At 53.3% G+C, this 68165-nt stretch overlaps 6 protein-coding genes across 9 annotated transcripts in view; 2 read left to right on the top strand and 4 right to left on the bottom strand.

Annotated features, from left to right (window-relative positions):
* AGAP3 (ArfGAP with GTPase domain, ankyrin repeat and PH domain 3) overlaps positions 1-4344 on the top strand; it is an 81009-nt gene extending 76665 nt beyond the window's left edge. For all 3 annotated transcript variants that reach the window (XM_065751661.1, XM_065751662.1, XM_065751660.1), the window contains 5 exons: positions 1-114; positions 523-613; positions 880-1102; positions 2889-3144; positions 3326-4344. The exon at positions 1-114 is cut by the window's left edge and continues 41 nt beyond it. In XM_065751661.1, coding sequence (XP_065607733.1) covers positions 1-114; positions 523-613; positions 880-1102; positions 2889-3144; positions 3326-3544 — 903 coding nt within the window. In that variant the 3' untranslated portion in view covers positions 3545-4344. The remainder of the gene's footprint in view (positions 115-522; positions 614-879; positions 1103-2888; positions 3145-3325) is intronic.
* A 6214-nt stretch (positions 4345-10558) lies between these two features.
* GBX1 (gastrulation brain homeobox 1) lies at positions 10559-16944 on the bottom strand. Its single transcript, XM_065751647.1, is given in 3 exon segments — positions 10559-11213; positions 16178-16658; positions 16660-16944. Coding segments are annotated over 3 exon segments (1287 nt in total). The 3' UTR covers positions 10559-10692.
* Positions 16945-32225: 15281 nt separating this feature from the next.
* ASB10 (ankyrin repeat and SOCS box containing 10) lies at positions 32226-39725 on the bottom strand. Of its 2 annotated transcripts, none has more exons than XM_065751649.1 (5): positions 39332-39725; positions 34944-35211; positions 33885-34389; positions 32706-32819; positions 32226-32540 (listed from the first exon to the last, which is right to left on the bottom strand). In XM_065751649.1, the coding sequence occupies exons 1-5, from the start codon at positions 39627-39629 to the stop codon at positions 32355-32357; spliced, it is 1371 nt and encodes a 456-aa protein (XP_065607721.1). In that variant the 5' UTR covers positions 39630-39725; the 3' UTR covers positions 32226-32354. The 2 variants fall into 2 exon arrangements, with proteins under 2 accessions (XP_065607721.1, XP_065607722.1); XM_065751650.1 differs by lacking the exon at positions 39332-39725 and adding an exon at positions 36377-36677.
* Positions 39726-47315: 7590 nt separating this feature from the next.
* Positions 47316-48308, bottom strand: LOC136058324 (late histone H2B.L4). Its single transcript, XM_065751666.1, has 2 exons — positions 48189-48308; positions 47316-47552 (listed from the first exon to the last, which is right to left on the bottom strand). The coding sequence occupies exons 1-2, from the start codon at positions 48306-48308 to the stop codon at positions 47316-47318; spliced, it is 357 nt and encodes a 118-aa protein (XP_065607738.1).
* A 4509-nt stretch (positions 48309-52817) lies between these two features.
* Positions 52818-63492, bottom strand: ABCF2 (ATP binding cassette subfamily F member 2). The gene is made up of 15 exons (XM_065751665.1): positions 63416-63492; positions 63067-63240; positions 61224-61436; positions 60256-60438; positions 59759-59930; positions 59525-59620; positions 57661-57763; positions 57479-57574; positions 57252-57371; positions 56669-56758; positions 56361-56471; positions 56040-56102; positions 55447-55575; positions 54083-54286; positions 52818-53424 (listed from the first exon to the last, which is right to left on the bottom strand). Exons 2-15 carry the CDS (start codon positions 63218-63220, stop codon positions 53287-53289), a joined length of 1872 nt encoding a protein of 623 aa, XP_065607737.1. The 5' UTR covers positions 63221-63240; positions 63416-63492; the 3' UTR covers positions 52818-53286.
* A 531-nt stretch (positions 63493-64023) lies between these two features.
* CHPF2 (chondroitin polymerizing factor 2) lies at positions 64024-67861 on the top strand. Its single transcript, XM_065751646.1, has 4 exons — positions 64024-64310; positions 64977-65541; positions 65869-66051; positions 66334-67861. The coding sequence occupies exons 1-4, from the start codon at positions 64039-64041 to the stop codon at positions 67594-67596; spliced, it is 2283 nt and encodes a 760-aa protein (XP_065607718.1). The 5' UTR covers positions 64024-64038; the 3' UTR covers positions 67597-67861.
* The last annotated feature ends 304 nt before the right edge of the window (positions 67862-68165 follow it).

The following is a 68165-nucleotide window of genomic DNA, read 5'->3' as shown; positions in this document are numbered from 1 at the left end:
GGCCAGACGTGGCTCTTTGAGGCCTCGACATCGGAGGAGCGGGAGCTCTGGGTGCAGGCCATTGAGAGCCAGATCCTGGCCAGCCTGCAGGGCTGCGAGAGCAGCAAGAACAAGGTAAGGGCGGCCTCATGCTGCCTCACTCCTCCTCTTTGGTGCCCTCTTTGCTGCATCCACACCTGCCTTGGGCTGAATCCGTCCTCATCTCTCTGCTCCAGTCAGGTTTTGTCCCATTCCTGTGGAACTCCCTCTCTGCATTCCCATCACCTCTCTGGGTTCCCTCCCCAGCTCGGCTGTGCCCCATGGAGCCCTCACACCCTGCTCTGCCCCTCGGGGAGCCCTGTTCCTTCTGGCCCCAGCCCCTGCCCCCCAGCTCCCCCCCAGATCTCTCCAGGGTTCAGGAACCCTGCACTGCTCATCCCCGGAGCACAGCACTGGGGCTCCCAGTGGCCCTGGGGTGGAGGTGCAGGGGGTGGCCCAGAGGACGCTGTGGGACCACCTGAGGTTGCTGTGGTGTTGTTGCAGGCACGGCTGGGCAGCCAGGGAGATGCACAGGCCATGCAGGCAGTGCGCACCGCACGGGGAAACAGCTTCTGCGTGGACTGTGACGCTCCCAGTAAGGAACAGCGTGCTGGGGGGAATGGGGGAATGGGCGGTACACCACCACCTCCTTGACCCCAGGGGGACTTGTGCTGTCCCCTCCACGGGGACCCAGTCCTTAGAGGTGGGGAGGGCCCTGTGGGATTGACCCCTCTGCCCTGCTGATCCCTGGGGTCCTCGCCCCTGTGCCACTGGGATGCCTGGGAGGGTCTGAGGGGTGACAGGAGGGGACATGCCAATGTGCCCATGCTGGCCGCGCCCCTCTGATGTCACCTCCTGCAGATCCTGACTGGGCAAGCCTGAACCTGGGTGCCCTCATGTGCATCGAGTGCTCTGGGATCCACCGCAACCTGGGCACGCACCTGTCCCGCGTGCGCTCGCTGGACCTGGACGACTGGCCCGGAGAGCTGCTCACCCTGATGGCCGCCATCGGCAACGCGCTGGCCAACGCTGTCTGGGAGGGTGCTGTGGAGGGGTACCCCAAACCCACCCCCGACAGCAGCCGGTAAGGGGACGGGCAGGCAGGGACACTGCTCACAGCTGCACCGCGGGGTCCGAGGGCACGCAGGGAGGTGGGGAGCAGTCAGCAGAGACACTCAGCTGTGCCAGCGGCAGCGTCCTGCCTGCTCTCAGGATGTCACAGCATCATGGAGTCACAGAATGGTTTGGGTTGGAAGGGGCCTTTAAGATCATCCCGTTCCAGCCCCTGCTGTAGGCAGGGACACCTCCCACCAGACCAGGTTGCTCACAGCCCCATCCAGCCTGGCCTTGAGTGCTTGCAGGGAGAGGACATCCAAAACCTCACTGGGCAGCCTGTTCCAGTATCTCACTGCCCTCACAGTAAGGAATTTCTTCCTAATATCTAGTCTGTATCTACCCTATTCTAGTTCAAAGGCATTTCCCCTGGTCCTGTCATTACCTGCCCTAATAAAACGTTCCCCATCTTTCCTGTACGCCCCTTCAGGCCCTGGCAGCCTGCTGTAAGGTCTCCCAGGAGCTTTATCTTCTCCGTGCTGTAGAGCCCCAGCTCTCCCAGCCTGTCCTCACAGGAGAGGTGCTCCAGCCCTCTGCTCGCCTTCATGGCCCTGCTCTGGACCCACTCCTGCAGCTCCTTGTCCTTCTTGTGCTGGGGGCTCCAGAACTGGACACAGCACTCAGTGACGCAGTGAGCACAGAATCACGGAGTGGTTTGAGTTGGAAGGGACCTCTAAAGGCCATCTCTCCCAACTCCCCACAGTGCACAAGGACACCCACAGCTCCATCAGGTGCTGAGTGCCTGCTCCTCTGGCCTTGAGTGCTTCCAGGAGTGGGGCACCCCTCTGGGCAGCGTGTGCCAGCACCTCATTGTAAACAGCTCCTTCCTTATATCCAGTTTACATTTCCCCTCCTTTTATTTGAGACCATTTCCCCTTGTCCTGTCATGACAGACCCCACTAAAAGGTCAGTCCCATTCTTTCCTGTAGTGTCTGTTTAATTAACAAAGGGCCACTCCCAGCTCTCCCCGCAGCCCTCTCTTGTCCCTTCCCAAGGAGAGTGCTGTCCCGCCCGCAGGGCTCGTGTCCACACGCTGGCTGCAGGAGCCCAGCTGGCTGCGAGGCAGAAGGGGTTAACAGACACTTGGCAGCGCCTGTGGGTCTCAGGGGTGCGTCCCTTTCAGGCCCTTGTCTGTCCCTATCGGAGCGCCTCTGCTGTCACTCATCCCAACAAGAGCCCATTCTGCCGCTTATCAACGGATAAGAGCGGGTCAGGGGGCGGCGGCAGTGAGCATGCTCAGCGCGGGGCATTGATGGCCGCCCGCCAGATGCAGATGGATAGAATGGCAGCAGATAGCGGCGGCACGGCGCGCATCGATCCGGCGGCCCCACGGCCCCGGCGGGACGGACGCTGCCACAGCCTTTGTTGGCTGCAGGAGACGGCAGCAGCGATAACACTCCCACGCCGTGCGCAGCAGCACGGCCCTCCCTGCTGCCCGCGGGCTGCGGGACGGGGCAGGCCGCCCCTGTGCTGGCACGGTGCGAGCGGGCAGGGAGCGTGGGGCAGGGCGTGGGGGGGCCTCAAGGGGTCACTCTGCAGGATGATGGTGGTAGTGGTGGGTGCGCGCTCCTACCCGACCTCCAGGTGCCCGGGGGTGCACAGAGCCCCACTGACAGCCATAGCGTGGCACTGCGAAGGACCGTGCAGTGGTGTCTGCGCATGGCACACAGGGGATGCTGAGGGGGCAGTGCTGGTGGACGCACCCCGTGGCACAGCCCAGGTGTGTTGGCACAGCCGTGGCACTGTTCCCCCCGCAGGGAGGAGAAGGAGCGCTGGATCCGCGCTAAGTATGAGCAGAAGCTGTTCCTGGCGCCGCTGCCGCAGTCGGACATCCCGCTGGGGCAGCAGCTGCTGCGGGCGGTGGTGGAGGACGACCTGCGCCTGGTGGTGACGCTGCTGGCACACGGCACCAAGGAGGAGGTCAACGAGACGTACGGGGACGGCGACGGCCGCACGGCGCTGCACCTCTCCTGCGCGATGGCCAACGTGGTGTTCACACAGCTGCTCATCTGGGTAAGGCCGCGGCGCAGCACCCGCGCTCAGGCTGGCGGGGCTGCCCCTCGGGTGTCTGCTCCCTTGGGTTCCCCCCAGCCCGGCAGCAGTGCCCTGGGCGCTGCTCGTGCCCCACCTCCAATGCCACGGAGGCCGCCGTGTGCCGTGGGTGCCGCTGACGGCCGCTTTCTGTCCTGCACAGTACGGGGTGGACGTGAAGAGCCGGGACGCCCGGGGCCTGACCCCGCTGGCCTACGCGCGGCGTGCGGGCAGCCAGGAGTGCATCGACATCCTGCTGCAGCACGGCTGTCCCAGCGACGGTGCCACGCTGACCCCCAGCCTGCCCCGCCGCAACGCCAACGCCAACAACAACACCGCCGCCGTGCCGCCCGAGCTCAGCGCCGGCCCCAGCGCCGTGTAGCTCCCCGCAGAGGGTCGAGGGCTGTTCCCTGTGTGCCCCCCCATGGACCTTCGCTCCAGCTGTGCTGTGCCCACGTCCTGGGGGCTCTGCGGCTGAGGGGGACCTGTGCAGGCCCAGCAGTGTCTGCGTGCAGAGGGTACTCCGGATGGGGACTCAGTAGCCCTTTCTCATGACCGGTACAGGGGGAGGAGAGACAGTTCCTTTGTGCCCCCACCACACTCATGTGTAGGCAGTGCAGGGCTGGAGGTGGGGAGGGGTGCTGCCCACCCCTGTGCAGCAGCATGCAGAGGAGCAGTGCTGCCCCTGACCCTCTGCCCTCCGTTTGGCCATGAGTTGCCCCAGAGCAGTGGAGAAGAGGGGGGCAGTGGGAGGTGTACGCTTCTTCACCACAGCCCTCTGCCCATCTCTGCTTCTGGCCATTATGGGGGGTGTCCCCTTGCTGGTACTGCCCCTCCTCCTCACTGATGCAAAGGGACTATCCCTTCCTGAAGCCCCTTGACGGACCTCTCAGCCCCACTGGTTACCAGAGGGGCAGTGGACGCTTGCCCTCGGGCCCATCTGTGTCTGACTGTCTTTGTAGAGTCACTGTCCCACCAGGTTGAAGCCCCACAGCCGTGCACAGTGCCTGCACGCCGTGGGTCCCACTGCACCGGGGCTGCTCTGTGTGAGCGGGAGAGAGGAGCGGAGCACCTGCTCTGCTTGGGGCCATCCTGCAGCTGAGCACCGGGACCCCGAGGCTTTGAGCGCTGACGAGGAACGTCTCCATCACTTGTGTATAAAGTGTACATTGGAAATATTTATATGGACACTCTGTATATAGTGTTTCTTTGCCATGAATTGCCCTGTGTGTGTTACCTGCAGCCAAGGAGATGAAGGCCAATAAAGCACCCACTTCCTGCCATCACGGCTCCGTGTGCTGCCCGGGGCTCCGTGCCTGCACTGAGGGCTCTGCTGTGCTGTTGGCACAAACCTTCAGCACTTCTTCCTTCACCAGCACTGCAGGCAGCAGTGCTGGGCCCGCAGGGGGCTGTGCCATGGCACCAGGGTGGGGTGGAAGACTGTGTGCCCCCCGGTCCTGTGTGATACCAAGAGAGCATCTTCCCCCATTTCAGGTTCCCCACTGCAGCCCCTTTCCAGCCCCACTTCTCTCTCGTGGGGCTGCCCCACTCGAGGCTGTGGGTGAGGAATGTTCCCTCCTCCAGTGCCATAACATCTTCATGTGTGCACATGTCCCGATCCCCATCCTCGTCCCTGGTGCCCCTCTTGGGCTGCCCCATGTTCTGTCTCTCCTGCCCGGGCCCTCCGCTGCCCCTGCACAGCCGCACGCGTGCCCGGCCCCGGCCTGGTGCTGGGTTTGGTTAATTTCCTGGCGACTGCATTAGTGGGAATGGAAGCCGAGGGACGGCAGCTCCTCTGGGGCCCATTAATCATCCCCCTCAGACAAGCTGCCTTGATTACAAGTGGCAAGAAATTCATTAGGGCTGCGGCTCTGACAACTTTTATCTGCGCGGCTGGATCTGACTCATTAGGCAGCCAAATTAAAGCCATGATGGGCCCTGATGAAATTCACTGCTTGTTTATCTTGTGCGATCTGATACATCTGCCCATACATCATCTCCCGTGCGGGATCCCGCCCGGCCCAGCCCCGGCACCTCCCTTCCCATCCCGCCCTGCCCCAGTCCCGCCGTGCCCCCAGTGCAGGGCTCTGCTGGCGCAGTCCTGGAGCTGGGCACAGCCCCTGGCACAGCTCTGGGCACGTTCAGCCCCCAGGGTTGGCTCTGGGGTCAGTGCTGGGGCCGTGCCCGTGGGGCCATGCGAGGACACAGCCCTGAGCAGCTCCCCCGAGTCCACACGGTGCCCATAGCGGTGCGCAGCCCCCGAGCACCGCAGCACTGCAGCTGAGTCCTGCGGCACTGACGCCCACCCCAGCATCCTGCTGGCAATGGCACCGCCAAGCTGGCACCCTGCTGCTGCCCACGGCCTGGGAGCCACGGCTGCCCCTGTGCCAACAGTGATGTGATGTGGCAGAGCTCAGATGAGGGACAAAAGCCCTCTTCCCAGCTCATGTGGGCAGCAGGGCCGTGGTGGGCAGTGAGCACTGCGGGGCAGCAGCAGGTGAAGATGCCTGTGGTCTGATGTCAGGAGGCAGGAGATGCCCCGTTGCTGCCTGCCTGCTGTCACCCTGCAGTGCTGTCCTCAGTGCAGTCCCTGTGGGCTGTCCCCTTGCACCCATCACTGCTGAGCTCCTGGGTGCCTGCATGCAGTTATCAGAGCTCGGGAAGGCAGGGGGTCGGGGTTTTGTCTCCAGGGGCTGTGCCCCACAGCTTCTGCTGCCCCACAGCCTGGAGGTGCTCCAGGATGCTTGGGGGCTGGAGATGGAGCTCTGGAGAGTGGCCCAGCTGCCCCAGCAGAAAACACGGGTGTCTTACATCCCAAGTATTGACACCAAACCTGTGCTGTGCCGGGGTGAGGCACAGTCCTGGCTGCACTGCTGGGGCTGCAGCAGCACATCTCAGCACAGCCAGGTCTGCACGCTTTGGGATCTCCGTAAGGCACAGAGCTGTGCAGGACAGGTGGCTGCAGTGTCAGCACACCCCCACCGCAGCCCTTCGCCAGGTTTGCCCCAGCAGTGGTTCTGTAGTGTTGATGAGGTGCCCGCACAGATGCACGCCGCAGGGTCTGGCACAACATGGAAGCAGTGGGGAAGGGCTGAGCAGCACCCAGCAGAGCCCAGAGCACATCAGGGACTCTGACATGGGGCTGGGGGCTGAGCAGCTCCTTGCTGGGTCCTGCGCCCTCCCAGCAGCACCTGAGTGAACTGGGGGAGAGGATGTGTAGTGCAGGGAAGGCAGAGCAATGCAAAGTGTGCAACCAGCGTGAGGGAGAGCTGAGTTCAGCTGCACAGTGCAGGGTCTGCACAGAACTGCAGGGAGGAGAGCATGGGATTGTGGCTGTGGGTTCAGAGGGGCAGCACCAGGGGATGGTGGAGCGGGAGCTGTGGGCAGCAGCGGGTGGGGGAACTGAGGCTGTGGGCAGCACTGCCATTCTGCGCTGCCATCACGGCCAAGGCGCTGCCATCCCCCCTGCAACTGCCCTCTGAGCTCTGCTGGTGCTGTGGTTGTGGCTGTGGAGGTGCTGCAGGTGTCAGAGTTCCTGACCCTTCCTGTGTGCCAGTCCAGCAGGAAAAGGGCTGTTCCTGTCCTGCCCATGTGCGGTCAGAGACCACTTCTCCCCGTGGAGGCAGAGCTTCTCTGCGTAGCAGGGTTCTGGCAGCAGTGACACTCACTGCACAGGTCACCTCAAAGGGCACGCCCCACACAGTGGGGGTCACAGACTCCCCATGGGGCTGTGCAGTTCCAGGGGGCCTATGCCAACCACCACTGCACAGCAGCCCTGGAAATCCCAGCTCAGCATTCCCTGCTGGGAGCATCCAGCAGCTCCACCACCCACCCGAGCAGGTCCTGAGAGCCCACGCAGCGCACAGCAGCAGTGTGCTGCGGGCCAGCAGCAATTCCTGTGGGCTCACTGCTGGAGTGTGTTATGAACTGTGTGTATGGGAACTGCTGAACCACGGCCTGAACCGCTGATGGATCACCTGAGGTGAGCACTGAGCCACGGGAGCACAGGTGAAGGCAATGCACCTGTGTGAGCAGAGGGGGTGGAGCCTGGCTCCAGCTCTCCCAGACCCCATTGAAGGGCTGACCAGCACTGGGGAAGGAGCTCTTTCTGGGGATTGTCTTCTGGGGTTTCTTACTGCAAGCCTAGGATACAGGTGAGCATTCTCCTTTGTCTCTTTCCATCGTGATAATCTTTTTAATTATACCATCTGTAAAATATCTTGGCTGCAACGCTCTTTGGCATTATTCATTCTGTTAGCCATACAACCATGTTTGTTGTACTGAAAACCCTCTCCTGACAGGAGACCAACACGCATCCCCTCTTATCAGTCATTGCCACTTTCCTAACTCTTTAAGAATCATTTTCCAAGTAAATGAGTGAGAGGGTCTGTGCAGGAAGAATTCCCTGGTGAAGGATGGAAATGACTTTGTGAAGGCAAAAATGTTTTATATAAACATATGCAAGTATAATTATTTGCATGTTAATCATAGAGTCATAGAATGGCCTGTGTTGAAAAGGACCATAATGATCATCGAGTTTCAACCCCCCTGCCATGTGCATGGCTGCCAACCACTAGCCCAGGCTGCCCGGAGCACATCCAGCTTGGCCTTGAATGCCTCCAGGGGTGGGGCATCCACCACCTCCCTGGGCAACCTGTTCCAGTGCATCACCACCCTCTGTGAAAAGCTTCCTCCTGATCTCTAACCTAAACCTCCCTGTCTCAGTTTAAAATCACTGGTGTATATACAGTGTCTATTTATCTACATCTGTATCTGTCTTTTACTGAGAACCCCTTCCTCGAGGGCCCTCGAGGGCACCACTCCACGCACAAGCTGATGCGTGGGAAATTCCAACTAAATATATGGAAAACGAATTGCCAGGAAGGCTTTCAGACCCTGGAACGTGTTCCCAAAGATGCTGTGGGGTGGCCATCTCTGGAGATGCCTGGGGTCAGCTGGACTCATTCCTCAGCGTCTGCCCCTGACAGACAGCTTTGAGCAGATGTTGGAGCAGAGATCTCCACAGGTTTCCCTGTGTCCACGTCTCCATCACAGCAGGGTGGTCCTTAGTGCTCGGGTTTTTGGTGCTTTCCTCCCTTTCCAGGCTAAACGGTGCAGCACCTACAGCTCTGGCTTGTGGGGCACCCTTTGCCCCAGCAGCACTTCTGGGATGTGCTGGAGCCACGCTGTGTTGTGGAGGCAGTGCCATGCACTGCATTCTCTGCAGTGCTGCAGTGTTTTTCTTGGTGCTGTGCAGGAGGGAGAAAACTTATTGCAGTGCACGATGTTCACAGGGAGCTCAGTTCTGCTCTGCAGTGCTCCGTGCTCCTGGTGACAGCTGTGGGTCTGTCCCTTCCATCAGTACCAAACAAGGTGTTGCCTCTCTGCAGCACTTCTAGTTGCGTTAACATCAGCGTTTGTAGGGTTGCATTGTCTAATGGTTCTTGGTCTGTTATGAACAACAACAAAAAAAGCCAAGAAACAAATAACTTTGAAGCAGCTGAAAGCTCCAGTGGGCAGATGCAGCCTGCAAGCAGCTCCTGAACAAGGTGCAGCCACAGCAGCAGTGCTGCGTGCACTGAGTCCGTGGCAGCAGCAGTGGGGGGGTGGGATGAGAACATAATGAACTGGTGCTATAGCTGGAGGACACACCAACCTGCAGCAGCAGCCAGAAGTGCCGGGTGAGAACAGGGGGTTCTCAGACACTGTAAGACACATTTCAATACCACTGCTCCCAACTCTGCTGCTGTGGTTTCAGAGCATGGTGCTGTGCCACACAGGGTTATAGTGGCAGCAGCACACACCTCTTATGTGCTCACAATTACAGTAACAGGGTGCTGCTCTTTGCTGCAGCCCTTTTCTTCTGCCCCTCCACTGCTGTCCCTTCCTTTTCTGGCCCAGGTGCTGTGCAGGAGCTGCTGCAAGTTCTGCAGGTGGCATTTGTCCCCTTCTGCAGCTGTGTAAGGCTGATAATGTTCTGTGCCTCATCAGCCCAACCTGGACCCGAGAAGGGAGAAGATGCCTGAGCACAGTTCTCACGTGCAGGCAGTGCTGCCAAGGGCACTTCCACTCCCCTGGGCAGTGTGGTGGGGGCAGCTGCCAGAGGACTCCCCCTCCCCCTCATCTGCAGTGAGTGCCAACAGATGCTGCATTTGGGCGGTCTGAGCCCACAGAGAGAATGCTGCATCTCCTTTCCAGCTTAGTGATGCAGGGGGCAGAGACAGAATCCACCCCAACACGGCTGCAAGAAGCCCCTTGTGCTCCACAGCCACAGGGCTCCCAGGGCACAGCTGCACTGCGTGAGCGTGGGGCCATGCTCCCCACTAAGAGGAGACACCTGCTGAGGAGGGAAGGGTTGTAAAAGGGATCTTCCCCCAGGTAGCATGGATTTGGATTAGGGTTTTTTTTCTTTGTTTGTTTATTTAGTTAGTTAGTTTTTATGGTGGTTAGGAGGGTGCCTGGAGGGTGTGCAGATAAAAAGCAGGAGCTCTGCACATAGATCCAGAGGCTCTGGGTTCTCCACATTAGAGATCTCCAATCCCACCTGACCGCTGGGCATCCTGCTCTGGATGACCCTGCTGGGGTGGGGAGGAACTTAAAGGACCCTGTAGTGCTCACAGCCTCAGTTACTCTGAGTTTGTGTATCTCAGTGACATCAGCACTGGCTGTCAGGGATGTCTCCCGCTCTCAGAAGCTGCGTTTTCCAAGCAGGGGTGCAATGATCAATCAGACCCTGTGTCAGTACCCACCAGCAACATCCTGCATCCTTAGAGAGAGCCTTACTCCCGTTTAATGGGGTTGCATTGAGTGTTCCTACCACGTAAGCTCTCTGGGAGATGTTCTTCAGAGCAGCAGGAGAGGGTTCTGTGGCTGGACATCCAGTTATCCAAAGGGTCTCCTGCGTTCCCGACCCACAGCTGTGTGTGCAGCTGTGCCCTTTGCAAAACCAGATTTTCATCAGGCACGTCTGCCAACGCGTGGACTGGACGTGCGCGGAGGGCGGGGAGGAAATGCCTCCTGCTGGGGCACTGTTCGCCTCGGGCAGACTGCGGCCACGGGAGGGGCTCCGGCGGAGGTAACGGGCCGCCGTGTGCGGGCGCGCCCAGGGACCCCCCGCGACCGCCGCGACGTCCCGGACCGTCCCGCGTCTCAGCACCGGCGCCGGACCGGGCTCGACGGCGGTCCCGGGGCCCGTGGCGGACTCCTCGCAGCGCTGCCCCGCACCGCACCGCCGTTCCGACCGCGCGTTATCGCGGAAGAAGCTCCATAGAAAATAATTTATTGAAATCACAGCTATACACGGGCGGGCGCTGGCGGACAGCGCGGCCCCGGCCCGGCGGGGCAGGAGCGGGCGCGAGCGGGAGGCGGTGGGCACAGCCGCTCCCCGCGGCTCGGACGGACGGACGCGCCACCGTATGTACAGAGTTTACACGGAATAAATAAGGGACATGTACAGAGGAGTGCGAGCGGCCCCGGGCCCCTCCCGCTGCCGGCGCTCCGCCCGCCCCAGGGTCCGGGAGCTTCCGTCGCTCAGGGTCGGGCCCCCTGCTCGATCTGCTGGTGCTGGCTGCGCACGGCGAAGCGATTGACGTGCACCGGGATGGGCACCACGATCTTGGGGTTGCGGACGGGCTCGCCCGAGCGGTTACTGACGTTGCCCGCCTTGATGCGTTTCCACTTGGCGCGGCGGTTCTGGAACCAGATCTTCACCTGCACCTCGCTCAGCTTCAGGGCGTGCGCGATCTGCGAGCGCTCCGTCAGCGAGAGGTACTTCTTGCAGTGGAACTCCTTCTCCAGCTCCAGCAGCTGCTCGCTCGTGAAGGCCGTGCGCCGCCGCCGGCTCTTCCCGGCCCCGGAGCCCGGCGGGGGCTGCTCGGCCGCGGGGCCGCCCTTCCCCTTGCCCTTGGGGCCCAGCGCTGCCGCGGCCGCCCCGTCCAGGAAGGGCTCCTCTTCGCTGTCTCCCGCCGAGCTCTCCTCCTCCCGCTCGCTGCACGGTGTCGCTGCCGATTTCACCTCCAGCTTCTCCTCGTCCGAGCTGTACGCCTTGGAGTCTGCGGGGCACACAGCGTCAGTGCCCGCACCCGCAGCCCCCGCAGCCCCGCTCCCAGCATCCCGCCCCGCTCCCAGCATCCCGCCCCGCAGCCCACTCAGCCCCGCTCCCAGCATCCCGCCCCGCAGCCCCGCTCCCAGCATCCCGCCCCGCTCCCAGCATCCCGCCCCGCAGCACCCGCACACCCCGCGCATCCGCGCGCACCGCAGGGTATGAGGCACCGCCTGCACCTGCCCCCACGCCTTTCCCGCTGTGACAGCAGTGCTGCTGCAGCCCAGCAAAGCACCGCAGAGCCCTTCCAGTGCTCGTCCAGCCCTTTGCCATAATAGAGGAAAGCAAGCACCCTGTTCCTTGCTCAGCTCAGCTTTCTTTCTGTCCTGTCCCATTGCATCTACCGCTGTTCATCCACCAAGAGCCAGCCCAGAGGAGCTGAAAGATCTTTCCAGGCAGCAGCCCGAGCTGCTTCCAGCCCACAAAGCTCTGCAGGGGCTCTCAAGGAGTGTCTGCTGCCATACCTCCCTCTCTGCAGCAGAAGTGTACAGCCGGGGAAAAACGTGCATAGGCAGCTGATGACCAAGTCTTGGGTTCCCCCACTGTTCTGTGCAAAGGGGCAGGCCAGAGGCTGCCAGCATCACCCGACAGCCAGGACCTCATCCCAGGCACCCCAGCTGGAAGGAAGGATTCAGAGCCCAGGAGACACCTCTGGTATGTCACCTGAGGCCACACTAGTAGGATGTAGTAGGGATAGACTTTCTTCTTGTCTGTTTCTTGTCGTTCAAGCTGGTGCCTGAATGGTCAAACAGCCATGGAACAATAAAGAACGTGGGTGGGAGCAATGGAGAAGAAAGCAACCTGGAAGACTGTCACTTTCCTGACAGAAGGGTTCCAACAAAGGCCTCAGAGTACACAGAGTGAAAAGGTGCTCCTGGCCACAGCCAGGGGTCACAGAGAGAGAGAGGGGGAACCAGAAGCAGATGCAAAAGCTTTGCCCTTATGCTGAGACCAACAAGCTCTCTAAGATCAATCCAGGGGCAGGAATTGCAGCTGAAAGGACCTGGTGCTGAAGCACCATCACTCAATACAATGCTACATGCAGAAGGAGCAGCAGTTCTCTGAGTCTCTAAGCAGTGCCAGGGGAACATTACGTGTCACTGGTGCTCCAGAAGCTCCAGTCACCTCAGAGGAAGGCTGGACAGCCCTCCAGTGCCTGACAGTGCAGGGTTGCAAATACATGAGCAGCAGCTGCAAGAAATTGCTCAAGCCCAGGAGATGTTCTTACACGCCTGGTTGTGGGGCTCCCACAGCTCTTGTCAGTCCTGCAGCAAGGCTGTGGCTGCCTGAGAGTAGGTCAGTGACTTCGGAGATCTGAAACTGTCTCCACTCCTCCTGTTTTGTGCAGCAGTAAAGAAGCATCTTCATCTCTACTCTGATAAGGGAGAACAGACAGTGCTTTCTTCACGATGGCTGAGAGCAGGAAGAGGTCTCCCACACTCATGGAAATGTAGTAAAGACCTGGAAACGTTGCTCCTGCGGGGGTGATGAGCAGCAGCAGGAGACACAAAGCACCTGGCTACCCGTGCACAGCCTCATACGAGCACTGACCACCCGAGAGAAGGAGAGCTGTCATTTCTGTGTGCCTGCCCTGTCTGTGGGCACACAAGGCTTCATGAGATGAGAAAGCTCTCACAAGGACATCACTGTCCCCTTCAAGAGTGCTCATAGGTCTGCTGGGACTCTGCCCTTCCGCACTGGTGGTGGCAGGACCAGCAGCACACCACGAGATGGTGCTGAGCTGGGATTTGCTGCAGAGGGCACATACAGTGCACCAAGAAACTGGAGGAAGTCTGAGCTGCCAACTGCAACGTGTCACCTCGTGAAGCAATGCCATCTGAATACACGTACCATAGCAAGACCAGGTTTTAAAGTCGCTGTCTGGTTGGTATCTTGTACCCTATGAAAGAGCTGAGCTTGCAGGTAGGAACTCAGACTACACAGTGGACCATAAAGCAATGTTTTTATGAAGAAAATCAGTATGTTGGTCCATTTACCACCTGGTATGTCCTCATCGAGGAAGTATGGAGGCAGCAGAGCCCACCCAGAGGTGTGGTGGGAGGGGTACTGAGGATTTCTGAGGCCCACAGGTAGCAAAGCTGGCACAAAGCGAAGTAGCGTGACTTTGAAAAAGATCTACAAGACAGCAGACCCAGAATAGGATTGGTCCATCTCTTCAGTCTTCACAAAACCCCGGTCCATCACTGACCTCACCGTGGATTTGATGTGCATGGTGAGAAGAGACTGGAGAGTTACAGGTGGCAAAGGTATTCAAGCAGGGTCAGGAGGACCTGACCCAAGAAGACGTGCTGTGACATCCAGAAGAGCCCTGTGTTGCTAAACCCTCAAGAGCTGCCTGTCGTGCTTATTTATAGGGAACAACACAACACTTCTCCACCCTAATTATTCTCAGACCTAACTGAACTTGGATTTACTGCACGGACCCAAGAGCAGATGGGTGCTGGTGGAGATCTCTGCAGCTCAGGAGGAAATGCACTCTCAGAAGAGATGTGGAGGGCTGTGTGCACTGAGTGCTGATTCCTGGGCGTCACACTGCTCGTTGCAACAAAGCAGCCCCCAGGCTTTACTGCTTCCTACCACCAGGTTCCCTACGTGCCTCTCCTGTCTCAAGAAGCATGACCACAGCTGAAAGCCTCAAACAGAGGAGGTGCAGAGAGTGGTCCTAAAAAGGAAGCAATGGCTCCTCTGAGTGACCTAGCAAGCAGCTGACCTTGTCTACGTGGACATCTGCGTGATGGAGACACTAATGAAGGCTGGAGATGGAAATCATCTCTTTAGAGCATAATTCACTCAGTGTCAGCAGACAGACAAAAGGAGTCACTTTGCATGGTTCTCCTACGGGTAAGAGACCTGCAGAACACCTTGCCCCAGGGTGTAGCTAGCACCGAGTCTGCCTCCTTCCTGGTGAGCTCCACAGGAGGCTAAATGAGAACATAGAAAAGGAACTGGTCAAAGGTTGCTCCATACACAGAAACGACATCTGGCTGAGGAAGCCACTGAGGTGCAGTGTTAGGAGGCTGTTTTAGGAAGCACTGCATAAGATCATGCTCTCTTACTCTTCCCTGGACAATCGTTTTTTGCCAGGGCCGCGGGCAGGATGCTACAGAAAACTGCATTAAAGCTGGGAGTCATATTTCCCTGAATTTCTTGATTGTGGAAGAAGCCCACAGCACCCATCATGGTTTCCATATGAGCTGGTTGGTGAAACAAGCTCTGTTGTCCATCTCCGTAGGACTTGATGGGTACAGTTAAGACAAAAATTACATACAGGAAAATACATATTGGGTTTGACAAATCCTCTTGGAGCTGGGCAGAGGTGCCTACACGGCTCCACATGGGCAGAAGGGGAAGCATCCTTCATGGCTTCAGAGCAGGAACAGTGCTGAGAGCTGCTGACAGGCAGCAGTGAGTGAACAGCAGCAGGAGGACGTTTCCTTCCATCACGCACACCGTCACAACAGGGTGAGCCTCAGAGATAAATTTCTCACTATCAGAAATGTCCAATTTTCAGAACAGCTCATCGGAGTCCCTCAGGAGGACAACACGTTGAGCTCAGGTACAGAGGAGCCACAGAGGGAGACGAAGCACAGTGCTGCTCGTTTCCCTATAGAGTGGGAGGATGCGATCACACAGACACAGGTTTTGGCCAGGGCAGCTCTGTTCCCGAGGAGACCTTCAAAACAAAAGTGAGACTGCTCTGGGTGTTTGATTCAGCACAGAGCACTCAGAGATCACCAAAGATCAGTAACAAATAAAGGCAGTGGAGAGACAAAATGCCGCAGTTGTCCTAAACCAGAGACTGGTTTCAAGGGATACCTGCATGTGTGCAACAGTCTTCTGAGCAAGGAACGAGTCAGGTCAAGGAGAGGAGCCGGGCTTCCCCGGGAGAGCCTAACGGGAGGACAGAGCACAGCCAAGCCCCGCAAGAAGTTGCAGAGGCTGCGCAGCGCTGACCCACGCCAGGAAGACTGAGACAAAGGTGGATCTCGGAGCTGTCGAGAGGAGGCAGAGCTCAGGACAGGCCGTGCCAGAGAAAGGCAGCGTTTGGTTTGTCTCAGCCGCGCTGCAGAGGAGAAGCCTCAATTCCCGTGCTGCAGGAGCGGAGGTGGAAGTGAGCAAGAGCTGGAGCTGGCAGAGAAACAGCGCAACAAGTCCCCGAGGTACACCCGGGGAGGTTCACAAGGGCGAGGGCCGCGGTGGGAGCAGCCTACGGGCAGCACCGAGCGGGAGCCCGGAGCAAAGCCGCCGCCTGCCCGCTCCGTCGGGCAAAACCGGGGCGACGGTGAGCGGGGCTGCGGGGCCGCCGTTGGTCACGGGGCAGCCCCGCACGTCGCCTCCGCGGCGCGGGACCGGAATGGATGCGGGACCCGGAGCGGAACGAACTGAGGGAGAGCGAGGGCTCTGCCGGAGCCCCCATCCCGCCGTGCGCGGCACCGTGCGGGTACACAGAGAGCGCCTGAACGGGACCGATACGCCCCGCGGCTCCTCCGCCTCGGCCGGCCGGGACGGGAGCCAGCACCTCGGAGAGCTCCGGGCCGCCCCCGGACCGCGGCCCCGACCGGCGGCTGCGGCGGTTCGCGCTCCGTGCGGCCCGGACGCGGAGAGCGAAGTTTGTCTCCGAGCCGCCAAAGTTGCGGGCGCTGCAGGGGCGGCCCGGAGCGGAGGGCAACCGGTCCGGTCCCCTCGCTGGGCACAACGAGACAGAGCGGAAGCGCGGCGGCGAGCAGCCCCCCCCCCCTCGCCAGTAGACGCGGCCCCGCAGCATCCCGCACCCGGCGCACCGCCTCCAGGAGTCCCGCCCCGGGGAGCTCGGAGCCAGCAGAGCCCCTCGGCCGCCCGCAGCCAGCGCCGAGGGCGCGGACGGATCCCCGGGGCCGGCGTCACCTCTCTTACCTGCCAGGCCTGGGAAGGGGTCCGGGAAGTGCAGCGGGGGCTCGGGCGGCCCCTTGTCGCGCGCCGGGGGCAGCTCCTCCGGCTCCAGACCCTCGGCGCCCCGCCGGCAGCCGGCGTCGGGGGTGGCGCGCGGCGGGGGCAGCTCCTGCGGCGGGTAGAAGCCGTCGGGGGGCTCGGAGAAGCTGGGCAGTGCCGTGGTGAGAGCCACCATGGAGGGCACGGCCTGGCCCAGGCTGGCGCAGAAGGTGTTGGTGAGGCGGCCGGCGAAGGAGGCCAGCGGAGCGAGCGGCGGCAGCCCCGACTGCAGCGGCGCGTGGGACAGCGCCTGCGGCAGCACCAGCGGCCGGTACGGCATGAACATGGGGTACCCGGTGTAGAGCAGGTGCCCGGAGCGCGGCGGCGGCGTCCCGATGAGCGAGTCGATGGAGAAGGCGGTCCCCTGGCCGCTGGGTCTCTGCATGGCGAGCGGGCGCCGCCGGCTTTAGCCGGCACCAACTTTCCGGCGGGCTCGGGCCGTCGCCAACTCGCCGCACCCCCGGGCCCCGCCGCGGCCCCGGCCCCCGCCCGCCGCCTCCCGTGGGCTCCGGCGCCCGGCGAGAGCTGCCGCCCGCCCGCCCGCTCTCTGCCTCGGCGCGGCGGAGTGGAGGCGCGCTCGGAGCCGCCCGCCCGCCCCGCCGCGGGGGGGCCGGGCCGGGCTGCGGAGGGGAGGGGAGGAGTGGGGTGGGGTGGGAAGGCGGGCGGGGGTGTCGCCCTCTGCTCTCATCCATCTTCCGCACATCACGGTCGAGTTCCTCCTTCAGCGCCCGCTCCGGCGGGGCAGGGCTCCCCGCTCCCCACGGCGCGGCCGGCCCCTGGGAAGGCGCCTCCCCCTCCCGCCTCATCAGCTGTTATTAATGGTGATTGATGATTAGCAATTACGGGGCCAACACAAGGGCGCTTTTGTGGGGACGGGACGGGGCTGTGCCGCGCGGCGCATCCTTATCCTCCCCCGGGTCTGGGACAACGGACGGGGCGAATCGGCCCCGCTCCGCCCCGGGCCCGCAGCCGGCTTCGGCCGCCGCTCTGACGGGCGGTAACGGCTGAGCCCGAGAGCCCCGACGGAGCGCTCCTCGCCAGGCACCGCCCGGGCCTGGCCCCGCCGCCTCCCGGGGCTCGGAGCGGGGCCTCGGCGGGGCGGGCGGCGGGGGCGGTCTGGGGACGCGGTCCCGCCCGGTGTAGGGTGGGAACGAGACGAGCGGATTTACGGTGGGTCTGAGGCTCCCCCCGCCCCTGCACTCGGCTCTCCGTGCGCCGCGGGACGGATCCCGGAGCTCCGCTCCGTCGGGGGCGGCGGCACTGAGCGCCCGCCGTGCCGGGGGGTACCGGGGCGGCTGCAGCGCGCCCCGAGCTGCGGGAACGCCGCAGGACCGGGGCCACAACCGGCCCGGGCTGCGCTGCACAAAGCTCCCGGCTCTGCCACTGCCGCCCGCTCGCGGAGCGCGGGGCTGATTCGTCTGCGGACTGAGCGCCGACGGACGCTTCTTCGCGCAGCTCCAGGGACACTGAGACCGGCGGAGGGCGAATGAACTGCAGCGAGGGCTCCGACGCTCTGCCCTTCCGTGCCGTGCGTCCTGGTTCCTGTTCCAAAGCAGAGTACTTATTGCTCCTTCTGACACCCGCGCTGTGCCCCTGCCCGTGGAGTCACGGTCCCCGGGTATGTCAAACACTGAGCAAAACAAGGCCCCGCAGCGGAAGAGTATCAGCATCGGGATTACCTCCTACTGCACTCAGAAGCAGAGAAATGCCAGAACTGAAGTTACGTCTAAGTGCACTCTGACGGCATTTTCCGTGGCACAGCTATGCACCAAGCAGCCAGCGTCTCCCAGGCAGTCCTCCCCTCAGCTCCCTGTGTGCCCGAGGTGCAGCACCTCTGGCTGCTGGGCTCCCTGAGATCCCTGGAGGCAGTGACGTTTGTATGAATGCATGGATTTCCTCCCCACACACCATCTTCTACTCTGCCTCCCAAGGATGTCTGGCACACTACCATCCTGCAGCCCTCAGTGATGTGTTCTGTGAATGGATCCACGTAAATGAGGGTGAATGGGTCCAGCAAGCTGACTACAGGGCCCTCAGCTTTCCTCTGCCACCCAGTCATCACCTAAATCCCTGCACAGAGCCGTCCCTGTCTGCATGGTTCTATACATTTCCCCATGGTTTATCCTCACAGTCTCAAGGAAACACCTCTGACTGATGGCTCTTGGGTCACCAAAGAGGGTAAGTGAGCACTTGTAGGACCATCTGGCCCCTCCCCTAGGACAAGAGCCCAGCTTCTAGGCTGGGCAGGAGGCTGACAGTGACTGGCAGTGGTGTGAATCCTGCCTCAGAGGTCAGAGGTGGCACCATAAGGAAGGCAACTGGGTCAGCACCCATCCTTCAGCTGTCCTTGCCCCAGCACTCTGCTTTCATCCACCGAAAGTTTATGTGGGAAAGGACCCTCAGGACCTTTCCTGGGAAGGACCCTTCAGGCTGGAGTCGTCTTCGCATATGGAACTCGTGTTCATTCCACTGCTACCAAGACACACTGGACTATGGAGGAAATGAAAGTGTAACCACGTGTGAATGGATCTCAAGACCTGCGTTTCACACCAAGAAATTGCAACTTCCTACTCCTCAGCAACTTTGGTTTGTCTGTTTGTTTAATGAATATTTTCTGTGTGACCTTTGAGTCGTGCATCACACTGCCCTGTAAGTTAGCAAGATGTCTGAGAGCAGCTGGGGAACCGCTGCCTTTGTCACCTTGCTGGGGAAACAGAGCTGCAGATGAACCACAGCTCCCACGGTGACTGCCTGTGCCCAAGGGCAGGCCCTTCCCAAGGCTGGCAATCCAAGCTCCCACAGTGACCTCTGCAGATCAACATTCTGCACCCTGCGAGTCCCTACATGTGTCTCCAAGTAGGAGATGCTGTTCACCTAATCACACTCCTGCATTAGCTGTGGCCCCTGTCCTTCAGGCATTGACTTCCAGTCCATTGATGGCTGCAGCAACATGGATCATGACTCCAGAAAGCCAAGTCCCCAGAAGAGAGGAACTGCAACTTCTTGGAGCCTTACTACACTTACTGCACACTGCAGTTTGCTTTGTCTCGCGAGACTTTGCAGTAAAGAAAAGTAGAAGTTAATTTGCTGAATAATAAAGTGAAGAAGAAACAGCTGAGGACTGGAAACAAAAGGTTTGCAAGCAAAATAAAGTGAATTCTGTATATGAGTGTATACACTGAACATGGTACAGTGTGAGAGTTCCTGCAATGCCCACCTTGCAGGTGAGCCAGAGTGGAGGAGTGAGGGTCTGAGTTGCATGCGATAACTCTAACACTGCTGGGACTTCCATGGGCTTTCCCTGTTTCTGCATCCCATGTCTGATCTTCCTCAGCTTCTGTCTAGCACAAATGCAGTTTCCATGGCTTCCACTTGAGGCTCAGACCTCCGCTGTTCAGCGCTCTCCTTGCGTGTTTCTCCCTCCCCACACACTTTCCCTGCGGGGAGCCGCTCTATTCCATTTTATCAGGCTCCATCCCCCACTTTGCAGGTATCTAGCATGTTCCCTTAACATCCCTGAAGGTACACTGTCCAGCACACCAGGAACATGAGAAATATTATCTGTGTGTGTGTTTTGTAAAGCCCCTGGTCCCACTGTACTCCTGACAGCCCTCAGAATCTTGCTGGAACATTACCAGGCACTGAAATGGAATTTCAGGAGGAGCCCTGCTCCCTCGCATCTTTTCAGAGCTCGCTGCCTTACAGTCTATGTTTGTCAGCTTCAGTACTTGGCCTTTGGTCTCCCAGTACTGGGCCATGAGCACTAAATTCGGATTCAGTGGGGATGGGCAGTGCCCTTCGCTTACAGATCAACAGTTTCACCCCTTGGCTATATTGCCGCCTGACCTTGTCCCCCTTCAGCCTCTCTCTGCTTCCCACCCCCCCCTCCTGGCTGCTCTCAGCATTAGGGCTTCTGAGGCTCCATCCTCCTCCCCTCTGTTTCTTACTGCAGGCAGGTGAGTGCAGGACAGCCAGCATCCCTGCATTTCTGGGGTCAGCAGGCAGGATTGGGCAGTGTCCTGCTGCTCAACCCTGGATAATCTGACCCTGTGTCTAGGCTGAGGATGGTTAAATGATCTCTCTGGTCAACAGGGAGACTCTGAAATGGCTTCAAACTGCTCAGCTTAGGTAAGACATCCTGAGTGAAAGTCAGGCCTGGATATATCCTTGAGGATACATATCACCTGGGCTCCTCAGAGGATTGCCACTTGGGATCAGTGCTGCTGGGTAGAAGAGGAGCCATCCAGGCCAGCCCCACTTCCTGCACTGCAAGCCACTGCTGGGTTGTGAAGATCATCCTCCAGGCACACAGGTCGTTGGCTAAGCAGAGGCCAAGGGCCCACTACATGCCTTAATCTTACCCTGTGGATCATTAACATTAATTTTATTGTAGTTATAAAGGGAAACATTCAGCCTGAAACAGGCACACAGCATGGCAAAACACAACCGCACCAGTTAACATTTAATAACTGTCTTGCAAATGAAAGCAGGTCCTTCTAATGGAAACTGCTATGCAACCTCAGCTTTATGCCTCTGTCTGCCTCCCTTGTGGTCTGTGCACAGGACGTGGCAAATCAGGACTGGCTCTGGCTGCCCCTCTGGGCATTCCAGCAGTGTGGAACTAAGCGCATTACAAGCACGAGTGATGCTGCAAAATGTTTTGCTCAGAGTTTGGGAAGTTTATAGAATGGGATAGATGTGGGGTTAACAGAAGCTAGGCCCATCTCAGGCACAGGCTGCTGCTGGACCACATCCATGAAGTGGCCCAATGAGAAGCAGCCCTCGAGGCAGCAGGCTCAGGGCAGGTTGGCAGCGTGTAGGTCCTGTACCAGCAGGCAGCTTGAGTGCCAGGGAACCCAGTGGCTCTAGCTGGCCTAGGAGGTGCAGCCTTGCTGCATTTCACCCCACTGCCAAGTTGCCCCATGTGATTCTGTCTTCAGTTTCATTTCACAAAACTGGTCTGCAGCAGCTGCAGAGCCAACCTCTTCTTCCTTGCAAGCACACTTGGGAACTGGGCCTGGCAGGGCCATAGCTGGGAGAGCAAGAACCCGGGATCCTCATTAATAGGAGATGCGTTCCTAAGTGCATAGTTTTGCTACTGAGGAGTCCTCAGGACAGCAGAATACTCTGTACAAGGACCTGACCCAACCCAGGGTTTCTGAAAAATGGAGAGACTATAACTTGGAGGTGAAGAAAATGCAGAGTGATCTATTTTGGGGTTTCGAGTCGGAGCTAGCACTCTAGAACATCACACATACCTTTCTGAAAAGCCTTGTGCAGGGGCAGCAGTGATGGGGGCCAGTCCTGTGTGCCACCCTCTGTGATCCAGCAGAGTGCCCTTAAACTACCTCTCCCCAGTGTGACAGCTCCTTTTCCCAGGTGGACAAGGGAAGACAGAAAGCTCTCCCAGAAGTACACCTGGAAGAATATTTTCTCATGGTTGGAGTGAAGGCTGTTGGGTTTTCTGGAGTCTCATCAGCTAAGGTGCCAACCGTTTCAGTACCCAGAGTGACAGCAGTCAATCCAGGCACAGCTACACCATCTCTCCATGCCCAGCTGGGGCAGAAAATGCAGCAATGCACAGGTGAAGCACTCTTATCAGCAGGCAGTGAGTCTACCTGGCAAAGATCATACCACGATCCAGGCCAACGAGTGGAGCACATCCCCACTTGTGGGACTTCAGCTTTTCCTGGCACCCCTCTTGAATCCTGCACCCAGTGCTGGACACACACTGTGAGCAGACAGACAGCACTGATACCTGACTTGTCTGCCCCCAGTCTCCTGATTTCATTTCTTCACTCCTTGAAAAAGTAGAAGCCTTCATACATCTCTAAGGACTGTACTCCCTGTGTAGGGAGAGCGATGTTAGTTGAGCACTGCAGATAAAGTCCTGCGGGCCTAAGGCACATGGTTGGCTCATGCTGGTGCTGCAGTGGTACTGCCTTGCTGCTGTTCTGGCACCAGGTGCAGCTGAAAATCCCTGCTTGCTTTTGGCTCATGCTTGTACAACAGACCAAGACTGGTTGTTCTGGGCAACATTCCCAAAGCAGTGCCCACACTTGAGCTGCAAAGTTGACTTCATTTTCCACCCATGTTTGCTCCCCTAGGACCATTGTAACATCATGGAAAGCACAGCAATGACAGCAGAGCAGCAAGGTCCCAGGCTGCAGCAAGTGAGGATTTGCTAAAATGCAACAGCTGTGGGCACAAAAATAAGGGAAATAAAGCTGCTTGCCTTCAGAAGGCATCAGGTACACAGGAATCTCCAGAAGGATACCCTCACCTCTGCTGACACATGAGGTCTGGGCAGGAGTGGATCCTGGCTCCAGCCCTTCTGGTCCCACAGGTACATTGCATACACCTGAGCTCCTGTGGGTTGGCCCTGCCTTCCCACCAGGTGCTCATTCACTGTTTTAAGCTGTGACTTAGCATTTCTGCTACTCCCCTCCTTCATGGCATGAACCAGTGATTGAACAGGCTGAAGGCAAGCCCTTTCCATTATGGTGATCCAGTACACCACAACGCTTTGTGCAATTTGTTTTAAATTGACAAAAAAACGAGACCATTGGTGATTGGTTCATAGCTGAAGTCCATGTTCCTTTGTACTGCAGTACTCGATGGCTCTCCAGGAGTCATGTAGTTGCTTGGACCACTGAAGGTTTGGCTTGTGTTCCATCAGACCCATGTAGTCTGCCTCTGGGTGTCACGCTGATCTTACGTTGATGCTGGAGCATCTTGATGCCATGTTACTTCTCTCAGTGATCCTGTGGACTCAGATAGACTCATGGAGAATAGCATAGGTATTTCAGAGGTACAAATTGTAGTAGGTCCACTCTCCATGGCAAGGTACAGGCTGTGTTGTTGTCCTGAGTCAACACTTCAGCTTGCACTGGAGCATGTCCCGTCTGTACCATATCCTTTGCCCCTATACCTGAGGCTGTGTAACTGTATCAGGTACCAAAGAAGTGGGACCAGATTTGCCATAGGGACATGATTAAAATTTCCTTACTAATGAGATCCAGAGCATTGACCACAATGTCTGCAGGCTGTGTACCTATTACCAGGAGGACTCCTGATCCCCCTGCCTCTAATAATCTCCCCCAAGGTGCAAGTAGGCCACATCACTTTGGTCCTACTTGCACCTTCCAAGGCCATTCTATTCTACGGGTACTTGGGAGCAGAAGATTATATTCAGTGCCAGTTTGGGGCCTTACCTGATTACTGATGTCTGTAATTTGGATCTTAAGTGAGAAGGCCTGGATCTGCTGCCTCAGATCCTGCAGAGTTTTGTAGATTCTTTGTCCATCCCTGCAGAGACTGAGAGTCTGTGTTCAGGGAAGCCTTGAGAATACCATTATAGCGTTCACTAAGGCCTGCCCCCATTTGATTGTATGGCGGGTGGAATCACCACTCAGTGTTGTTTTCTTCTGTCTAGGGTTGTACCATTGTGCTGATGAAATTAGTCCCTTGGTCAATCTCAATGACTTGAGGTATCCTGTAGGTGTCCATCGACTTGATGAGCGCCCTGATGGTATACGCCTGGTTTGCTCTTGGTGCTGGATAGGCCTGCATTAGCCCACTTGCTGTGTCGATGAAGGTCAGGGCATATCTCACCCCCTCAGACCCAGGGAGGGGACCAGTATAATCAATCTGCCATATGTGGAGAGGATTGTGTCCTCTAGCAAGATGGGTTGTTGTTTTGGACAATGGTCTTGGTCTCAGAGCAAGCATTGCAGTCTCAGTGTGTGTGGACGATATCAGACAGTTGTACGGGCAGCCCCCATGCTTTTGGAGCTGCCCACATTGTCTTCTGTCTGGCATGTTGCAGCTCCTGATGTAACCAGCAGGCAATGTTCTCTGATGGTGAATCCTCAATCCATTGGACTCAAGCCAGCATGTCAGCTTCATCATTTCCAGTGACTGTAGGGGCTGATGGCCAGAAACATAGTAGACACGTATGGTCTCATGTTTGACCACATTCCTTATGTCTAACCACATATCTCTGCTCCAGTTCAGTTGTGTGTAAATAGTCCATTCCTGGGTGTAATCCAAAGGGTGAGTCCCCAGTACACAGCCCAACTATTTGTGCAGGTATTCGGTATATTGTCACTGGGTTCCTTGGTTATAACCATCCACACAGCTGCAGTTCTGCCCATTGACTAGTCTGACCATCCCCTTCTTCAAACCAGGTGGTTTCAGAGGAAGGATGGTATATCACTGCTCTCCACTTGCTTGAGTTACCCTTGCTGGACCCATCCATACACCAGGCATCATCAGGAACTGGATATTTCCCTTCCTGAATGGGACTTCTCTCCATTGTAGAGATCATTTTCACTTCTGGCACATAACTGTGATGTATCACCAGGCCTAGGATCTTCTGAAGCTCTTCTTACAATGGTGACAGACTACTACTCTGGCTGAGGCAGGCAACCCATTGTGCCACTGCCTGTGCTTGGGCCACCCCTGTCTTAGAAAGGTGGGTCAGGTCTTTCATCCACACCTCAACTGTCAAGGTTGTCCTAATTATAACTTAAGCTGTTTTGGTTATTGACTCTACTGCCTGTAATGTGTGGAGTAGGTGGCCGATAACTGTTTTTCAATCATACTGTAGCTCTCTTCTGCTCTGTGCCAAACCTCTGGACACAGAAATTCAGGCAGGGGGAGGTTGGAGGTTCTTGGTGGTTACCAAGGAGCCTTTGCAAAGGACTCTTTCCTTCAGTCACAGCATCAGAGAGCCATAGAATGTTTGGGGTTGGAAAGGACCTCTGGAGGTCATCTGGTCCTGCTCCCTCCCACAAGGCCCAGGACCATGTCCACATGGCTGCTGAATACCTCCAGGAAGGAGACTCCACAATCTGTGTGAGTAACCTGTGCCAATGCTCAGCAGTTTACATGGTAAGGAAGTGTTCCCTGATGCTCAGAGTCCCCTGAATTACAGTTGGTGCCTGTTGTCCTGTCCCTGTGAATGTCGAAAGGCACTCGGTTCCATCTCCTTGTACCCTCCCTTCAGGTGTTTGTGGACACTGATGAGATTCCCTGAGCCTCCTTCCCTCCAGGCAGACTGGTCCCAACTTTCAGCCTCCAGCATGATCTCAGCATGCCCCATCTCCGGCAGGTTGGGCCTTGCCATGGCCCCTAGAGCTGGGCTTTGCTGCCTCTAGGGGAGAACTTGGTATTTTTCCTTATATATCTTCAGCCCTAGCAGCCACAGCATCTTCTGCAGATTAAATGGCTGTCCCTTTGTGTGGGTTTTCAACATCTGTGAGCAGTGCCAGGTGCAGGATGGACCTGGTAAGCCCCTGCCTATCGCTGCATCTTCAGTACAGGTAAATGTCCCTGAATAGGGATTTCAGACAAGTTACACTCTCATCTAATGGTACATCACTCTACACTGTATTTTCTTAATTTCATTCTGGGATCTTTATGTGAAAAAGCATGGAACTAAGACTTGTTCTTTCTGTCCCCTTCCAATTGGCCCTTTAGCCTTGTACTGAGGAAGCAAACCTGGCAGTCTGACCAGCTGCATGCTGGTAAGCTCCTTGTTCTGATTCAGGGTCTTCCAAGTTGTTTAGTCACTTACTGTAGTATTTTCCAGGAATCCAAGCGGGGTGGACCAGGCGCAGCACCACGTTTAGGAAACCACAAGCTACTGTCAGCTGTATGCTTGTGTGTGGCCTGAGAGCTGTGCATCCAGGAGCACCATGCTGGGAGATGGGTGGGCAGACACCGGGCTGGGCAGTATCAGTGGCAGCTAATGATGTGCCAGAGGCACAGAGGGGGCTGCCATGTCCTGAAAGTAACTATGAGATACCTATGGTACTATGAGAGCACCAGCATCTGAATGGGAGCAAAGGTGTGTAAAGTACTTGTCTCCCTGCTCCTAATCGAGAGACACAAGAAGCACTCAGCACCAGGAGAGCACCAGGAGAGCTGTGCCAGAGCCAAAGCTGACACAGTGAGGTCAGCAGAGAGCTCTGTCTGTGGCTGCATTGCAGTGTGGGGCTGCAGCTCAGGGCAGTGCTGAAGGCTCTGCTGGCACGGGGTAAAGGCCCTTGGGGGTGTCTGAACATTATGGAGAACTTCCTCGGGTGTGTGTCCATAGAAACTCCCAACAGCAGCCTCACACATATCACACCTCGTCCTGAGATCCTCTGGGACTCCACAGACACTGCCCTGTCCCACAGGGTGGCACATCCACAGTGCTCCAAGGGGGCTGAAGTCTCAAAGCAAAAGTCTGTGAGTGGAACTGAGCAACAGAAAATATTTAAGTATGAGTATAAGCTACAGTCACCTTTTATTTCAGAATGTCTTTTTCAGAATCCAGAACGTGCAGCACATCCAGAGCAAGGAATTCAACAGAGCCAGTGCTGACCAACATCCATACAGTACAAAAAGCTAAGGGGAAGTCAGAGGCATCAAGTGAGGTATCCATGAGCAGAGCTGATGTTGGAAATGTGGAACTGTTTAATTACTCCAGGGTCAGACACAGTCCCAGCTGCAGTGGAGGCCGGTGGCAGACCAGTGTGGAAGCAAAGAACCATGGATTACAGTGCTGTAATTAAACACTGATCTCCCTGGGACTTGGGCTGAACACCGCTCAGGATGAAGTCTGGCCCGGGCTAGGGCAGGCCTGGTGGTGATTTTAAAGATGACAGAGATGAGAAATCTACATTCAGCATGATAAGCTATTCTAAGAAGCAATTAGCTAGTAGATTAATTATCCTCACTATTAAAACCTGTCTCATTTCTAATCTGTTTTTGCCCAGCTTCCATTTCCAGCACTGGATCTCATCTGAGTGCCAGTGAGAAGGACTGATGATGCTGAAGAACTGCATCTGTCCCACATTCCTGTGCCATCAGGAAACCTGGAGGTGCTGCTGAGGAGCAGTGAGGCCCTCCTGGCAGAGCACTGTCCCCCCTCTGCCTGCCACCACAGAACTGCTGCCCAGGACTGCACGCAGGAGCCCAGGAATTGCCCATGCTGTGTAACCAACTGCCTTGTCCTGATTTGTGCTGCCGTGCATCACTGGCAATCCACAGCTTGCTCGTGGCTCTTCTCTGAACCTTCACCAGTTTCTTTTGTTTTTTAAAATATGGACTCCAGAGTATCAGTTGCCAGTAACTCACAGTGTCTGGGTGCCTGCCCCAGGTTCCTGTGTATGAAGAACCTGGTACATATTTCTGCTCTGTATTTGAGACAATAGCAGTGGATACTATTTGTATTTCACAGTGGTAATGGTACACCAGCTATTCCATCAGTGATTAAGGAAGATGCTGAAGAGGAACTAAGTAACAATTGTTGTAGTCTGTGGGAGGTTAACTTGCATCCAAGAGTTTTTAATTGGCTAATGAGTTCACAGGATGTTTTGTTTTTCTTTCTGACAAATGATGGCACACTGGGGAACTTAAGATAACTGAGGAAAGTAATCCAATGTCCGACTGGTGTTTAATGTGGTCACACAGATATCCAAGAAACTGCAGAGTATCTAGCTCAGCAGAGATCCCAAGCAGATATGGGTGCACAGCCAAGGGCTGCTCTGGGTAAATCAGTAAAAGCCAGAGCCCCAAATAGCAGTGTTCATTCTTTTTAAGTGAAACATTTGGGTTTTTTGTTCATTTGTTGATCTTCTGTTTGTTTGTAAGCCTACAAGCACTTGGAGAGAGCTGACTACATACCTATGACATGTGTGGACTCCTGTAAGTCACCTGATTTGGTTCTACACGATATTCTAGTGGGAAATGTTAGCTGACTGCTATAGGTGGTGTGATCAGTATTGGTTGGGTTGAGGAAGCTGGCTAACACAGCGGTTATTCTATGTAACTCTGACAGGAGCACTCCTAGCTGCATTACTTTCACATACTAATGCTACATGTTATTAGCAAGCAGGGAGAAAATGAAAAGCAGTTTTTGGTAGAACTATTGAGGCAGTTAAAAATGAAATGTTGGGATGGTGATCTGCACTGCAGGAAATGCCAGGTTCCTGAAAAACTTGCTTCAGTGCATCCCAGCACCAGGCACAATGTAGGACCGGGAAGAACATAGGCTTCATTTTAAAACAGAGACCACATTGTGAACAGCAATGAGCCCAAGAAACAGAGGGTGTGTTATGTACCACCTGAAAAGAGGAGATTCTGAATGGGAGAGCACCACTGCCAAAGCACTTCCTCCTGGGCCGTGTGCATCTGGCAATGGCGAGCACAGATCTGAGGCAGTTGTGTACATCTCAGCCACACCGCTGAGAGTAACTCTCACAAAAGCACAATGCAACCACATTTTGAATGCTAGGCTCAGGGCCAATCCTCTCAGCTCAAACAGATGCAACTGGACCAGGGAAGGTCTGTATTTAAGGTTAAGGGATGGGTGACAGCTTCTACACAGGGAGTAGTGACACAGCCAGACAGAATCCTGTCTGAATGAGGAGAGAAGAGACGGTGATCTGTAAGACCATGAGTAGTGTGATGCAGAGCAGACCACAACTGCCCACAGATCTTTTGGAGGTGAGACTTTAAGGGCATCCCATGAAACAAAGTGACAGCATGAGGACAAATACAAGGAGATCAACTTAGTTAAGAGCTTCTTGCTACAAGGATATCAAATTGCTCACTCTTACGTGGGTCCAAAACTTGACTGGTTAAATGCATGGCAGAGGAAGATCCACACAGAGCTGCTAAATATGACAACGTAGCATGTAGTGTCACTTACTGAGGGACACGGCAGGTCAGGTAAGAGTAAAGCAGATATCTGAGGCTGGAAAGCCTATAGGGAAAGATCATAGAATCACCAAGGCTGGAAAGGACCTCCAAGATCATCCACTCCAACCAATATTTCCACTAAACCATATCCCTCAGTACAACATCTAAAAGTTTCTTGAACATCTCCAGGGACAGCGACTCCACTCCTGGGAAGCCTCTTTCAGCACCTGACTACACTTTCAGAGACAAAATTGTTCCTAATATCCAACCCGAGCATCTCCTGGTACAACTTGAGGCCATTCCCTCTCATCATATAGCTAATTATGTGGGAGAAGAGGCCGACCCCCAGCTCACCACCACCTCCTTTCAGGCAGATGTAGAGAGTGCTATGGTCTCCCCTGAGGCTCTACTTCTCCAGACTGAACAATCCCATCTCCCTCAGCCACTCCATATGAGACCTGTTCCTGATCCCTCACAGCTCCGCTGCCCTTCTCTGGACATGCTGCAGGGCCTCAGTGTCTTCCTGGTAGCAAGGAGCCCAGAACCTAATGCCATACTTGAGGTGCGGCCTCACCAGAGCTGATATCAGTGGAAGATGACCCTTCAGATAAAGAAAAGGGACACTATGCAAGAAGGAATAGGCAATGTTTTGAGAGAGGGATAGAGTGAGATCCAGCAGCTGCTGCTTGGATGGAAACTTCTGCTTGGAATTGGGACTGCTTTGTTCCTGGACACAGCCATGGGCTCACATTACATCTGCCAGTCACGAGGGTGCCTCTTGCTGCTGCTCTGCCCAAAATTACAGGCAAATACTGAAGCTGAACAACAGCATGTGCCCAGGAGGCATTCCTGGCAGCTGAGTACAGGAGCAGTCAGCAGCTCCCTGTGACAGCGGAAACAGATTAGAGCCACACACACCTATGCTAACAATGTCACAGCCCTCATTTCAGACCACAGCCCTCAACGCCACGTACAGCTCCTGCCCCAGCAACAACATTTGATACTGCATTAGAAACTGCCCCTTTAGAAGTCTGAGAAAAAGGAGCACAGCTTTTTGTATTGCCAAAATATGCTGAGGAACAAACATGAAATTCTGTTCTTCTGTATTCTTAAAAAAATAAAATCAGTTGCTAATTGATTAGCAAGGCTAAGTTAAACTCAGAACACATCTGTGGAGCTGGTCTTGATGAGCCATGCGAGTCCCTGCCAGCCTATGGAGGCTGTGTCCAGGCGTCAGTTACCCTTCTCCATCTGCCTGACATCTGCCCTCCCCATATCTGAGACCCACAGCAGCTCTCAGAGTTCCACTTGCAGTTTCTGTGCAGCTCCTGCATCATGGCAGATGCCCAACTGCATCGAGACCCTTTGTCCAGAGAGGCACAGGTAGCTTCTGGAATTGGGCTGTCCACATGTGCAGGGACACTGTGTGCTCCTTTGGTTGCAGAAACAGAACTACTCCATAGGTTGACCTCTTTCAGACTGCACTGCCCTCAGCACTGAGATCCAGGGCAGACCCCAGAGGCAGCAGGAGTGGATCTGGGGCTGAGCCTCAACTGTGAGAAATACCACTGACAAAGTAGAACAAGTCAATTCAGTCCTCACAAAAATGATCTCAGTAGCTAAGTGCACTCTGCCAAACAAACACTACTGCAGGACAGTGCTGGGAAGAAAAACCCCACATGCACTGCTCTGTGGGCTGCCTTCACACCGAGGATGTCCAGCCAGCTTAAGGCAACCCAAACCCATGCTATCACCAAGAGACAGACCCTTCTATTTTATTCTTTCTTCTACTAAAGATACAACATACCAAAAAGCAAACACCATAAAAATGGTTTGAATTGCAAGAATTAAGCTATGGGACTTAGTCCTATAAACAAATCACCCTGAGCAGTCATGTGAGCACAGCCAGCAGGGAGGTGGTGACTTCGTGCTGGGTTCCTGCTCTGGTTCAAGGCAAATGCACTCCCAGAGCACACTACAAGCAGGGGTTGTTATCCCATGCATTGAAAAGCTCTCACTCTGCTGCTTTCCTCCCTCTGTTTGGCTGGCAGTTGTGGGACATCACCTCTCCTCCCTGCCCATTGATGCCATGAAGCAAGCTGTCAATCCTGCTTGAGTTGCATCATCTCTACGCAGTGAACACATTACCTGGACATGCAGACTGCTGCAGCCAGCTTCCTGGCACATGCTGTGAGCCTAAGAGCACACATCCATATCGTATCCCATTAGCAGCCACGCTGTGTGTGATGCATCCCTGATGCAAACACATGAGGAATGGCACACCACAACTCACAGTTATGGCAAGCTTGCTACTTCAGAGCAGCGCAGACTGGCTGTGCAAGGCAGTGGTAATGGGGAGCAGAGTTACACTCGATGTCCATGCAGAGGCAGAAGTCTGTCCACTGCTCAGCCTTCAGCTCTGTTGTCCCTGTGCTCTGGTGCCAGTGTGGAGAGTCAGAGGCTGTAGAAGATCATTGTGCAAAGGGGAGTGTCCACAGTGCTGTCCTAGCACATCCTCTGCCGTACAGCAGCAGTCCAGGCACCCCCTGAGGCAGCAACAGCACGAGGTTAACTTCCAGCAAATAGCTCAGAGCTGGTTAGCCTTTATAACACTGACTTTAAATCACAGAAGCAGATGCTACCCTTCACCTTTCTCACAGTGCAGCAGGAGCTGTGTTTGTCCCTGCACTGAGCTGTCAGATGTTGGCTGGGGACATGCTGCTCTGTGCCCAGGAGAATGGTGCTCCCAGGGCATGCTTCTCCTCACCCCACATCCCTGGAGCTGGCACAAACACTGCTCTAAGCTGCAAGGCCAGGCAAATCTAGACACTGCACCTGAATGGAAAGAGTGCATTCAGGAGGCTTCAGCCTCATGCTCACCACTCTTCATCCCTGGTCTTCAGAGGAGTGGATGGATACACACACCTGAGTATATGTGCTGCTGTGCACAGCTGACACATTGAGGAGCTGGGACACTGTCTGCAAGGCAGGACAAAAGTGGTAGGCTGGTGTTAAATAGTGTTTAATTCCAAACAGCCTTGTGTACAAACTGTAAACATGACAAAAGATACGATCCCAGCAGATGCTATGACAGCAGAGCTGCCTGGGCTTGGTTAGAATTTGTAGGATTGGGATAGGAGGGCTGATAGCCTACAACAAAGCTGAGATCAGTCTAGTACATTCCCCACTCCACAAAATGCACTGATCTTCATTTCTTGCTTTTCCTGGTGAGTCTGGAGTTCATCCTGGTTAGCGTGGGTGCACAGAGTGCTCCAATAGGTCCGGGAGGCAGCGCACAGGGATGGCAGGGACAGCAGAGGGGCTGGCACAGAGCAGCAGGAGGAAAGGGATCAGTGGGAAGAATGCAACATCTGCACAGAAAGACACAGTGGGATGTAGGGCCACACACTTAGTAGAGAACATCCTCGAAGCTGAGCAGCAGGAAGCGTTGCAGGGCGCTGGGCAGGTGCAGCTGGGAGAGGACCAGGAGCAGCCGTCCCTCCAGAAAGGCCCTGAGTGCACAGCGAGCCAGGTGCTGCAGGGAGCGCGGCCCCCGCTCCAGGGAGAACAGCGACTGGTAGAAACGAGGATACTTCTGCAGGGAGAGAAGAGAGGGTCAGGGACGCACAGAACACTCGGTCCCACTCCGGGATCAGAGCTGAGCCAGGTGGCCCCATCTGCCCCAGTTCCCGGTGCACCCCTCCCACTCACTGCCCTGCAGGACCTCCCAAGCCCCATTCCCAGACCTCCCATCCCTCACCTGCACAACTTCTGCTGGAACCGCCGACACCCACTCCTCGGACACACGCACGTGGTCGTAGCAGTTCATCAGGGCCTCGATGGCTCGCGGGCAGGCATTGCAGTACCGCAGCACCTGCGCATGGGAGGCAGCCGATGCATGGGACCCACAGCCCTGTGGGTCACACCCTCACCTCTCAGAAAGCTGCACCTGCTCAAAGCCTCAGTATTTCCACACCTGTACTGTGTGCATGGCTGCTTTCCTACAGGGTCAGAGCGGGAACCACGTGGGGCAGGGACTGGCACCACTCTGCGTGCAGCAGGACTGAAGCACAGCACCTCTGGTGGGAGGTCCACGGGGCATTCAGGGCTGCACTGTGCTGAGTGAGGCTGCAGACAACCTTTGCCTGTATTGTGTGTAATTGGAGGCCCAGCACCATGCCCTTGTGAGCCCCAGAAAGGGACCGTACACATTTGGTGTGACACAAATCTCTGACTTGCATTGTGTCCGTGTTTTCACAGCACCCAGAAGTGCAAGAGACACACTGTGATGGTTTCCCTTCCATCAGCATGGTCTTGGGAACATGCAGCACCCACACGTGTCTGTACCCAGCAGAGCCCCACAGCTCCGGGTCCCACTCCCTATGGCCCAGGCCAGCAGTCACTGTCAGAGTCTATTCTGGCTGTAAGAGTGATCCTCATTATCTGGCGTTAATAGGAGATTAATTAGTGTTAATTGTTGATTTTCCTGTATTTTCCCAAAGGGGAGAGCAATCTGCTGATCTCCGGGCTGGGTAATTATTGCACTGCTCAGGAATTAAGACAGGAACTTAACCCTTCATTTGCTGGTGCCTTGCAGAGGAAGTATGAGCAGGAGGATACATCTCAGGGAGGAGAGCCAGCACCTGAGAAGAAGGAGGGCAGTGCCTCCTGAGGCAAGTAGTTATAGAAACTTGGCAGGGACTGTCCATACAGCTGAGCAGATAGGCGCTGGAGAACCCCACAGGAGAACATGCCCCAAGGAGAAAGCTTGAGAGAATCCCTTAGCAGTAGCAGCCCTTCCCTCTCCTCCAAGCCCTGGGAAGAAGCAGCCAGGCCAGCAAGTCCAGAGCACAGCTTGCTGTGTCAGGACCACCCTCCCTCCCACTGGGGCCCTGATGCCACTTTCTGCCCTTCCCGCTGCATGCCCAGCCACACACACCTTAAGGAGGGAGCCAGGCCAGATGCGGATGGCCCCATAGTTGAGCAGGGTCCGCACCACGAGCTCAGGATGGTGCTCCAGCTTGTAGGCAGCTGCCTGCAGGATGTTGTGTAGGGCTGTGTTGCCGCTGTAGTTCATGATGTTGACATTTGCACCCTGGGCCAGCAGTAGCTCTGCTATCTGAGCGTTGGCATTCTTGCAGGCCAAGTGCAGTGGGTGCTGATGGTCCCTGTCAGCAGCGTTGACGCTGGCACCGCTGTCCACCAGCAGCTGGCAAACCCTGTAGTAGCGCTCCATGTCCTGGGCGGAGTGGGGCTGCGCGCAGGCAGCGTTCAGCGGCGTCTGCCCCTCCTCGTTCCTCGCCTCCAGCTCTGCTCCATACTGCAGCAGCAGCTGGACGTGATCGGTGAGGCCGTGCCGTGCTGCCACGTGCAGTGCTGTGTCCTCCTCCTCCTCCGTCCGGCTGTTTACACAGGCACCATGCTTCAGCAGCTGCTGAACACACCTGTGAGGGTCAGGGAGACTCAGTGACAACCCCTCCTCTACAGCTCCTGTCCTACCTGCAAGCCCCACGTCTTCTCGTCTGCACCAGCCCACAGCTTTCACATCTCCCAGGGTATCCCCGGATCACTGCTCCTCATGCCTGGAGCAGTGGGTTGAAGCCAGGACAGGTGGAGGGCAGAGATTCTGTTGCCCTAACACAGCCACCTTTCCTTCCACGGGTGCCTGATAAGTGTCAGTACACCCAGGGTCTGCATCCACATCCATTGGCACATTCACAACTCGAGTTCCACAGCATTACCCATCAGCTCTGTGCTGCCAGTGGGCAGCAAGGCAGCAGTGCCACATTCAGCTGCATCAGCTCTGAGAACCATAGCCTGCAGTCATCTGGCAGGCATCAGAGATGGCTCCGGCCCAGGAATATGCAGCCAAACCATGCTATGCATCAGCCAACTGGCTGCGTCCACCAGCCCACCTGCAGGTGTGTGGAAGGACCACTTCCACACAGGGTGAGGCTCAAGGAGGGGAAACCCCCTACTCCCCTTGGGCAGAACTCACTTGATGGAGTCTGGACTCTTGCAGAGATGCAGAGGCTTGTAGCCATCCTCAGAGACAGCCTCAGGGTCAGCACCAAAGCTGAGCAGCAGGCGCACGCAGTCGGCACTGGCTGCCACGCAAGCCTCGTGCAGGGCAGTCTTCCCCCCCGGTGCAAAGTTGACGGCAGCACCCCTGAGCAGCAGGAGCTGCAGGCAGTCTGTGTAGCCCCGGCTGGCTGTGATGTGTAGTGGTGTGGTGAGCTCTTGCTCGTAGCTCAGAGACCACAGTCCTGCAGAGAAAGGGGAATCAGGGAGCCCTATCCAGCCCTGGGCCCAGAGCTTCCCTGTTCTGAGGGTACACAACGTACCTCCTCAGATCAGGGTTTTCCCTCAAGGGACTCTCTTCCTCCCAGTTACCAAAGTCTCTGTCTTGGGTCTGGCCTGCTGAGGGCACAGGACTGATGGGATTTGGCTGAGGCTGTATGCCATGCTTGCCCCAAGGAGCAGGAGTCCCAGGGCCAAAGCTTTTCCCAGGGCTGGGCTTCCTGCAGCTCAGCTGAGCAGCACAAGATTTCTGCTGGCAGGACCACAGTGGTGAGGAGCCCATGGGCAAAGACAGGTCTGAGAGCAACAGGGTGGCTGGGAAGCACAGCATGCATGAAACGCCACCGAAGAAACACCAAAAGGCAGCAAAACAAACGGTTGCTGGAGCAGGCTGTCACTTACACAGAAAAGCCCTGAGCATGGCACAGGCAAGCATGCTTCAGCAGAGATGGTCGTCCAGGGCCTGTAGCAGAGGAGCACCTGAAAGCTGCCAGTTCCTAAAGATGCTGACCCAGCTGGAACCACTGCTGAGCTGGTGCAGTCTGCAGGCACACAGCCTGCAGCTGTTAAAGAAGAGCTCTCCTTCAATCATGCTTTCCGCTGCCTCTCCAGGCTGAGCTGGAGGGCCATGTGTCCCAGACCACACGAGTATTCAGGACTGCTTCCCTCTTACCTCTTCTTGCAGGGACAGCACGCACTCAGTTGTTTTTACAGGACTGGGTTCAAACTGAACCATCTCAGGGACCCAGCACAGAGCTGTGAAAATTCCTCACCCATGACAGCTCGCAGAAAGCACCAGGAGCCCTGCAGCCAGCTCAGCTGCACAGAGAGCACAGGTTCATGGAAACAGGCTATGGGAGCACAACCTGGAGCCTGAATTTCTGTGTCCAGGGGGGGAACCTGGAAACTTTCCCATGCACCCGTACGAGCACCAGGTACCTAGGGCATACATCACACTCCCAATCACACGCACATAGGGGCACCCCAACACATCCCAGTACTCACTCCCATCCCCACTCTTCCACAGCCAAAGCAGCATCCATAGCACATAACTCTGTGTCCTGCAGCAGAAGCAAAGCTCTGAGCTCCCACCCAGCAGCCCTGCTGCAGCTGCCTGATGCCCCTGCATACTCAGCCCACGGAAATTGAAGCGGTAGTTCCTCCACTCCTCCAGGTCACTGGTGTCAAACACCGCGCTGGGACTCAGCCGGTGCTGAGGGTGGCTGAGTAGCTCAGCCACCATCCCCTGCTCCCCTGCCAGCAGTGCCTGCCAGAAGGCCTGAGCTGAGCCCTCTGCCTTCCGTGTACAGATGGGCTCCCACTGCTCATCCCCTCTGCCCGTGGGGCTGCCCATGATGCAGAACCCAGCCCACAGAAGGAGCCACGGCAGGACTCACTGCCTCCACAGCCGGGCTCTGCGCCTGTGGCACAGCTCCACCAGTGCCCCGTGCCCCGCACCGCCTGTCTGGGAGCAGGGACATGTCACATCCCTGCTTGGCCAGGGCTGGGAACGGCTCAGGTCTCTCTACTATTTTGGGAAGCCTCGTGATCCTGCAGTAGCACCAGGAGGCAAGGAAGAACTTCTCCCCCAGGTTGCAGTGCTTCTGCATCCTGCTGGACAGGGAACTCCTGCAGCACCAAACCACAGCACGTGGGGTAGAGGAGGAGGAGGCAGGACATCACCGACAGGACAGAAAGGGAACAGCCTCTGCTATCACTCCGTTGCTGCCTGTGCCGCAGCAGCACAACGTAGCTGCCACGCTGCTGGCCCTGTGCAGCACTGCACTCATCCCCCTGTGCTGGTCCCACCCAGACTGGTGGCACCAGGAAGGTTTCTAAACAAGCAGCAGGAAAGTTATTTCTTATCAAAGCTTAAAGCCAAAGCAGCAGTAGAAGTAGATCAAGGGTAGAGAATGGTGCATAACAAGTGAGAACACAGAATGTGATTATCCTTTAGATCTCTTCCTACATTTCCCTGAAATTCAGCCTTGCACAGAGCTCTTACACAGTTTAAGTTCTGCTTTTTTTCCCCATCCTCTGAGCATTCCTCACTGCTGTCCTTTCACCCTAAGATGGCGTTTTCCCTTCCCCAATTCCTGCACAAACCCATCCTGCCCCTTCATTGCTTACAGAACAGTGCTTCGCCTGCAGTACCACATTTTGTTCAGACCACATTCTAACAGACACTCCAAACTTCTTGAAAGCCCAGGCAGGTTTAATCCTGTGTCACACCATCCAGATCATGCAGCTAAAGCTAACTAAATGACACCAACAACAATTATGGGAGACCAGAAGAGTATAAAATGGGAAACCTTACCCTCCTCAACAATGGAAATGACTGTGCTCTATCCTGATATCCCAAAGTGTTCTTTGTCTGTGCAGACATCACCACCAACAGTCCGTGTACAACACAGTGCGTGAAAGAGTAAAAAGCAGGGAGCCCTTGGCACACTACCTCACCTCATGGGACTCCTGATATCCCCAGAGACATAAACAAGCATCTGGTAAGAGCTTGAGTTCCCCAATCCTAAAAGCACTGTCAGGGAGACAAAAGGTGATGCGAATCAGTGTCAGGAGCACTGCACAATTGACACCTCCTCTGGGCTTCTCAAAATATCAGTGGGGAGGAACCTCGGAAGCACCGGGTGACCAGGGCCTATTTTAAGGGCATTGCTTGGCACGTTCCTGCACACTGCTCGTGTGGTTCAGAGGCACGTGGCCGAGGGCTCAGGTGTCACGTCTGATGCATTCTACATTACATCTTTGGTCTGGGCTTGGTGCACAGACTTGTTTGGTTGGGCTGTTCACATTGAATCTTTGGTGATAAGACCCATTTCTGGGTGACGAAGTTTTACAGAAGCTGCTCTGTTTTATCTGAGACACAGAATTTATAAACAGGCTGACCTGCTGCAGAAATGCCTGCCAGCCCAGGACAGAACAAGAGCTAAAGCACTTGGGCAAGGTACAACACAGTGTGTGGACAGGAGGAGAGACCAAGGCTGACCAGCTCCTGCCTCCCAGCACTCAGACGAGCTCACTCCTACTGTCTCTCCAGTCCTTCTCCAAATAGAACTGTTTGACAGTGCAGTGAGTGTAAACACTACATGTGAAAGAAAGCAAAGCTAAGGTTGGTGTGAATGCTTCTGTTCTGGAGCAAAGCCACTGCCAGCAGTCCTACAGCAGCCCTCATGTGGCTCCCAAAGTTTGGTGCAGGATTGCAATGGCTGTTTCATGCCTGGATGTCACAACAGAACTGCGCTTGGTCCCCAGCAGTCACATGAGGCTGAAGCACAGCTACACTCATTCACTCGATTCTGTGATTCCTCAGCATGTGGGCTGAGCTGGGCCTGAAGAACACCGCTAAGACCTCTGCTGTCCTCAGCACATGCTACAGCCCCCAGTTCTGAGCGAATGGGGCAACAGACCCAACCTAAAATACAAGTAGGAATAACATCCTTAAACCACCTGTGCTGTTTTCACCCAGGCACACTGTCCAGCCACATACACTTCACTTCTATCCCAGCAATCTCTAGCAGTGCTGTCACAGAATCACAGAATTGTAGGGGTTGGAAGGGACCTCTAGTGATCACCGAGTCCAACTCCCTGCCAAAGCAGCTCCCTAGCCCAGGTGGCAGATGTAGCTTGAACACCTCCAGAGAAGGAGACTCCACTACCTCTCTGTGCAGCCTGTGCCAGTGCTCTGTCACCTGCACTGTAAAGAAATTCCTACACGTTTGTGCAGAACTTCCTATGCATCAGTTTGTGGCCATTTCCCCTCATCCTATCACCATGCACCACTGAAAAGAGTCTGGATGCTTTCCTTCCCTGAGAGCCCTTCCAAGAACACCAACTACATCACTTCCCAGCAGACTTGCCTCTGGCCACCCAAAAAGCCAGCTGCAGTTCATTGGGATTCTCCTTCCTCACCCTGAAGTCTTTTTTCCCCTAGGTCCCTCTTTCACCATCCCATCTCTGTCACTGGGGATTCCCCTCAGCAGTTTTCTCAAGTGCCTGCATCCTTCTTCTGCTCCCCATTCACAGCATTTCCCATCCCCTCCCCTCAGCGTTCCCACTCCGCACACCCACCAAATTTCCTGCTGGTCCAGCGCAGCTCCTCACCCCTGGTCTCAATGATGAGATTGATGGCTGTGCTCCGGGTGAAGTACTTCTGAACCATCTCCAGGTCCCCAGTGAAGAGCGCGTTCTGCACCAGCAGGTCCCGGCACTGCAGGGGCTCCATGCGGCCAACCCGGGACCTCTGGGCAGGCACATTGTGCTCAGGGTGGAGGTACTGGGGCCGAGAGCACCTCTGCCGGTCCAGCTGCTCCCTGTCCTGCTGCAGTGAGCGCTGCACAGCAGAGCTGAAGGCAAAGGAGCAGTCCATGATGGGGAGCAGAGAGGACAACTCCAAACCTCGCAATAAAACTGCTGCAGCCAAGTGTTTCTTGCCTCAGCCTGTGTCCTGTGCAGGTTGTTCCTGGTTTGCAGCTCCCCAGCATGGAGCTGGGTTTGGGCACAGGCTTAACTCACCCCTGTATAAATAGTCCTGCTTGGCAACTCCCCACCACCTCCCATGAGTTTATTTTCAGCTGCTGGATGCAATCACCAGCACAGACTGGGTGCAAGACAGAGGCTGCCTCGGGCTTCTCCCCATGGTTTCTGGTTCACCCTACAGAGCCCCTGCTCTGTACTGTACCCCCACCTTGAAAGCAAGGGAGCAGAGACTAGACTGGTGGTGCAGAGAGTGGTAGAACAGGAGTGGTGTCAGAAATCATTTGAGATTGAGTACTGAGGTCCTCCCTTCAGGAAAACCTATGAGGGTTAACAAAATTCTCCCAAGGTCCATGTGCTACTCTGGGAACTCCCACGAGCACGAGGACAGTGAGGCAGCCTGCCCCCCAATGAGCACGGGCTGAGCCCTGGGAAGGTCAGGCTGTTTGAGGTCAGCCCAGTTCCCTGGCACTACAGCAGACAGACTCCTATGGGAACCTCAGGATGTTGGTAATGCCTTTAGGTTTCCAGGTAGCCTGTGTCCAGCTGTGCTACTCACCTCCAGACACAGGAGTCACATTTGGGATACCCAAATGCAGCCATTGCGGCTTGTGATGAGGTAAGAGGACAGATCTTGTTAGCCATGATGTTGCGGTGCCTTGACATAGGTTTGAGACCTGTGAAATGTTTTTAGTCTCAGATTACTTCCCCATAACCAAGCTGTTAATTTCTGTGCCCTGCCAACATAACCTTCCAGCTGGGCAGACTCTGAGTGTCAGCAGCAGCCACTCATCAGCTGCTGCAGGAACATCAGCCATCCCCTGCAAGGTGCTCCATGCTCATCCCAGTCCTGTATCTGACCAGAGCCTGGAGTGCTGGATGGCACAGTGAGACACCACCAGAAGCTCTGCACCCAGAGCACACTTCTCAGCTAGCACTGCTGCACAGACTCTCTGACCTCCTGTACCATACTGTCCCTCCGCAGAGAAAGGCTCTGATAAAAACCACCACATTGGCCCAGCAGATGTCCCTCTTGGACTTTACCATCTATCCCACAGAACAACCACATTGTGTCACTGGTTAGACATGGGGCTGAACTTCACTTGCGTCCCTTTCAGCAGCTGTTTCCAGAGCAGAAACAAGAACTGGGTAAGAGCTGGGGAGCCCAAAAGCCACAATCCAGTCCCAGGTCTGCTGGCTGCCTTCATGAGATGGGAAACCAGATCCCACCACCACTGCACAGATCAGCAACACTGTTGAGCAGTGCACACGCTGCCCTGTTATGGCTTGTGTAGGTCTGGGGACACAGGCACGGTGTGGACATATCTCTAGCCCCACTTTCACAGTCACAGAGCCACGTGGGTTGGAAGGATCCTGAAGGACCATCAAGTTCCAACCCCCTGCCACAGGTAGGGCCACCAACCTCCAGGTCTGGTACTACAAGAGGGCCCCATCCAACCTGGTCTTAAGCACCTCCAGGGATGGAGCATCCACAGCTGTGCTGGTGCTCAGCTCCATAGCAATCCCACTGCAGGAACTGCAGCTCTTCCCCCCACAGCACAGCAGAACACGGGAGCTGCAGGGTCTGACACCTGCAGAAGACAAGTGCATAAGGCTGGTAGAGAGCAGACACAGATCTGTATTGGCCATGAAGGATAGGACACCTGGGAGGCAGTGCCACCAGCAGCCAGCCCTCACACACTCCCACCCCAAAGAACAGCACCTGGCCATGTCCCCTCTTCTGCTACAGAGGGCACACCAAGCAGCCTTACCGAGTGCATTTCTCCCTTTTGCCAGGTGGAAGCAGCCATGGTGGGAAAGAAGAAACATTAGGAGCATCAGAAAGAGGTTGTAGGGGGAGCGAGCAGTGCGCGTGTAAACGAGCTTGTAACGAGTTTGTAATATGCATGTGTGGCATGGCCCGCGCAGCGTCATCACAATGGCATAGGCACTTTCCCGCCTCATTGCCTCCCAAATGGATTTTAAATATCATTCTGAGGACACAATTATTTAAAACGCTGAACTAAACACTCGCTAATGGGAAAACCGCGTGTGGCCTGCAGCAGCCATTCCTCATGGGGCCACTCTACCAGTGTCATCCTCTCCTGCAGCCCTACACCCTGCATGGGGCCACAGGGAGCATCCCCCTCCCTCCCACCCAAAGACCATGCAGGGTACCTCTAGCTGGTGCTTCCATTCCCATCCTCAGGCTGCAGAGAAGCACTGCTCTGTCCCAGGCTCTTCCACACCAGGACCCTATAGACCCCAACCACATCTTGGAACACGTCAGGATCCAAGCAGGCAGCAGTCTCACAGTATTCCTATATGTCTGGCAGGAGGCAATGCAGGGCTTGAAAAGGCCATTAGAACAGGGATGCCTCCTGTCCCACATTGTTATCTTGCCATAGAATTACAGATATTGGTTAATATTTACTTGTTCACAAGTTAATTTTGTGAAGATCTTCCCACCCCCATCCTGGACAACGGAGATGAATGAAATAGCGTTACTGTTGGCTGCATCCAAGACTCCAGAGTGAACAGAATATGAAAAGAAACAACAAAGAAGGAAATAAAGTAATTGAAACAGTCCTTTCTGGGGAGAGCATAGTTGGAGGGCAGCACCAAGGGTGCCACAGCTCCTCAGCCCCTTTACAGTGGGGTATCAGGCACAACAAAGCCTCAGACAGCAATGTGTGCTCACGGGGGAGTGTCTGTCTGCTCTTCAATCATCATCCATCTCCCATCCTCTGGCAGGGATTCTGGACCACGAGTTAAGGACTCGCCATTACTCAGAGACAGCAGCCTGTCTCAGACCAAAGCAGAGAAGGGAAGGGACATAGACCTGCTCCAGCTCCACACTCCATCTCTAGCAGCTGAGCACAGAGCTGATGAGAGTCACTGTCCCTTGCTGTGTTTGGAACCCCGGCTGCACTTCAGAGGTTCATATTTTAACAGCTTTGGCATCATCAGAGCTATCTATCACCAGCTTGTTTTCCTCTGAGTGCTGAACCATTCCTGCCTATGCCATTTGGAGCAGCATCTAATGATGCACCAGAGCAGCCACCTGGCAGCACTGCTGCCAAGGGACACAATAACATGGGAAGAGCGATGCACATAGGTCTGCAGATCAGTGCCAGCTTCCACTGCCCAGAAAGTTTCCTCCCTCCAAACTTGAACCATTACAAACATAGATGCTCTGCCCTGTGGTCTCCTGCCCTAAAGGGACTGCTTCTGGCACACAGGCATTTGCAGTTTGGTAAGAACAAAGCAGATGGACATAGGGCCAGTGACATGCAATGTGACAGCACTGCACCGCAGCACTGAGAGTTCATGGGGAGACTTGCAAGGGTAAAGGTAAACTTGGAAGAAGGCAGTTACATGGATTTCAGTGGTCCTGAGGCTCTTTGGAAGAGCACCTGCATGGCTCCAAGTGAAGGTATGCTTTTTACCAGCTTCTGGTTTACTGTTACTGTGACCAGGTTCCTTGCTGGTTGGAACAGCTTACTCCCTCCTCCCATAGTAACTTCACGGAGACCTCACCTGATGCAAAAGAGCACCAGGGCACAAACAGGCATAGAGCTATGAGTCCAATCTGTAGAAAGCTGAGCTGTGAAGCTGTGCTCACAAAAGCCTCAGAGAAGCACATGGTGTGGTCCCTCAAGAAAGGAGGATCTATGACATCTTGTGCAGGTTTATCAAGGCAGCCCTATGTGTCTGTGCTGTGGATAAACAGAGAGCATGACCCTTGCATAGCACCCTGCTTGTAGGGAATGCATAAGAGACTGTATGAGAGTCTTGGAGCAGAGCTCACTATTCCAGGACCAACCATCTCCCTCTGCTTCTTGAGCCTGGAGCATATGTGCTGTTGCCCCTTCCAGATTTGTGAGGAAACAGATGCAGGAGGGACATGGGCCCAATCACCAAAGCCATCTTTCTCAGCCTCTATGGAATAAAAAAAAAAAAACTAACCCTTGGGGTTAGGGTTGGGGGCTGCACTGATCGTAGTACTGGACAATCAAGCATTAAAGTAAGACCAGTAAAGCCTTACTCCTCCAGGGCTCACCCAGTACTAGAAGCTCCACATGACACCTCCAGGAGACAGCCACTCTTGCCTCCCAGCATAGCAGCACCTTACCCACGGCACGCAGTTACTTGCTGAGGAAGCCAGGGCACCACGGAGGGAAAGTCACACAGTCAGAGGCATCTGCTGGAAACAGTGCAGCATCCGCCTCCTGCCCACGCTGCGGGAACACGCGTGAGATCGAGTAGGCAGAGAGAGTCACCTCCAGGGCACGAGCAGAACTGCAGCTCTGTGCTGGTCCTGAGCACTCTCCATTCCACAGAAAGCTCAAGTGGAGATTCTTTGGTTAGGGAAACGCCAGTGCTGCTGCCGAGGGGTGGACACCGGGGTATAGGAAACAAGAGGACGTCCCATGCAATGGAGGCACAGCTCACCTTCGAATGAAACTCACAATACAGCTCTTTGGCTGGACACTCCCAACCTGCTTTCGATGCTGGGTCTCCCCAAGAGCCTGGATTGCAGACAGCCCAGCCACATCACTCTGCCACCTGCCCCAGCTGCACAGCCTGCAGCACGCCTGTCTGCAAGCCCTGCGTGGAATTCAGGCTGCACCCCAGCCAGGTGGGATGCTGCTTCACACCTGCTCTCCAGACTCACTCCAGCTCCTTCAGTCAGGGTACTGCAGGAAGGAAAATAGTGCATTTTTGATGCTGTCTCCTACAGTCAAGGGAAACAGCGACCAGGACAACCTCATCCCTCTTTCCTCCAGCCATTCCCACACCAGAGCGATGGAGCTGGGGTGTTCAGACAAGGTGTGTTCAGTGCTAGTTAGCACTCAGAGAGCATCACACACATCTTGTCCATGGCCACATGCACCAGATTGACCACAAACACCAAGACAAGCACTGTTACAGCACACATCTCATGAAATTCAACATTCACAAACTTGATAAAGTCTAGAACTATCCCATATACCATCACCCCAGCTCCACCACAGCTCTGGTTCCCCCTGAGACTCCAACCCCCATTTTGCTACAATTGGAAGATCTGGGAATAGGAGCAACCAGTTCCACCATCAGACTGGCAGAGGAGCTTCACTTCACCCCAGCAGGGAGCTGCTGAAGGTAGGAAAATACACAGAATCTACAAGTTCCAGAAGGAAAACCCTCTTTCTGTCTCCTGCCATTCCAGCTCCTTTCCACACACTCCCTGGAAGGGAAAATTTCCCAATAGGAGGAAAAAAAAAGTTTGAAAATCGCTTACAAACTGAAGAAAAACCCTCTACCCACCACAAACTGTCCAAGTGACACGAAGGGATTTGGTCCATGCTCTGACTGTACAGATGTATGAATGCTATGCTGGTAACTTGTGCAGGTGCAAAGAGGCCCAGCATAGAAAAGTGGCAGTTGAGGAAAAGCAAGAGGTGTCTTAAAGACATCATAAACTTTTGCAGTCAGGAACACAAACTGAAATAACAAGTTGGGAGAACCGTGGAAGGATCCATCTTGTTTCCGTGAACGATCCCCACTTTCAGCACATAAGCCAAGCAGTCTCTTCTTGTCTTGTTGGCTTTCAGACACCATCTGACCATCAGTCCATTTAAACTGTTCTGATGAACACAGGTCAAGCTGCCCAAAAATTATGATGCAGAAGTTAAATACATTTTTTGTGTTTCTACACATTTACTTGCAATATTTGCTTTTATTGCTGCTTCAAAGTGAATACCAATTCCTGCAGGACTCCACAAGAGGAGTCTCCATCAATAATCTGTGATAACTCTGAGAAGTGGGGAGCCAAGAGATACCCACCTGCTACTGGGTGCTCCAGATGACTTATAGAGCTAATTAAGACAAGACAAACCACAAACAAAAAATGGCAAGCAGATGCCATTATCTGTCAAGATAATTTGGTAAGATCTTCTCTCCATAAACCACTTCAATTACATATGTTCCAATCTTAGTTTATTATCAAGAAAGTCTTAAAGCAGAATTTATTCTGTCTGGAATGAATACCAGGATAACTGACCCACACTTCACTATCCTTCTCCAGAGTGGAACATTTCCTCTTCAAGCAAGAAAATATTGGGAGTACAAGAAAGCATATTCAGAGCAGAAGCTGGGGAAGCAGGATAAACAGCACGAGAAAGAAAGGCTGAGAGCCAAGCACACTCCAGAAGAAAAGGAAAACAAATTCAAGCAAGCTGCACGATGATGACCCTGACTGGAGGAAGACTGCGTGGCCTGGAACCACTCATGACCCTGGCTGGATAAGTGCCTGCAAGGGTAAGGAGCGCCTGGGGAGTATTTTATTGACATATAAAGGCGGGTGGGAAAGTTACAAGAGAAAACTTGTGAATATATATAAGGGATGTTAGAACCTGTCATAAGCGATTTGGATCATCCACATCTGAGTTTGTGCCTCACGCACTGCAGAAGTACAGTAAGAAGTCTTTATGTGACACTTGCTGTTATTGCAGACATACACATGTTCAAAGAGGTCACTGCTCTGCTGGCACTGCTCAGACGTTATGAACATGGTGACCTGGAACTGTTAACCTCCATTTAACTGCTATTTAACACTTTTCTTACAGTTAAGTGGGTGTTCTTAGTTTTTTTCTGTTGCTGTTTTTTTTATTATCATCATTAAAAACCACAAATTTTTTTAATAAGTTTGCAATAAATGTTTTTTTTTTCCATCTACTGCTTGCTCTGTCACCCCATGATTTTCGTTCTTTATATGGAGATGCCTGTAGAATACACATTTACCACCTACAGAAGTTTACACTTTATGCTGATAGTCAGCATTTTCTATCTGCCATCTGCACTACTGTTTTTAAGCCTCCTACCAACGCCCCAGCCTCAGCTGTCTCTGAACCAGGTTTGATTCTCAGGTCAGCTCTTGGCTCCCCTTCTTCAACAGAAGCCAACTGCATGAACAGTGGACAAGCTTTTGGAAAACTTAAGTAGTCTTCCTCCCTTGATAATAACTGGATAGAAAACAATTTTCCTCCTTCTAAGTGTGGTATCAGCACAAGCTTTCCCCATCTGCTCACCACGCTTATGATGAGGACAAGCCTTTAAAGAGCAGCCAACTGCCAAGCCCGGTGGATAGCTCATCCTTGTGCACTGCGCTGGGGTGAGACCACAGATAAATTATTTGAGTTGCAACAGAAGACACTGTAGAACATCTAAGCATCGCTGGCTTTTACCCAGCTTCCCAGCTGCCTGCCCACACTGAGATTTTCACATCTTAAAGAGGAGCAAGTGAAAAACAACTCAATCAATGCTAGTGTGATAAGTTATAGCAGATGTGTGCTTCATCCTCTTCCTGGATCACCCATTAAGATCCACCCAGCCCTCCAGCACCTCTCAGAGTAGCTGGCAGCACTCTAAAACCACACTTCACCTTTCTGAACAACACTGCCCCTCCTGCTCTGGTTAGGACTAGCAACTTGTACTCTTTACCCTTCGGAAAGGCCCAACAGCAACTATGCTGTCCTCATGGCACCATGACAGACCGAGTGCAGACAGAGTAGGAAGGCTTTATTGCAACACAGTGTCACTTGCTGCTGGTGTACTTGGTGACAGCCTTGGTGCCCTCGGACACGGCATGCTTGGCCAGCTCTCCAGGCAGCAGGAGCCGCACGGCGGTCTGCACCTCTCGACTGGTGATGGTTGAGTGGTGGTTGTACTGCGCCAGGCGCGATGCCTCCAGTGCCAGCCGCTCAAAGATGTCATTGACAAAGGAGTTCATGATGCTCATGGCCTTGGAGGAGATGCCCATGTCAGGATGCACCTGCAAGGTGTTAATGAAGCACTGCCACATATACTTACCACCCAACAGGCAGTAGGGCTCCACTAATTGTAGTAGAATGGGGCCACTCCTTCACCCCCAGGTAGAACTAGTGGTGACCATGCATCTCACATTGCTGGCCAGTCCCATTAGCCTAAAGAGGTGTCCTATGGTGTAACACTGACATAAGCCTCTGTACAGGCCCTCAGGGGCAAGGGCAGGGAATGCCACCCTGCTTCAAGTCACAGCCAGCTCTCACATGCCTTTCCTCCTCTCCCCAACAGAAGTTGTCCACGCTCAAAGCTTCCAGAAAGAAAAAATATGTCAGTTCTGGATCACAGGGCCAGCAGCAGCTCTTCCTGCCCCAACAACTCTGCTTATTTAATGCCTTATGCAGTGTCATGCACCAGAATTCATTCTCCCTAGGAAGCTCTTCTGATCTGGAATTCTCACATCACCTGCTAGAAGATCCCTTTCAACTCCCTACATTAGATTCAGCTAGGGCTCTCCTGTACTCTCTATGCTCAAATTCATTTAAAAGCAGATTTTCCTTTCTTCTCCTTTATAGGATTAAATGCAATGGACAGAATTAATTTCACATGCAAAGCAGCTCTTTACAGAAGAGAAACAGTTACTCACCTGCTTCAGTACTTTGTAGATATATACTGAGTAAGTTTCCTTTCTCTTAGGCTTCCTCTTGGACTTCTTGTCTCCAGAGGAGGAAGCATGACCATGCATCTTCCCACTTTCTGCACTCATCTCAGCCTCACTCAAGGCAAGCTCTAGCAGAGCAATCATATACTGCCATTGGGCTGGTTTTATAGGAGGGCCCCAGCCCCTCACCAGCCCCAGGTGCAGCCCCTGAGGGTGCACATCTGTGACTGATGATTCCCCCAGGCAGGAAGCTGGCCTGCGAGGAGCTTGGAAGTTGTTGACTGAACTAAACCTTCAGAGCTGAGAAGCTTGAGGGTAACATGGGCAAAGACACAGATAAGAGTGGCAGTGCCCTGTTCATGTGGGTAGACATACTGGAGAAGGTATATTTCTGGGTACATCCAGGGGCTTAGAAGAAAGGATTCCTACTTTAGTGGAAGGGTGTAGGTCAAAGTACTCAAGACACCGCTCCCACAGTCAAATGTGTCGGGCTACCACTACAATGCAGAACGGGTGATGCAGTCAGTGGATGGTCTGTGAGTGGGCTTCTAATGGAGTGATAGCATTTTAAGCATCCCAACAGTCAGCATTCAAAGAACCATTGAATTGCCAAGGTTGGAAACATCATCCAATCCAACCATCCACCTATCATTAATATTTTCCCACTAAACCTTATCCCTCAGTACAACATCTAAGTGTTTCTTGAACATCCCCAGGGACTTCATCACCTCCATAGGCAGCCTCTTTCAGCACCTGACCACCCTTTCCAAGAAGAAATTGCTCCTAATATCCAACCTGAGCCTCCCCTGGTACAACTTGAGGCCATTCCCTCTCGTCCTATCACTAGCTATGTGGGAGAAGAGGCCGACCCCTGGCTCACTACCACCTCCTTTCAGGCAATTGTGGAGAGTAATAAGGTCTCCCCTGAGGCTCCTCTTCTCCAGACTAAACAATCCCAGCTCCCTCAGCCGCTCCACATGAGACTTGTGCTCCAGACCCCTCACAGCTCTGCTGCCCTTCACTGAACACACTCCAGAGCCTCAGTGTCTCTCTGGTAGTGAGGGGCCCAGAACTGAGCACACTACTCAAGATGCAGCCGCACCAGAGCTGAGTACAGAGGGATGATCACTTCCTTGCTGCTGCTGATAACAGTCTCTGATACAAGCCAGGATGCTATTGGCCTTCTTGGCCATCTGGGCACACTGCTGGCTCATGTTCAGCTGAGTAAACCGACACCCCCAGGTCTGTTTCTTCCTCAAAGTCTTTCAACCACTCTGCCCCAAGACTGTAGCATTGCCTGGGGTTGTGGACCTGGCACTTGCTCTTGCTGAACTTCATCCCAATGGACTCAACCCAGTGATCCAGCCACTCCAGATTGCTCTGTAAGGCCTTCCTACCCCCAGGCCAGTTGACACTCCCTCCCAGTGTGGTGTCATCTGCAAACTGATCTCAGCCAGGTCATCAGTAAAGATATTGAATGGGACAGGCCCCAGCACTGACCACTGGAGAACACCACTTGTGGACGGTCACCAGTTGGATTTCCATTTCACCACCACTCTCTGGGCCCTGCCCTCCAGCAGTTCCTTACCTAGCACAGAGTGTACCTGTCCAAACCACAGGCTGCTAGCTTCTGCAGGAGAATGCTGTGGGAGACAGTGTCAAAGGCTTTGCTGAAGTCTAGGTCATTCCTCTCACAGCTCAGCCAGCCTGCACAGGCAGTCCTATCTGCTGCACATCCGTAACAAATTACTCCAAGGGCTGAATTTGGGAGCCATACCATGTCCAGCACTGTCATCATGGCCTGCAGCATCTCACCAAGCTCACAGGTACAAATGGGATCTAGGGAGGGGCTTCTTGTACCCAACAACTGAAACATCAGTGAACACCTCGAACAGTCATGGCAGCACATCTGTGGAAGAGAATGGGCTTGGGCACAGTTGATAATGAATAGCACGTCCTTCTGGGAATGGGAGCAGCACATTCTGTGTTGTCTGTCAACATCAAGAAATGTTGGTGGACTCACACTGGGAGTAAGGAGCATGCCACAGCATCGCTTTTCTGTTGGAAGAGCTTGTGCACTGGTTGGGTACTGCACAGGTGCTCCCTGTCTGAGGTGCGTTGCACCCCCCAATATACTGAGCTGTAAATAGCAGAGATGCTGGGGCTGTGGGCTGAGCACTGTGAAAGCACTGCTTTTCCACCGGAGCACACAGATGCTCCCTGATGCTAATGGAGCCGTTAGCTGTTGTAACACAGATGCAGCTATGTCTGGCACTGGCAGGTATGCATGCTTGGTTGGGTTGTTTTTTTGTTTTTGTTTTTTTTTGTTTGTTTGTTTTTGTTTTTGTAGTTTGCATTGTACTGTATTTCTGACAAAATTTCTGACAAAATGTTGTTAGTTAGACAGAAGGAACATTGCCTGCACTAAGCACAAGGGGTCACATAGCGAGGATGGAGGCTCTTCCACTGAGCAGTACAATCACATTTGGATTCCCAATTTTAGAGAACTGACATCTCCTTTCTTTCACACTTACCTGTGTAAAGCACAAGTTCACGAGACTGGATGCTTTAGAGTTTGTCCATGCTGCATACTGGTCTTGACCCATCCTTGAGCTCTTTTTATGATGTTCATACTGACTTACACCACAAAGACGGGGGAACCCCACAGCCTGATATTCTATCTGCTATCTTTGGCTATAGCTGTGGTATGAGGCAACTTCACTTCTATACTACAAACAAGAGTATATCACGTAGAGACTCCAGGCCATTTCTTTCTCACAGTCTGGATATAGTTCTGCTTTTGTGCACATTTAGGCAAACCCTAGCCCAAACAGGGCAGAGTGCCACTGCCCAGGCTGGCAGCTGCCTCTCACACAGCAAACAGTGCGCCAGTGCATGCTCACTGCTGCTTCCATGGAGCAAATTGTCACCACTGCATGGGTATGAGCCAAGGATGAAAAACGGAATGGCTAAGTTGTGCGTATGTATTCCATTCAAAAATCTTAGTGTAGTGTACTGTGATCTCCAGTGCAGCTACAGTTACTTTGCTTTGGTCAGGAAGCTGTGGGCCCTGTTTGCTAAGTCAGAAACCTGTCTGCAGCTCAGAACTTGTGCTTTGTATCAGCAGACAGCTGACAGAGCTCTCCCAGTTGTTGCATATCTTTAAAGAATTCTCCGACTCCTGTCCTTCATGCTGGCTGCCATCCTAACATTCCTGTGCCTTCCTCAGAACACACCATCCTCAGACAACTCAGTCTAAGATTATAACTTGCCTTTCTTCTTGTCACCATGATCCATGTCTACACAGATCTGAATGTGGTATCACTGCTGTGTCTTAGTAAGAATAAGCAGCTTTAGCCTCAGGCAGGATTTCCAGACCTCATCATTGTCACAGCCACCTTTCCAACTCACCAACATCTTCTGAAAACCCAGAGAGCAGAACTAACGAGGACATTCATTTATCTGTTCTTGTCCCAAGTTCTGTGACACCAGTCAGTTCTTACCCTAATTACTCGCCTGTGGCTTGCTTTTTCTCCATCACTACCTCTGTTAGCTTCCAGGTACTACGCTATGTAGTGGCTTTAAATTACTTTTCATTTAAGTGATTTTTCAGTGCAATTCAGACTTTCCTGTATAAGGAACATGAACAGCATTTATATTAACCTGCATTATCTTCTTAGCAAGTACTGCATCTCCTCTCAGAATATTGCTAAAATGACCAACAAGTCACACTGTTCTGTGGCTCTCCCCGTGACACTTCTCCTGTGGACAAGACAGTGCTTCTATAGCAGCAATCCACAGGTTGGAGGGGCTCTTTCAAAGGAAGGAAATGCTTTGCTCAAAACAGCAAAGCCACAGATCAGGCACCTGAGAAAGCACTCCAAAGAAGTACAACCACATTCCTGTGGTGCAGGAACATGGTACTGAGCTCCACGAGCCTTCTACATGCTTTGTGCTGCCATTCTTGTGGATAGTAATAAAATGATAAGTCACGAGCATAAGATTGGATTTTTTTAGTGTCTTCTCATTGTTTTAAAAATACACGAAAAAGATATTTTATTCAAGAAATTATTCAAGTTGTTCTGGCAGAAGGTACAGTTTAAACACTAAGTTTTCTAAAGATTTGTTATTCAGAACAAAAATAGATGTTTAACTTCAGCTGATTAACATTGTTTAGTTAAACCTGTAAGGAACAAATAAATAATTCATAGCCCCAAAATCCTGATTTATTGAGAGCCTTGTATTAGGCCCATAAACTTCAAGGTGAAAGAAAAAACATGCATCAAAGCTGCTCTGTCGTGGAGCACACACACACACTGGTATTCTATAGATCTACATTTCATCTCTATGTTCCAATCTCTGGAACCCTTGCAAGCTGTACCTATTAACAATTGAAAAAAAGCATGTGTAGCTTGCTCCCCCTTCTGTCATTACCTGGAAAACCCAGTATTCTATCAGTGGTTTCTACTCTGCTGGGTATAACTCCAGAGCTCAGTACTCCCTCCATGTATAGCACAATTTCTGGTTATAACAAGAGGACTTTGGTAACAGTGAGCTCAGTACCGGCTGATGAGCCCCAGCACGCCCCAGGAACTACCACAGCTCACAAAACAAGACTGTTCTTCCCTCTTTATTGACTGATGGATTCTCAGGCAGATCTTGTAATTACACTGTTAAATAATAGTTAAAAACAAACCAAGGCCAGAGGAGTTTGAAGTGAAGTATCTAAACTGAAGCAGAAAATGGGGAGGAAGATGCGGGATAAGCTGGGCTGGGGTCTCCACTTCTGTATCACTGCAACTCAAGACACTCTAACTGCCACAATGCAGGCCACTGGATTCCAAGGCCTGGCTCAGATGGGACATCATCTAAATACGGGAAATGGCTGCCCAAATTAAGCCAGATCAGGAGAGAAGAGATCTGTCCAGAAACAGAGGTGCAAGGCAAGTCAAGGGAAAGCAGTATTGCAGCAATCCTAGAACACAGCCACAGATAGCAGCAGTCCCACTCCAGTCGAAGGTGAGCGAGTCACGTTGGCCACTGTCAGTCTGCACAGAGAGCACCTGGCTGACTGCTCTGCAGCTCACACGTTATGGGTCTTCTTGGTGAGCTGTGGATCCTCATCCACCAGCTTGGACTTGAGATGCTCCTTATAGGCAAGGATGTCACCTTGCCACTTGGTGATTGTCTGCTTCTCACAGACCCAGATCTCCTGAGCAACCTGGAAGGAGCACACAAGGAGAGGGAAGAGAGGTTATAGTGCAGCATTCTCTAATTTTAAACAACATTGTAAAATTAACCAAAACCTACTCTTCGAAGCCTGATGAAGGAGGAGTCTATTAGGTTTCACAAAATCAATTACAAAAACATACATATCTGCAGATATATATCTCCCTGGTGTTTTCCAAGTAAGAGATATAAGATTTTGGAACTAACAGTCTCTGACTTCTCAAGATTTCTTTGTTTGTCTGCAGATGGAAAAGAAATTAATTTCCTGAGAAACTGGGAATGAAGAGAGGCAGTTCCTGACACAATCTGTGGCTATGTTCTATTAATCTGTGCAGAATAAGTAATAAAGAAAACTCTGCTAGAATCACTCCAGCATCATTTAGAGCAGTCAAGCTACAGCTTCCACAGCACATTATGATTTTCATTTAACTTATTCTTTACAGTATTTGTTTTTTCTTTCAAGTGTCTACATGTTCTCCAAGACTGGTTAATCATTCCATACAAACATGGCAAGGGAATCATATCCAGTAAACTTTTTCCACTCACATATCTTTTCAGAATAAGGAGCAGCCAGCTAGCTGAAAACATCCTGTTTTAATTACTCAGAATGTTGGAAAAGGTTCTTTGCAAAAGTTCACTGCTCTATTTACCTGCTGAATGAGTCTGAAGTCGTGGCTGACAAGCATCATTCCTCCTTCAAAGTCATTGATAGCATCTGCCAGAGCATCTATTGTTTCTATGTCCAGGTGGTTGGTTGGCTCATCCAGGAAAAGCATGTGGGGATTCTGCCAGGCCAGCCATGCAAAGCACACACGGCACTTCTGCCCATCAGAGAGGTTCCGGATGGGGCTCACCTGTCAGACAAAGACACCATTTCAGCTCTGCAAGGAAACTTAATAGCACCAGTTCCTAAACTGCCACACTGACCAGAAAACATTCACACCTCAAACTGTGTTCACAGCAGATTCATGGCACTAGAGGACAAATATCAGGCATACACCTAGACTAGGCTTCCTTTATCAGCAAAACAAGGGTAATTCCAGGGGCTTTTGAGAAAGTGGTGTTCACACCAAGTCCCAGCTTCTATCAGAGGTCCAGAGGGCAGTTAGCTGAGATCTGTCTGTTCGTTCCATTCTGACACAAGCCTAAACTTACTTTTGCTTTTCCTACAGATATTCATCTCAGAAACAGACATAAGAAAGCTAATTCAACGTACAGTTGAAATATGCTCGAGCCCATTGAGTTCCTCAACCCAGATTGAAGAGGGCTACCCATTGCAACATAAAAACAGATTGATTCAACACAAATGCTGTTCAACCCAGCAGGTATCTGAGCACTACACAGTCATTTGTGAAAGTCATGGGTTGAGATAAAACTATTTACTAAGATTAAGGACAATAATTATGACAAATACGTATACAAAAGAAGTGTATATAATAAGTGATGCATAAGCAATTGCTCACCACCCCCCAGCTGATGCCCAGCTAGCACCCAAGCAGAGAAAGAGAGAGAGAGAGAGAGAGATGAACTCCCAACCCCTTCAAAACTCTCTCTGCTTGATATCATATGGTACAGAACATCCCTTTGGCCAGTTTAAGTCAGCTGTCCTGATTCTGTTCCCTCCCAGCTTCTTGGGCCCTTTGCTGGGAATGGCCTTGGCTCTTAAGTTTATGAACTTATGAACTTATGAACTCTGTGCAACACTGTTTAGCAGCAACTGTGAATGTCAGCGTGTTATTAATGTTGTTTTTCTCCTAGAACCAAAACATAACATCATTCCCAACTTCTGAAGAAAACAATTCTGTCCCAGCTGAAATTAAGACAACTAACAAAGATCCCATAAGCCATGAGTTATTTTACTCCAATTTTAAAAGCAGAGATGAAAAAGCATTCACATGCTGTGACACACCATGCTCCATACTACATCACACTAACAGACATCAGTAGAGCAACAGAAGATGCAGTAGCTCCACTTCCCCAATGAGTAAAGAAAACTACAACAGCTTATGCTCACCTGCTGTTTCCCTGTCAGACCATATCTGCCAATGATTTTTCTCATCTCCTCCTTCTCCTTGATCTCTGGGTAGCACTTCATCATGTACTCCAGGGGTGAGAGGTCTAAGTCCAACTGCTCTTGCAAGTGCTGACAGAGAAGAAGAGCCAGCTTCAGCTTGTGCATGCCACCCATCTCCTGGCCAGAAGTGGCTCCCCTCTTATATCTGTCTGACATCAGCTAGGCAGCAGAACCCAAAAGATAATAATTCCATCCCCAGTGTATTCACTGTGCTGGACTGTTAGGGAAAGTCTCCTTTCCAGGAGCAGTACTGCTTCAGAATAGCAGGCTTGTCCAGTATCAGGCACAAGGCAGCCACCTCTCCTGTACAAGGTGAGAGGCTAAACAGAAAGAACCACAGCAAACCTCTTTTTGGGACAAGAACATTGGGTAGAGCCCATTCTGCCAACAGAACAGCTACCTCCTCAAGCTCAAGGCACAGAAGAGCAGCAGCAAGATGGGCCTTAGAATCAGGAACAGAGGATTAACATTCCTCATTCCTGGCAGCTTTTTCCCCAGTATTTCATGTTTCTGGTGGTTGCCACAGGGAGTACCTGGTGGTATCTACCAATCTTCACATGTGAATGCTTGCGAATCATTCCATCTGTAGGCAGCAACTAGAAGGGGAAGATAAAAGTATTTCAACATGAAATACCTCCTTTTACTCCATGCCTGAATGAACAGAATCTATCCATATCCTCCCCAGTACAGAAGACAAAGCCTAAACATGCAGTGTGACAGAGAAAGCCCTATACTGCAGCAAAATTTTGGAAATTCTCAAGTCTGATGGAATATTCTGGTAAATAAGTGCAGACTCACTAAAGACTACCCAACGAATAAATGGCCAAACAAAGAAGACAATACTGTAAGCATACCTCTCCTGTGAGCAGTTTCAGTAGTGTTGACTTTCCAGCTCCATTGGGTCCAACAAGAGCAACACGGGTATCCAGGTCAATCCCAAACTCCAGGTTATTATAGATCCATGGCTGCAAGCCACATAAATCATTATATACAACACGTCTTTCCACTACTACCTAGAATCTCCATGCAACTGTACAGCTCTGTCCCCAGCAGACTCAGTATTAACACTGCCAAGAAGCCTGATCCCAAAAGCCTCACACTTCCAAACAAGGCAGAGATGCACGTAACTTCCATACAACCCATGCACACTTTCTATACTTACCCCATCCTTTGTGTATTTGAAGCTGACATTCTGCACCATGATGACAGGAGGGGGGATTTTTCCACAGGGTGGGAAATAGAATGACAAAGTCTGTCAACAAAGAATATCCACTTGTTAGACAACCTGGAGCACAAGACAGTCCTGTTATTCCAGTATTACAGTATAGTATGATAGCAACATCTTCAAACCGAAGTACCAAAACAAGAGCCCTGTAACAACACATGCAAGCTCATCTGCTGGCTAATGATTCCCTACTTCCCCTTGAAGCAACTCGGGGCTTAAACTCTTCAAATAAGCCAGTTACTCTGAGCATCACCCAGATCTACTCCACCTTTTTAGACATTTGTTGCCATGTCTGGTATCACAAAACCCTTTCTCTTAACTGGAAAAAAATAAATCTCTTCTTTACACTCTTCAGCATTACACTACCTTCTGTAAAGTTAACCTTCTGGCATCAAGAAGGGGATTCCATTCTTGCTCTCTGCTGCGTCAGCCATTCCTGCTGTCACCTAAAGTTCACTCTGCTTATCCAGCCCAAGTTTCCTATACTGACCTCTAAATGCAACCCTATCAGAGATCTCACCTTATCATTCACCACTCTCTCTGTCAAGCCAGAAGCCATCATTTTTTGAAGGGTCTTCTCCTTGCTCTGAGCTTGCCTGGCCAGCTTTGCACTACCGTGACCAAATCGTGCAATGTAATTCTGAAACAAAATACAGAGTTAGCCAAAAGCTATGACAAAAAGGCTGAGGTGGAGCAGGGCTGCCCACAGGCATGGGCAGAAAGATGTTCATGCAGGTAAGCAAATACCTTCATGTGGGCAATCTGATCCTGTTCCCAGTGGAAACGCTTCATTTGATTTTCTTCCAGTTCCAAGCGAGTTTTTACATACTGATCATAATTTCCCTGAAGAGATGGACCGCAGAACATCAGACATGCCCCAGAGGGGAACATTCTGTTTTTGTTAGCTGCACAGAACACCATTCACTCACCGTATAGTACTTCAGTTTGCGGTTATGCATGTGAATTATGTTGGTGCAGATGCCATTCAAGAAGTCCTGGGAGTGGGATATCAGCACAAGGATTCGCTTGAACCTGTGACACCACAAAACTTAATAAAAAGAATTGCTCGTTGGCTCTGATGGCGACAAAGGTTTTGTCTGTACCAGACCTCTCCTGACTACAGTCAAATGAAAAGCAAAGAGATAACAGTCCTAGAGATGCTCCAGGAAATTTGCAGTAAGTAGCTGCAACCAGCTCTGTGAGACACCCTCCACTGTACAGCACTCTCCAGTCATACTCATGACGAGCTAAAAGCTGGCTAGCTGCATCATGGATTAGCAGTGCTACTGATGCAGAACTCCACCGGTATTACACTTAGAAATCTGAATCTTTGCTTCTCATTTTTGTCTTGTTACACACTAACATCTCTTAGGTATGCTAGGACAGACTCCAAATCTGCACAATGTAAATGCATCCTCCCAAGAAGAGAAAGGGTCAAATTACTTTCCAAAAACATCTGATATATCAGACAATGCAAAAGGATCAACTGACAGAACTGATGGAATCACCTCTGCAAAAGAAAATCCCTTCTCACATGCTTGCATTCACAATCCTTTCAATGCACAGCCCAGACAACAAATTTCATGGCTATTCCTACACATTTTGCCCAATCATTAACATTTTAACTTTGTTTACAAATCCCAGTTACCTTGACATACTAAAACAAGATGAAACCGAGACTGAGACACCACAGCTGGTGAAAACAGAAAAACAATATGCAAAAATGTGAGCTGTAAGTCAGGTCTGGAAAGCTCACACTACTGGAAAAGTATGCAGCACCAGTAGAGGATTGCCCCGGCTGTTCCTGGCCTTCAGGAAGTAGGTTTAACCTTCAGGTACATATAGGCCAGTATTTCTCATTTCTTTACTGAGAAATAAATAGTCTTGTCTTGAAACCACTGCCCTTGCATCAAGAACCCTTCTGTAAAAAACACATAGCAACAAGCTATGTGATGGTCTAACTGGTGTCGCAGTACAGCCGTGTAGCCACAATAACTATAGGTAATTATTTCTGCAGGACTTGCTTCACGTGTTGACAAGATGTTTGTGCAGAAAGCCACATGCACTGGTACAGAGTAGGGGATGAGCTGCTGGAGAGGAGCCCTGAGGAGAGGGACCTGGATGTCCTGCTGGATGACGGGTTGGCCATGGAACACTGTGCCCTGGTGGCCAATAAGGACAATGAGATCCTGGGGTACATTAAAAAGAGTGCAGCCAGCAGGTTGAGGGAGGGGATACTCTACTCTGCCTGGAGTACTGTGCCCAGTTCTGGGCTCCCCAGTACAAAAAAGACAGGGATCTCCTTGAAAGAGTCCTTCAGAGGGCTGCAAAGATGATAAAGGGCATAGAAACCTCCCTTATGAGGAAAGGCTGAGAGAGCTGGGGCTGTTCAGCCTTGAGAAAAGAAGACGCAGAGGGGATCTGATCCACGTCTATCAGTATCTAAGGAGTGGGAAGCAAAGGGATGAGGCTGGGCTCTTCTCAGCAGTGTGTGGCAATAGGACGAGAGGAAATGGCCACAAACTGAAGCATAGGAAGTTTTGCACAAACATGTAGGAATTTCTTCACAGTGCAGTGACAGAGCACTGGCACAGGCTGTACAGAGATGTGGTGGAATCTCCTTCCCTGGAGATGTTCAAGAACCACCTGGATGCCTACCTGTGCAACCTGGTCTAGGGAGCTGCTTTGGCAGGGGGCTGGACTAGGTGATCTCTAGAGGTCCCTTCCAATCCCTACAATTCTGTGACTGTGAAAACTACAACCCATGCAAGCTGTACACTCCTCCATGCTTACGTTTTCAGTTCTTCTTCTAACCACACACAGGCATCCAGGTCAAGGTGGTTTGTGGGTTCATCTAGTAGTAGCATGAATGGCCGAATGAAGAGGGCTCTAAAAGGAGAGGGGAGATGACAGCATAAGGTCAATGCGGATACTCAAAGCCTCTGAGCTGTGCTCTATGTTCTGTTGTGGCTTTGAGCCTGAGGGACAGGCTCTCTCCCAGGAGGCAGCAGACACCGTACCACTCACCTAGCAAGAGCCACCCTCATTCGCCAGCCACCACTAAAGTCCTTCAGCTTCTTCCTCTGCATGGCTGGCGTAAACCCCAAGCCGTGTAGGATACGCGAGGCCCGCGCTTCTGCCTTGTCAGCATCCAGCTCCTCCAGACGTTCATACAACTCCATGAGTTTCTCACACTCCGCTGAAAAAGAGCCTGCCTGTCAGCACTTCTAACAATAACGGGCTCCCAACTGCACATCTGCACAGCTGAGGAAGTTCATAGTCCATCAGCTTCACCACTATTCAGCCCTCTCCACTTGCATGCCTTAAGACACTTCTTAAAAACAGCATAGGATTATTGATCTAAAGAAGTGGAATCCTACAGGGCTTATCAACTAGTACAGGGCAGCTGGGAGAAAGAGGTACTTTAAAAATTCTGCCAAAGAACCCAAGTAAGACCTTTTCTTCAGTGGGAAGGGAAAGTGGACTAAGTGTCTCTTGTCCACAGGGACTCTAAAAAGCTTTACCATCTTCGTGAGCCAGGCGCTCTGCTTCTCGTTCTAACATGGACCTCTCTGTATCCACCTCCATCACACACTGTAGAGGGGTCTTGTCACTGGGAGGCATCTCTCGGGTCAGGTGATAGATGTCAATGTGCTCTGGAATGGGCACTTCTCGTTTCCCAATAGCTGACAAAAGCATGGATTTCCCTGTGTGCAGACAGACATGCCACAGTTATTTGCTGGATTCGGAAAGATATGCCACAAAAAAAAGAAAACAACACAGATGAGAAACAGACAGATTGCATTATTCTCTCCCTTTACAACCCAAGAAAATCCTTGGGAACTTCTTGCCCATGAGAAATTAGAGATACAGCAACACCACTGCAGTCCAGCACTCATCCAGATACAGGGAAGTTTATCTTTGCTGTACACTTCTTGCTGTCTAAACAGGTCTAACATCTGGCACCTGCCTTTAAAGACTTCTAACACAGAGGAAAATATTATACTTATCACTAGAGAGCCTGTAAGTTAAACAACTCACCACTCATACTAGCTCTTCTTCAATTGGACCCACATTCTGCATCTTTCCACACACTGCACTATCTTCCCCAGTGATTACACACGCTCCCTACCACCCCATACTGTGACAGTTGTTCAGCCAGTAAGCAGCAGTGTCAGGTTTACTGACACTGCTACACAAAGCCTGCAAACAGGAGTCAGACAGAGTCATAGATCCCAGGCACCTCACCCTGCTCTCCACAGAAACCAGTCCAAAGGCATAGTCCAAAGCCAGGATTCCACCTCATATTCCTACTAGCAATTGCTCTTGCTGTTTGGAGAAACACGGGAGACGATGACACCACGTCCTGTCTACATCTACAAGCCTTTTTTCTGTTTTACAGCATTTACCACATGCATCTGTCCAACTTCTCAGCATCACAGAACCTTCACTGAGCTCCAAGAAGCCGATGTCACCATGCCCCACAACTTACCAATCCCATTGAGACCAATGAGGCCGTATCGCCTTCCGGAATTCAGCTCAAGTTTTGTATCGCTCAGCAGCTCTTGGCCATGGAAGGTCAGCGAGAGGTTAATAATGTGCACATCAGTGCTGTTGGGATGGGAAGCCAGCACTCCTGTCACAGCTCGAGCAGCAGCTTTCTTTAATTCAAAGTCCTCCAGTTCCTTTGTAAGAGCGTCCACTTCTGTATGGAGAGAGGAACCCGAAGTGTCACTGACTCACAAACACACTGGAAGCTGTAAGCCCCTAAGCCAGTAAGACCAGGACTACAACAATAAGCAGCAACTCTATTTCTACAGAAATGAAGAGCCCTAGAGCAATGGTGTTCAGTTTTTCAGTTCAGCAGATGGATGCATAGCAATCTAACAACTTACAGCCACTCTAAAAACACAAGCTGACCAAAGCAACACAGTGAGCAGCCAGAATAGCCTGCCCGGGATCCAAGCGTGGTGGGACACCCCTCTGTGCACAAAGAGCTGCGATGGAGTTAAGGCTTCAACACTTTTGGCTGCAAGTTTAAGGACATGGCTGGCCTCAAGAGACCCTGAGTAGGAAGTAAATAACAGGAAAGATAAGAAGAGAGAAGAGAGAAGCAGCGACATTGGGAGAGACCCTACCAACTTCTGAGAAGACATCTCCGCTTGCATGCCCCTCTCCTACAGCATAAGGAAACCTTTGCTGTTGCAGCCGAGTTACGGCCCAATTTCCATTTCCCATACCCCCTCTGAAAGCACTGCATACAGACCAGACGAGTAGAGAGGCAAGAGGCAGCTTTACTCCGGATAAACGACTCTTTCGCAGGGAGCAGGCGGTAAGCAAGCTGCTTCCTCCAGCTCGGCGAGCCGCCCGATGCCCGCGCCGCTTCAGCTGCGTCCCGCCCGGCCCCGCACAGCGCCGCGGCCCCCGGCCCCGCGCCCGCCTCAGCCCTCAGCGCGCGGGAAGCGCTCGGCCCGCGCCGCCCCCCCTCCACCAATAGGAGCGCGTAATGCAAATGATCCAGGACAACTGACAGTGATTGGCGGGCTCGGCCCGGGCGGGCGCCCAGGCCCCACCCATAGCCGGCGGCTCGGGACGCGGCGCCAGCGGCCGGAGCACGGGAGCGACGCTCGGGTAGCGCGGGACCGCGGGGGTCCGCCGGGCTCAGGGGGGCGGCCAAGAGCCGGGATCTCGGGAGGAGGCTTCTGCCGCGTCCCCCGGAGTACGGCCTCTGCCTGGCCGGGGTCCCGCACCGAGTACCTCCCGAAACAACGCACGATGTTCACCCCTGGAAAACACGTGTGCTCAGCAGTCCGCGGGTCACCGGGCAGCCAGAGTACCGCTCCCGGTAAGATTCACCTAGCCCACGTTTCCCAGGGAGCTCGGCCTCTGCAGACCAGACACAGCTCCGAGAAACGGACGGACAGAGGTTCGCAGCAGCACTGACAGTGAAAACAGGGACGCAGCATTTCCTGTAGCACAAAACCAGCGAGGCCACACATCGCGTGCCGAGAGACCGGGACAGCACCTGGCTGAGGGGGCCGGGAGCACTCTGCCTTCCCCGGCAGTTCCAAAGGAGACCCCAGGGAACGCCACCGCTGCACGAAGACGCGCGCGCGAGCGATTACGGGGCCCCGTCGGTACACAGAGCGCAGCGGCTCCGCAGGGCACCGCATCTGCGGAGACGCGGCGGTCCCGGTCCCCATGCGCTGCTCTCGGGCACTCCTGCTACCGGCGGACGGCCCCGGCGGAGCGCTCCTGAGCGCGGGGTACACGCACGGCGCCTCCGGGCTACAGCCGTAGCGACGAGGCCGGGATCGGGCAGTACCGCCTCTCACCTGGCAGCGGCGTCCCGTTGGCCTCCGGTGCCCGAACCTCCTGCGGCTCCGTCCCGGCATCGCCATTCTCCTCCGGGGCGCGGCGGGGCCGCTGCCGGGCTTTAGCCGCCTCCTTCTTCTTGGCCGCCTTCTTCTTGGCCAGGTCCGAGGGCATGGCGCGGCGGGGGGAAGCGGCTGCGGTGCAAGAGAGACCATTAGGCCGCGCCGCCCCGACCCGGATCCCCGCTCCGCCCCACAGCACGCGGCGCCTCCGGGCCGGGGCGAGAACCGCCCGCGCCGCGCGAACCCCACCCGACGCCCTTCAGCCCACCGCACCAGGCCCGCCCCGCGCCGCCCGCCCAGCCCGCACCGGCCGCTCCGCGCTTTCCTTCTGTCGCAACAGGACAGCTGCTACCGCGTGCGCATGCCCCGCCCCCCGGCACGGCGGCCAATCGCAACGCGAAGCGTCACACACGCCGGGCGGCCGCGCCTCTCCGGGCACAGCACCGCGCGTCCCGGCGTGCACCGCGCCGCCCGGCTCAGGCCCCGCCCCGGACGTGCCGCGGGAGCCGTGCCCCGCGCTACCATAGAGGCGACACGGCCGGCGGGTAGAGCGGCCGCCGGTGTACCATAGAGAAAAAAACAAAGCGGAAGCGGAAGCGTGGAGGGTGGCGATGAGGCGGTTGAGGTGGCAGCGGTGGGAGAGCGGTCGGGCGGGACCCGGGCGCTCCTCCGGCACGACGCTCCAGGCCCGTCCTGTCCTCGGCCTCCGCGCCGCCGCACCGCCCTGCCCGCAGCTGGGAGCGCCGCGGGGCCGCTGAGCCGCTCGGGCCGAGCCTGGGGCTGGCGTGCGGCACGCTCCCTGCGGGCTCCGCTCCGCTCCGCGCCGGCAGGAGATCTGCGCAGGCCATGTCCCGCGGCCCCGTGAACCCAGCCCGCTCGTAGCGGGACTGCGGTCGCTTCCGGAGCGCAGTGCCCGCGGCCGCCGTCGCCATGCGCCTGGCTGCGCTGCTGGCAGCGCTGCGGCCCGCGCTGCCGCTCGTGCTCGGCCTGTCCCTGGGCTGTAGCCTTAGCTTGCTGCGCGCCTCCTGGAGCCAAGGCGGCGCCGAGGAGCTGTGCCTGGGGGCGGCGGGCCGGGCCGAGCTCCCCGGTGAGGCGCAGCCCGAGGCGGCTGAGGCCGGCCCGGCCCGGGACCGTGAGGACTTCCGGCCTCGGATCGTACCGTACTACCGGGACCCCAACAAGCCTTACAAGAAGGTGCTCAGGTAACGCCTGTTTTGTGTGGCAAACTTCTCTTGGAGGAAAACAGTCGTGCGCAGTGGGTGTTCAGAGTTCTATGTCTTTGAATGAGTTAAGGGTTTCAAGTTGGGGTACGCTGTTTGGAATATGCGACAGTGTTAAAACACTGTCGGTTGTAACAGCGTAGTGCAGTGCTGGGATAGCTCCCTTAAAGGGCTACAATAGTGAGCTTTTCAAAAGAAACTGAAAAGCACTCTCAGGATGACTGGGAATACTCCCTCTCCTGTTACGTGCATCTAATAACACGTGCTAAGTTGCTCTTAAAAAATACTAACTGCTGTATCCATTGGGAAAGTTCTGAGCAGTCAGGAACAATGTGCATGACTTGCTTGTGCTTGGCTCTAAATTTTATTTTTTTTACTTGTAGTTTCCTAAGTGCTGCATGACTGAAGGAAAAATATGCTTTTATTAAATGGGATTTTTCCAAGCGAGTCTAACCTTAAAACTCTACTCCTGAGGTTAATTTTTTTCCACCGTTTCTAAGTCCCAGCAGTTGAAGGCTTATCCTGAGTGTTGGGGGCAGTTACAGAGATATCCTGGTAGCAATTAGGAAGTTCTGAGTGTAAATTAAGGTGATCTTTTGGTTTTTGTCATCCAGTAGTTTACGATGTAGTTTTGTCCTTTCTTTACAGAACCCGCTACATCCAGACAGAACTGGGATTTCATGAGAGACTGTTCGTGGCAGTGCTGACTTCCAAGGCTACCCTGAATACACTGGCGGTGGCTGTGAACAAGACCATAGCTCATCACTTTTCACGCTTGCTGTACTTCACAGGGCTGCGCAGTGCCAAGGTGCCTCATGGCATGGTGCTGGTGGCCCACGGGGATGAGCGACCCATCTGGCTGATGTATGAGACCATGTACTATATCCACCAGCACTTTGGTTCTGACTATGACTGGTTCTACATCATGCAGGATGACACCTATACCCAGGCTGAACAAGTAAAGGCTCTGGTGACACATCTCAGTATTAATCAAGATGTCTACCTGGGAAGAGCAGAGGAGTTCATCGGGGGAGATGAGCAGGCTCGCTATTGCCACGGTGGCTTTGGCTACCTGCTGTCCCGCAGCCTGCTACTGAAACTTCATCCACACCTGGACAGCTGCCGCAATGAGATCCTTAGTGTGCGCCCAGACGAGTGGCTGGGGCGTTGCATCATCGATTTCCTTGGCATTGCTTGTGTCTCACAGCTCCAGGTACTACCTCTCTCCCTGAGGTTTTGTGTTAGCTAAGTCTGATGGAACCCATGCTCTTACTGTCCCTGCTGTGCAGCAGAGGGGCTTTTCTGCTGGACTTTGATGTCAGATAGGGGAGGAGAGAGTTGTCTTATGTGGCAGCACTAAGTAAACAGTCTTGTAGTATATAGAGGTAGGGTTTGGAGTGAGAACTGTTGTGTTGTGTTCGTTCTTCTGGGTCCTGCAGCCAACATACAGAGAGGGGAGGGTGCTTGTCTGGAGTGAGGGAGGGCTTCACTGTGACTGGTAGCATTCTATGCCAGTCTTTCTGGCTTTTGTTCTCCTCAGGGTCAGCATTACCATACATATGAACTGGCTAAAAATGCCAATCCAGAGAAGGAAGAAGAAGAGGAGTTCCAAGCAGCTATTGCCGTGCATCCTGTTTCTGACATGACCCTGATGTACCGGCTGCACAAGCACTTCAGCAGGGTCCAGCTGGAGAGAGCCTACCAGGAGATCCAAGAACTGCAGGTATGTGGCCAGGGAAATCTGCAAAAACTAGCCTGTCTAAATGGGTTTCCTTTTCTTTCATCTTTGTCAAAGAAGGGTATTATTTCTATTTGTATATGACCGTCAACCAAACACAAGAGAGAGTCCTGTTTCTCAGAGTTAGCACCTCTGATACCATGCAGTCAAAAACTTGTGGTGTGATACTACCAAGATGCAGCTCTAAAAGGTGAAGCAGGTCTGGGTAGGACACGGGCTGCCCCTTTGAGGAAGTGTCAGTGATCAGTATGTGTTCTCTTTGCGCAGATGCAGATCAGGAATCTGACATCACTGACTCCTGCAGGCGAGGCAAGCTTGACATGGCCTGTGGGGATTAATTCCCCGTTTCTTCCGAAGTCACGCTTTGAGGTAATCAGCTGGGACTACTTCACTGAGCAGCACCTCTTCTCCTGCCTTGATGGCTCCCCCAAGTGTGAGCTCTCTGGAGCCAGCAAAGCAGATGTCAGTGACATTATTGAGTCAGCGCTTGAGCAGCTTAACAGCCGCTACCAACCCTTGCTCCGCTTCAGCAAGCGGCAGCTGCTGAACGGCTACCGGCGTTTTGACCCCACACGAGGAATGGAATATACGCTGGACCTACTGCTGGAGGCAGTGACCCAAAAGGGCCACAGTCATGTCCTAGTTAAACGAGTGAGCTTGGTGCGGCCCTTAAGTAAGGTAGAAATTATTCCCATGCCGTATGTAACAGAGGCCACACGTGTGCAGCTGGTGCTTCCATTGACAGTACAGGACTTAGATTTTGTATCCAACTTCCTGGATATGTATGCTATGAACACACTGGACACGCATGATAATGCCTTGCTGACTTTGCTTTTCATCTACCATCCTTATGATGCCCAGCGAGTCAGCCAGGTAGATGTATTTGCTGGAGTCAAGGCCATGGTGGGAGAGCTGGAGAAACGCTATGCAGAGGTTAAAATCCCCTGGATTAGTGTCAAAACTGAGGTGCCATCGCAAGTGAAACTCATGGATATAGTCTCAAAGAAGCACCCTGTGGACACCTTGTTCTTCTTGGCCAGTGTCTGGACAGAAATCAACATGGAGTTCCTGAACCGCTGCCGTATGAATACTATCAGCAATTGGCAGGTCTTTTTCCCAGTGCACTTTCAAGAGTTCAATCCTGCACTGGTATACCGTGGTGAGCAGACTGCTTCCTCCAGCACTGACTTCCTGAGGGATGGACATTTTGACAGACATTCATTTGCTGAGGCCTGCTTTTATAATTCTGACTATATGACAGCGCGTACCAAACTAGCAGCTGATATTCTAGATCGAGATGAAGTGCTGGAGAGCATGGAGGTATTTGACGTCTTCCTCCACTATTCTGGTTTGCACTTATTTCGGGCTGTGGAGCCAGGGTTAGTGCAGAAATATGCACTGAGGAGCTGCAACCCCCGGCTTAGTGAGGAGTTATACCACCGCTGCGTCCTCAGTAACTTGGAAGGGCTTGCGTCCCGCTCGCATTTAGCCATGGCCCTCTTTGAGCAGGAACAGGCCAACAGTACTTGAGAGACTGGAAACATCAAGAGCTGCTCAGCACCTTAACACTTGGCACTTTCCATCCCTTTCCCAGACTGGCCATGGTTGAAGGGCATGTGAGGTCAAGGGAAGAGAAAGGCTTTCCCAGCCTTGCTCTGCAGCACAGGGAGGGGCTGTGGAGAGAGGCTGTTTTTGTGGAGTTTCAGTTTTTTGCTTTCGCGTGGGTTGGGGTTGGTTTGATTTTTGTTGTTTGTTTGTTTTGTTTTTTAAACAAATAGATTTCTTTCCAAGCAGACTGATGTGGTTACTCTTAAACTTCATAGGCTCTAGGAGGAGGGATGTAAGAAGAGCTGTTCAGGTGATCTTACTCTGAGCCATACGATTCTGATGAGTGGTGCAGAGACAGAATATGAGGTGCATTCTGGAACAGGGTTATGTTGGCCTTGCCACCCTCGGTGCTGTCATTGTACCACCTTGTGTTTTTCTCTCTTGCACTCAATTTTGAGGAGTTGCAAACACAGTTTATTTAGTTTCCCGCTGGACAAAACTGCTCAGTGCACTTCCACTTTGCTATGTTTGCAACTGTTTTGTAATCAGGG

This window comes from Cyrtonyx montezumae, unplaced genomic scaffold (assembly GCF_038088225.1).
Source record: "Cyrtonyx montezumae isolate F1298 unplaced genomic scaffold, pur_monq_1.0 scaffold_79, whole genome shotgun sequence".
Lineage (NCBI taxonomy): Eukaryota > Metazoa > Chordata > Aves > Galliformes > Odontophoridae > Cyrtonyx > Cyrtonyx montezumae.
This window is presented reverse-complemented; position numbering and strand designations above follow the sequence as displayed.

What these genes read in the sequence shown, in the direction of transcription:
- ASB10 (XM_065751649.1), bottom strand. Translation starts at nt 39,629, where the DNA reads ATGGACTGCTCCTTTGCCTTCAGCTCTGCTGTGCAGCGCTCACTGCAG. An exon ending in CTGGACCAGCAGGAAATTTG is followed by an intron (nt 35,212 to 39,331) that starts GTGGGTGTGCGG and finishes CTTTCTCTGCAG; the next exon opens with GACTGTGGTCTCTGAGCTAC. An exon ending in AAGAGTCCAGACTCCATCAA is followed by an intron (nt 34,390 to 34,943) that starts GTGAGTTCTGCC and finishes TGACCCTCACAG; the next exon opens with GTGTGTTCAGCAGCTGCTGA.
- LOC136058324 (XM_065751666.1), bottom strand. Translation starts at nt 48,308, where the DNA reads ATGAGTGCAGAAAGTGGGAAGATGCATGGTCATGCTTCCTCCTCTGGA. An exon ending in TCTACAAAGTACTGAAGCAG is followed by an intron (nt 47,553 to 48,188) that starts GTGAGTAACTGT and finishes AACACCTTGCAG; the next exon opens with GTGCATCCTGACATGGGCAT.
- ABCF2 (XM_065751665.1), bottom strand. Translation starts at nt 63,220, where the DNA reads ATGCCCTCGGACCTGGCCAAGAAGAAGGCGGCCAAGAAGAAGGAGGCG. An exon ending in GCAAACTGAAGTACTATACG is followed by an intron (nt 57,575 to 57,660) that starts GTGAGTGAATGG and finishes CCATCTCTTCAG; the next exon opens with GGAAATTATGATCAGTATGT. An exon ending in AGATTGGTAGATACCACCAG is followed by an intron (nt 55,576 to 56,039) that starts GTACTCCCTGTG and finishes CTTCTCTGTCAG; the next exon opens with CACTTGCAAGAGCAGTTGGA.
- CHPF2 (XM_065751646.1), top strand. Translation starts at nt 64,039, where the DNA reads ATGCGCCTGGCTGCGCTGCTGGCAGCGCTGCGGCCCGCGCTGCCGCTC. An exon ending in CTTGTGTCTCACAGCTCCAG is followed by an intron (nt 65,542 to 65,868) that starts GTACTACCTCTC and finishes TGTTCTCCTCAG; the next exon opens with GGTCAGCATTACCATACATA. An exon ending in AGGAGATCCAAGAACTGCAG is followed by an intron (nt 66,052 to 66,333) that starts GTATGTGGCCAG and finishes CTCTTTGCGCAG; the next exon opens with ATGCAGATCAGGAATCTGAC.